The sequence below is a fragment of the Cucurbita pepo genome, chromosome 7 (genome assembly GCF_057944985.1).
Source record: "Cucurbita pepo subsp. pepo isolate OVF chromosome 7, ASM5794498v1, whole genome shotgun sequence".
In the NCBI taxonomy this organism is placed as follows: Eukaryota; Viridiplantae; Streptophyta; class Magnoliopsida; order Cucurbitales; family Cucurbitaceae; genus Cucurbita; species Cucurbita pepo.
The window spans coordinates 7,693,395-7,765,483 of record NC_141804.1 but is presented as its reverse complement, the minus strand read 5'-3'; the positions used below and the strand labels follow the sequence as shown (position 1 = coordinate 7,765,483).

The 72,089-nt window shown below is 35.7% G+C and overlaps 1 protein-coding gene and 1 long non-coding RNA gene across 11 annotated transcripts; one reads left to right on the top strand and one right to left on the bottom strand.

Annotated features, from left to right (window-relative positions):
• Positions 1-197: 197 nt before the first annotated feature.
• On the bottom strand, positions 198-2,259 carry LOC147791890 (uncharacterized). Its single transcript, XR_015421577.1, has 3 exons — positions 2,060-2,259; positions 1,900-1,981; positions 198-324 (listed from the first exon to the last, which is right to left on the bottom strand). It is a non-coding gene; the product is annotated as an uncharacterized LOC147791890 (long non-coding RNA).
• Positions 2,260-27,777: 25,518 nt separating this feature from the next.
• LOC111798512 (ubiquitin-like protein 5) lies at positions 27,778-61,255 on the top strand. 10 transcript variants are annotated; one of them, XR_015421634.1, is made up of 3 exons: positions 27,778-28,067; positions 29,200-29,247; positions 29,299-29,889. XR_015421634.1 is itself a non-coding variant. In XM_087125329.1 (2 exons), exon 1 carries the CDS (start codon positions 27,834-27,836, stop codon positions 28,053-28,055), a length of 222 nt encoding a protein of 73 aa, XP_086981455.1. In that variant the 5' UTR covers positions 27,778-27,833; the 3' UTR covers positions 28,056-28,067; positions 60,891-61,255. The 10 variants fall into 10 exon arrangements, 8 of the variants coding, with proteins under 8 accessions (XP_086981455.1, XP_023537480.1, XP_086981454.1 ...); XM_087125329.1 differs by lacking the exons at positions 29,200-29,247; positions 29,299-29,889 and adding an exon at positions 60,891-61,255; XM_023681712.2 differs by lacking the exons at positions 29,200-29,247; positions 29,299-29,889 and adding an exon at positions 46,609-47,056.
• Positions 61,256-72,089: the final 10,834 nt, after the last annotated feature.

Sequence of the window (72,089 nt, the reverse complement as noted above, 5' to 3'; positions counted from 1 at the left end):
CAAAATCTAAAACCTGGCTGCTCTAATACCAATCTGTCACCACCCGATTTTCGAGGGTTCGTAAAACCGAATCGTGAGTAAAAAGATGAAATCGAAAACAAACAAAAAAAAAAATAAAATAAAAAGAAGAGTGAAATAAAAAGATGAAAATCAAATAAAATTAAAATATTTCAAAAGAGGATTTAAGTTTACAAAAAGGAAATAAAATACAAATATAAAAGGAATTTGCAAAAGACTCCAAAAGACCGAAAAGGGACTGACACTCCGGAACGACCCCCTTTGTGACCGCACAGCTCTCCAACGCTCCTCCACCTCGACCAACACCTGACAAAAAGGAAGGTAGAAAGGAATGAGTATAAAAATTATACTCAGTAAGTCACCTACTTGTAGGCTCTCTTCGCATCCGAATTTAACAGGTTCCCACGGTTTCCTAATTCGTTTCTAGGACACCTAGTTCTAATCTTAGCCCCTTGAAGCTTGCCCCTTGGGTTTCACCGGTTCATCATCCTTCCATTAATCGCCTAGAGGTTCCTTACGCCAAGCTAATAGGGTCTGTATCTCTCTATGAGGTGCTACCTCTACATGGCAATCTGGGACTACATGGTACCTAGCCTAGGGGTGTGCTGAATACCCCTACGCCCATATAGTCCCCCTATGGGGGGCGCGACCCAACCCGTTCCCATGCAGCTAATGGGCTGTACGACGTGGGGACACATTTCCCATGCAAAATGGCTAAGAGCAGTAAGGACTGATCAGTGACCCTAAGTCCTCCCACGAAGCTATAGATACCGTTCTCACGCTAGCAATCTATGAACACTCCGAGGTACCTTCTTGCCGTGGTAAACCGCTAAGTTCCTACGGGAAAATTAAATCTGGCTGGAGCGACATATCACTCCTAACAATAATTCCTTAAGCTTATCATAAAAATAGGCCCTAGCAATTAACAAAGTGTGCATGCAACTGTCTTCTAACATCATACTATATAATTCATGCAAACTAGGCATACCAGCTCAACGGGGCAATGACCTCCATCAAACACCCAGAACACGAAGTTCGCGCTCAATGGGGCGAATTCGTCCATCAAGCACCCGGAACACGGAATACACAATTCCAACATAAATTAAATGCATGCATACATATAGTGGGAACTTAAAAGCATACAAGCAACACTCAGATAATACACCCAATACACTCATAGCAATAAATCAGGCTAATATTTTACAATGAGAGCTAATCTGAAGCAAAATTACTAGCATGCATGCAATCCAAGCGAATCCTACAAGTATTTCTTCCTAAATACCGGGTGGTGACTTATCTGGTTGACGCGTGCCCTTTTTGCAAGCGTTTCTTTGTCCGTGAGGTGTCCAAAAATACTGATTTCTTTAAATTAGGTCCCTATTCACGTAAAAATAGTATTCGAACTGGAACCGGGACAAAAATCGGGCAAACAGAAAGCAACCGGGCCAAATTGGCCGTTCAACGCACGCGGGAAGGCGCCAGTCGCAGGCTACACGCGCGCCCACTTCCGGATAGTCGCGGGTCGGCCGGTCTGGTCGGCTCGGCTCGCGTTTTCGGTTTGGCCCAGCTTGCAGGCGACACGTGTCGATGCCTCGCTGGAGCTGCGTTGCTCCAGTCGATGGTCGACGCGTGTCCGGCGCCTGTCACCGCCCTCCGCCGCTCGCCAGCCGCCCTTTTTTTTTTTCTTTCTTCTTTCTTCTCTGTCCTCTGAAAACTAAAACACATTCCCCTTTTCTGATTTTCATATCTTTCGATCAGTAGATCGGATCAATATGATTCCTTTGGCAAAGTTCTAGACCGTGTTACGGGCTACGTCCTAGTATTTTTTTGTAATTTTTGCTTGACTACCGGACGAGTTAAGAACGTCAGAAGTTTGCTCACCGTTCTCGCACGAATCTCGGATCTCCGCCTTCGGGTTGAGTTCTCGGCCAAACTTCTTCAAAGATCCTGTAGAGAGTTGTTCCTAAATGAATGTATCAAGATTTCAGATCTTGATTCACAAAGGAAAACCGTAGATCTGAGAAAACGTTCAAGATCTTACCTCGAAGGTTTTTCTGATTTCTTGATGAAAAATGGGACTCCGGCCACCCACATTCTCTTTTCCCTTCCTAGAAAGGCTCCTTGCATCATGATCTTGACCGGAGTAGACTCCGACGGTAGTTTTCGGTGAGTCTTCCGGCCGTTCATTCTTCCTCCTCTCTCTAGGTTCTCTCTAACCTTTTTCTCTCACTATTTTTCTTTTGCAGGTTGAAAGGGTTTCATTTAGATCCCTCAAGTGGTTTTTGGAGGGGCAACTTACCTATTTGCCCCTCTCTCGACTTTTCCTATATTTTTTTTCTTTTTCTATTTCTATTTCTCTTTCTTCGGGTATTACAAGTTTGTGGGTGAAAGGCGGTGCTAAAGTCGAGGCGGGTACCCAACGCTTTTTGGAGTCCACGCCAAAAGGCCGACGTGAAACGCGGGTCCCGATCCGACACAATAGACACCGAAACTCCATGCATCCTCACAATTTCTTTTACATACAATTAAGCCCAGTTGTCTAGTGTATATGTTGCCTTACCTGGCAGGAAATGAGCCGACTTTGTCAGACGATCGACAACCACCCAAATTACCGTGTAGCTCTTTGGTGTTTTGGGTGGGCCTACTATGAAATCCATAGCAATGTTTTCCCATTTGTATGCTTAGAGGTTGTAGTAACCCGACGGTTTTCTGCCTAGGGGCTTTTACTTGTTGGCACACCAGACACTTACTCACGTACTCCTCGATATCATTTTTCATACTTCGCCACCAGGAGTGTTGTTTCAAGTCTTGATACATCTTTATTCCACCTGGATGTATCGAGAAGGGTGAGTTGTGTGCCTCAATTAGGATTTCATTCTTTATTTCGCTCATGGTTGGCACACATAAACGTCCTTGACATAATAATCCGTCATCTGTTGACTTAGAAAATCCGTCCACTCGGACTACTTTCAATTGGTTTAGGATTTTGCTTAGGCTTGGAAACCCACGTTGTGAGTCTATGATCCTTTGTCTGAGCATGGGGCGCACTTTCAGTCGGGCTATTTGGGCTGCCAGTTCTTCGGTTACTACTGCTATGTCAGCTTGTTCGAAATCAGTTCGCACTCGTGGCTCCCTTGTGATGAGGGCCAACGAGTGTACTGCTTTTCAACTCAGTGCATCAGCGACTACGTTTACTTTTCTAGGGTGGTACTGGATATCTATGTTGTAATCTTTTACCAGCTCTAACCATCTACGTTGCCTCATGTTCAATTCTTTTTGTGTGAACAAGTATTTTAGGCTTTTATGGTCCGTATAGATTTGGGTCTTTTTGCCATACAGGTAGTGTCACCAAATTTTTAACGCGAACACCACCGTTGCCAGCTCCAAATCATGTGTAGGATAGTTTTTCCCGTAATCCTTTAGTTGGCGTCACGCATACGCAACAACCTTGTCATGTTGCATCAGTACACAACCTAACCCTTTTTTTGATGGATCACTGTAAATCACGTATCCCACATAACTCTCTAGGACTGTGAGCACTGGGGCGGATACTAGTCTTTGTTTTAGCTCTTGAAAGCGGCCTCACAAGTATCGTCCCAAACGAAAGGTACACCCTTTTTTGTCAATTGGGTGAGAGGCGTGGCTATTCTAGCGAAGTCCTGGACAAACCTTCGATAGTAACCCGCCAATCCCAAGAAACTTCGTATCTCGGTGACCGTTGTTGTGCGTTTCCACTTCGTGACAACTTCTATCTTATTGGGGTCTACGAAAATTCCATCTTTAAACACTACGTGCCCCAGAACGAAACCTGTCGTAGCCAAAATTCGCACTTTGAGAATTTGGCATACAACTTGTTCTCCCTTAGGATAGTTAAGGCTTTGCGAAGGTGCTCTTGGTGTTCTAGGTCCATTTTCGAGTATATCAAGATGTCGTCTATGAACACGATCACAAACAAGTCTAAGCACTCCTTAAATACTCGGTTAATTAATTCCATAAATACCACTGGGGCATTGGTGAGACCAAAAGACATCACCACAAACTTGTAGAGGCCATATCTGGTTCGAAAGACTGTTTTCGGAATGTCTTCATTTTTAATCTTAATTTGATGATATCCTGATCGAAGATCTATTTTAGAAAACACTGTCGCCCATCGCAGTTGGTCAAATAGGTCCTCGATACAGGGTAACGAGTATTTGTTCTTTACCGTCCTCTTGTTTAATTTCCTCTAATCAGTGCATAAACGCATTGAGCCGTCTTTCTTTTTAACAAACAACACTGGCGCACCCCAAGGGGACACGCTAGGTCGAATGAAGACTTTATCTAGTAGGTCTTGCAGTTGTGATTTAAGTTTTTTTAGTTTTGCTGGTGCCATGCGGTACGGGGCCTTAGAGATGGGTCCCATTCTTGGTTCCAGTTCTATTCCAAAGTTTATCTCTCGTGATGGAGGATTCTTGGGAGGTCCTCCAAGAAGACATCCATAAATTCGTTTACTATGGATACTGTATCTATTGGTTTTTCCTTTGCTTTTGTGTTTACTACACAGGCTAGAAATGCCCACCCCCCTTGTTGTACCAGGCGTCTTGCTTTCATCATCGATATTATTTTTGGGGTGGTACCTGTGCAGGTTCCTTTAAACTTAAAGGTGAGTCCGTTTGGAGGTGTGAATATCACCTCTTTCTTATAGCAGTCTATGCTAGCGAAGTTTTTGGATAGCCTGTCCATTCCTAGTATGACGTCAAAATCCGTCATATCCACTACTTTTGAGTCTACGTGGATGGTTTGTCCAGCTATTACCACTTGTCTGTCTTTTACTCTATCTTTCGTAACTAGGTCTACCCATGCGGGGGTACCAACCGACAAAACATGCATTAAGGGTTCTACTACGAACCCTACTTGTTTAACAAATGGTAAAGAAACAAACGAATGGGTCGAACCAAAATCAAACAATGTCAACGCAAAGTGTCCTAGTATAGAAAGCGTACCTGTCACCACGGTGCCAGACGTTCTCGCCTCTTTACTGGTCGTTGCATATGCCCTGGTCTGTGGGCGGGTTTATATGGTGGGCTCTCGAATGACCGGTCCTCTAAGGGGTTCCCTTGGATTCCCCAAGCTCATTGTATGGCAAGTTCTGGCCACATTACCTGCATGACCACAGATATAACACATACCAGAGCCCGCCAAACATCTCCCAACATGTTGTTTTACACAGTCACGGCACAGGGGCTTCTCCAGTGTTAGGTATAGGGCTATTGGGGGTGGAGCATGTGGCCTACTCTGGTATCGAGGTCTCTAGAGCGGTGGTTGGACTTCTATGGTTTCGACCTTGACCCAGCGTTTCCTCCCTGTGCCAACAGTTGGCTCCATTTTTTTCTCCTCCGGGGGTTCCTCTTGGGCCTTGGCCGTCTTTAGGGCCTCTTCATAGGTTTTTGGGTTAAAAGCCTCCAACATGCGGCGGGACTTCGAGTTCAATCCCAACACAAATTTTTCCGTCTGTTTCTCTTCAGTGTCAGCTAATGACGGTGCAAACCTTCTTAATCTCATGAATTCCTGATCAAATTGATTCACCGTGTGATCACCTTGGGTTAAATGGTTAAACTCCTGTTGTTTCTTTATACGAGTTTCCTTTGGATAATAATATTTCAGAAAGGCTTCCTTAAAGGTTTCCCACGTAGTAATCCCCTCACCCGGGTTGATGCTCTGTTTATTATCCGACCACCACACTTCTGCATCTTTTTGTAATACATACGTCGCACACGCCACCTTATGTTCATCAGGGCATCTCATTGATTCAAAGGTCGTTTCCATGTTTGCAATCCACATCTGAGTCGCTGTTGGATCTTCCTTTGAACCGACAAAAGGACGGGGGTTATACTGTCTAAGATCCTTTAACCAACTCGCACCCCTATCCGAATGCAGGTTATTGGCCGGTTGAATAGCTACCGCGTCCACCGATCGCGTCGCCGCCGCGTTGGCTGGTTGTGTGGCCACCGCGTTGGCTGGTTGCGTGGCCATTGTGGGGACTTATTGCGTAGCTAACAACGTGACCTGCTGTGTGGCTAGCAAGGTTTGCATTGTCGTCTGGAGGGATTCCAACATTAACCTTGTGGCGGGGTCTAACCCGGCCTGTGGTGCAGCTTGAGGGGGCGGTGCGTATTCAGGAGGGGGTACAGCTTGTGGGAGAGGTGCATATTCAGGAGGTGGTACAGTTTATGGGGGAGGTGCGTTTTCAGGTGGTGGCACAGTTTGTGGGGAGGTGCATATTCATGAGGTGGTACAAACGCATATGGTCTGGTAGTCAACCCCTCTTGTGAAGAGCTTCTATTGGCTTCTCCTCTTCCCCCTCTCCTAATGGGAGGTCGTCCTCTCCCTCTCCTACCTCTTCTACGTCCTCTGTGCGGCATGGTTCTAGAAACCAAGAAAAGGATTCTAGCTAAGTTTATGACTTACTTATAACATTCCCTACATCCTACCTTATAATTCATGAAGAAGAAAACATAAATATCATAACGTAAAGACATGCATTACATCAGATCACATCACAACACATTTTCATACAGTATCATGTCATGCATCATTTAAAGCCAACCACATTAAATATATCACAAAGATCATACATCCCTCATTCTACATAAGGTATACCTGGCAACGACGGGGAATCGGTAATTGGACCGTGGAACATGTCAAGCCTACTCTCTAGGCTAGTCTACAAGATCTATAACCTAGAGCTCTGATACCAACTGTAACGACCCTAAATTTTACCTATTTAATCTAAGGTCATTACTATACCTTGAAATGCGGAATTTACATTAAATGGACCCTGTTCATAAATACGACTTACACTCGCCTTTTATTACCTCGTGAAAGAGAAAACGGTTACAAGGAAAAGAAAGGAAAAGAACATTATTGAAATAAAGGAAAAAGAACAAAACTGAAATGAATGTCTTATACTACCCTATGGTTTATTATGCAAATACAATTCAACCTATACTAACCTATACTAATGATGCAAACCGAATTCAACCTATACTAACCTATACTAATGATGCAAACCGAATTCAACCTAGACTATGAAATGGAAAACAACTACCCTATGCATGTGCCACGGTCCCGGAGTGTACGATGCCGCCGTCAATGTCACATTGGTGCCTTGCCCTTATCTAACAAAGTAAAGTAGCACGAGACTTGAATATTTCTAGAATACTCAGTAAGTGGTCCCCTATCGGGGTTATGCAACAATCACATGCAATGAAATGATGGGACCTATCTTTCGTTTCGTTTTGTTTCGTTTTGTTTCGTTTTCCCTACAGTGTTGTCCTAACGGGTAATCGTGGACATGTGTCATATACTCTACACACAGCCCATACGTGCGAGTATGGGCTCACCAGCTAGTTCGCACACCGCTGGGCCACTTTCCTTATCCGGTAGGCATACTCTGGGAGCCCCTTATGCCGGGACTCGTTAAAACTAGTAACCGTCATGGCAGCTCTATGCAAAGCATAACGATCGTTGTCTTACCATTGGATGTACGCGTCCGTACCCTCGTGATGGGATAGGGGTATCCCCCCAGATGCATGAACACACATAATGCATGAGGTCCCACCTACTTCTACATTTATCATTAATGAACATAACCCCTGTCACGTTCCATGCTTCATATCATTCTCATTTTCAATTTACATTTCATACATATTCCTATCGGGGTTATGATTCCAGATAGTTTACCGTGTTTGATGCCATACCATTCCTGCTGTTTACATTCAAATATTCCATACAATCATGCCATAATCATCCAAGAACAACATATCATCACATGCATAACATATCACATCAAACTAAGCAGCATGCATAGCATACATTCACGTTCACATAAGTACGTACTTAAGAACATTAAACTAGCATACAATTTAATGACACGTGCAACTCCACGGACACGTGCCACATACAACAAATAACGCATAACCTACGACGGGTGAGCCACTTATTTGGTAGGCCTTAGCCAAAGTACTCCCTAGAATATAACGTAAGCTCCTAGCTCCTCCTGAACGTTCTACGCTTCCGTTGGTGGTTGGTTCTGATTGGTTCATTCGTCACTTTCGTTAGTATTTCACAAACATAATTAATTTCCAACTTGAATTTGTGAAATACGACCGTAAAATGATCTATTTTACCTTAAACAGGACCGAAACTAAGTCTAGGAGGGTCGAAACGGTGACAAACGGGCTGGAAATAGGTTTCCCGAGCCGAATAAGCCACCGGAGCCGAGGGGAGTGCGCTGCAGACGTGCCACGTGGCACAATCAGAGGCCGACGCGTGTGTAGGGGTCTTGGGTCGAGGCAGGGGTTATTGAATCGCTCGCGGGTTTCGGGCCGTTTGCGGGTGACAGGCTGGCCCGGCTGAAGGAAAAATGCAGGTGGGCTGGGTTGGGCGTGTCGACGTTGGACTGGGCTTGCGGGTTTTAGGCTGAAGCGACTGGGCTGACTAAGGTGTTTGGGTTCGATTCGGGTTGCGGGATCCGGCCCTCGGGTCGGACTTCGTCTTCTTCACTCGGTCGCCTACGCGTTTTTTCAGCGACTTTTCTCTCTCCTCGTTAACGTCATTTCGACGTCCTTTTTCCCTCCTTTTTCCTCCGTTTTCGAGTCTCTTCTTCCCCCTAACCCCGTTTTTGGTATAGATCTGGTTTGTAAAGGCCTCACACTCCCGGATCTGGAGAAGTTCTGAAATCCGACATTCTGTCTCCCTTGTCGATGGTGTTCAACGTATAGGATTCGTCTAAATCTACCCCTGATTTGTGTAAAAGGTTATGGGATTACTTTTGTTGCGTAAAATGGAGGTTTCAACGACGATTTCGTATGGTTTGGCTTCGCCGGAGTTTAGTCGGGTTGTTCTCTACTTTTTTGTTCTTTGCAGGTAGTTTTTAGGGTGGCTGAAGGTCGGGGTCGAGTTCTGTGGCATCCCATCCTTCGGCCGCCCTTTGTGGGTCGTGTGCGAGCGAAAACTCCAGCATTCGCTGGAGTTTTCGGTTATGCCGACGATCCCCTTTTTTTTTTAATTTATCCGATCTGTTACAATTTTGTTCTATAATTATGATCTTTTACTTATTTGTAAAAAGTTTCATCTTTAGAAAAATTAATCACATTTAAATACTTTTATCGTTTAAACCCTATTCACCCCCCTCTATTGTTGTCATACCGATCCAACAGTAACACGTGCTCGTGTATATTTACGTTAATATCATTTTCATACTCTCAGTGTTGTGTCCTATGTCGATCTAACGACATAATGCAATATGACAAACATCATCATAAGGCATGCTCAACATGAAAAACATCATCATGTTAATAATATCGTCATGCATACATCATACTCATCATAGAAGCCATTAACTGCATCAAATATAACATGTACGTCATGCATCGAAACATAAACAACGTACATTTAACATACATCACAACACAACACATGCTCATACATCATCATAATTCAAACAATCTTTAGCCTATCCTATAGTAAGGCCACTTACTTGGTTGGCCTTGGCCGAAGTACTCCCTACTTAGCTAAACGTAAGCTCCCGTTCCATGAGAGCTCCTTCCTACATTATCAGGGTTTGTTTCCTATCACACCGCTCGCCACCTTCCATTAGTATTTCGTAATTAATTTACCGATAATTTAATAAATGTGAAATACAGCTCTAAAATGGCCATGGATACCTTAATCGAGGCCGAAAACAGGTCCGGGAGGGTCAAAACAGTGGAAACTGGGCCAAAAATAGGGGAGCCGAGCAGAACAGCCGCTGGGAGACGCGAGCCGTTTGCGCCGAGCCGAGCCGAGGGACCGCCTGCGCCGTTGTGTGCCACATGGCAGAATCAAAGCGCGCCACGTCGTGCGGTGTGCGTCGGGTCGAGGCACAGGTTGCACTCTGGTTTGGGTCGGCTGCTGTGAAGGCTACTTGGCCGGGCTGGTTGTTGGGCCTCGGTTTACTGGATTGGGCCTCAAGTATTTTGGTTGCAGGGCAGTTCGATTGGACCGTGGGCCTGGTCTGCAGTCGATTCCGCTGAACTGTGGCTTCTGGGCTGGATTGAGGTTTGGGCCGCTGTAGTTGGGCTGGTCCAAAGGTAGAGGCCGAGTGGAAAGAAGTCGGGCTGCTCTATCGGGTTTTGGGTTTGGGTTGACCCGGATCCATGGATCTCGTCTTCCTTACCCGACTTAGGCCAATTTTTCAGCGCATTTTCTCTCTCCTTTCTGCGGCGTTTTCGTTGCCGATTTCGGTCCTCTTTCTTCCCTTTCCTCTCTGTTTGTAGTCATTCTTTCCTTCCTCGAAGTTCAGTGGCCTAAAGGTTCCTAAAAGCACAGATCTAAGAACGTTTAGGAAAACCCAATTTTTCGACCTCGGTTACCGACGACGGCGCTTACGAAAAGGCACAAAAGTACCCTGAGTTATTGTGCTTTCGTTAGGGATCCTTCTCGTGGTGGTAACTAAGTGTTTGGCGTCGGTTTTAGGGTGGTTTGAGGCTCGTGGGAGGAATTGGAGACTCAGCGACGAAAATCTCTCTCTCTCTCTCTCTCTCGTATTTTAGTCTCTCTCTCTCTCTCTCTCTCTCTCTCTCTCTCGTATTTTTTTTCTCCTTTTCTTTTTCTTTTTCTGAGTCGTTACATAACCAATAAATAAATGACTGTTCTATATATACAAACTATCATTTCCATTTCTTCCTCATTTTTTTTTTTTCAAATTTTATTGCTATACCTAAAATGAAATAGGTAAGTTACTATTCTCTTTTTTAAATATAATATATATATATATATACAATATTTATATATATATATATAGTTGTTAAATATATTTTTTTCTATACTTAAGATATTTTACCAATAGTATTTTGTCTTAAATTGATTCATGTGAAATATTTATTAATATTGACGCGAGACGATGAAGGTATAGAAATTACATGATATGTATAAATTTATATAAAAGTTATCGGAAGATAATATTTCCAACGATCCATCCTCAACCACGACATACTTATCCTAGTTTTCCCAAGTACGCACAAACTCATCTACATTTTTAATAAGATTCTCCAAATAAATGCCATTGTCTCTAGCATCCCAATTGCAAGTCGTGTAGGCGCATCTATAACCAAGCCAATCATGTTTCTCGGGCCAAAATACTTCCATTGATACATGCTTATTCGATGAGGTACGTAGATTACACCAAAAAAGGGTGGCTGATAAAATATTTACTTTAAATTTCCACGAGAAACTTTGACCTACTTGTAGCGTATGATCACCCAAGTCATCATCTTTTGATTTGCAGTGAACTAATAAAGTTTGACCTCGACTCAATTGGTTAGTTACCGTCACCTTCCATTTTGTCAATGGCGCTGTATACTCTTTTGAGTCTTCAAAAGATGGTTTCTTTATCGCTGTCGTTATCACTAGAAGATATGAAATGATACAAAAGTTTATCAAAAGATTCATTCTTTCTTGAACTCTAAATGCTTTGTTTTTTTAGTTCGATCAAATGTTTGCTTCTTATATATCCACTAAAAAATGGTTGAAGAGATTGATTTGAATTAATACCAACAAAAATTTGTTTGAATTTATTTGTATTCACCAATTTATTATCCTCTTAATTGGTAGGTTGAAAGAATCTAGTTGTCATTTCTACATTTAAAAATTGATTAGGAAAACAACTTTTAAAATGGGACCAAAAATTATGGTTGTCTTTACGCACTAAACCATTCCGAAGTTAATAATTTTGTTATTGTTTGTTACATGAGTTGAATAACCCTTAAATTAAAATTTTAAATTTTAAAATTTAAATGATATAGAACAAACTAATTATGGAGTGAAATATTAATTTTTTAAATTAATTGATTTATAAAAATATTAAATATTAGGAGATCTAATCTTATACAAATTTATTGCGTCGAATATTGTGGCTCTCATATCTTTATATTCACGATTTGGATCCAATCATTTGTAGTAATTATAAAGTGAATTGTATCAACAGTGTTACAAGAATAAAACATTAAACTTTATACCTTTACTTTATTTCTTGAACATGATGCTCTCATATGTCAACTACATATTGTTCAATATTAGGCTAAGAATCAATTTTTTTTTTTTTATCATGTATAATGTTGAATTGAATCTAAAATAATTAAAATTATTATAAAAACTAAATCATAAAAAACGAAGCTTTAGATCATACATTTCAAGAACTCTAATGACTCGTGTTTCTTCGTTATTTTTTTTTATTAATTTCATTGATATATCTAATATGAAATATGTAACTAGATTTTTTGGTTTTTAAATATAATTTTTTTCATTCTTTCATATATTTTTTTCTAAGTTTATCAAGATATTTTTGTAATAACCCGAAATTTCCTATTTAACTTAGGTGGCCACTCTAGACATATAATGAGCATTGAACACAGAAATACTTCATTTAAACTTTCATAAAACATCACGTTCATCTTAAAACACAATCATGGACTTACGTGTTTTGAAAACATCTTTAAAAACGACACAACAAAAGACTAAATAAAATAAATAAGCGTTTAAATTAAAAACATCTTATTCTAGCCCAAGTGTAAGAAAATAAATACGAGTACCCTATGCGTTTTCAGGAATCAGTGTTATCAAACAATTTCCTTAAATTCGCCCAGTATAGAATGAGTCAAAAATCCTTGCACTTTCGATTTCGTGACTCGACTTGTAGATGGTGATACCGTAAGTATTAACATACAATTCGCATATTATAACATATCATAAGCATATCGATTCACAAACAATTCACACATATCAATGTATATGACACGTGTAGAACCACAGGTTGTGTGTCAACATCAAATATAACCATGCCGATAGTAAGACCACTTACTTGAGTAACTTAGGTTGTTGTCACCAATTTGTCCTTAATAAAAATTTGATTTTGTACTTTGCATCCAAGTCAACCTATGTGAACTCATGACATCAATTTCAAGTTCAATTCTATATTTTATAATGCTTAAGTGTTAGACTTCATCGAGCTTCAAACTTTCTCTTCGAATATTATATATATGTAATCACAAGAAGGCATGAAAAGATGCAGCAGTGTTTAAAAATATTCATTTTTTCACAAACTTTGAATGGTTTATTATTTTAGTTTGGCCTACTTTTTCTTTCTTATATTCCAACCTGATCCATTACTAATTGGTAACAATTTTACCAATTATGAATCGTTTAAAAATGGTAAGAGATAAAAGGAAATAAAGAAATAAATATTTAAATTTATACATGGAAGGAATGAAAAAATGGATTAAAAAAATTTATTATCATTTATTACGCATTGAATAACCAATAAATTAATAATTGAAAACTGAAATGACACTTTTCATATAAATACCAACTATCATTTCCATTTTTTCTCATAGGTTTTTTCTAAATTTATCGAGATATTTTACATCTTAGAGTGTTAAAATGTTTTCAAATTTTTAAGTATAAATTGATGTAAAATATTTATTAATATTGACGTGGTATGATGAAGTTATAGAAATTACATGATATGTATAAATTTATATCAAAGTTATCGGAAGATAATATTTCCAACGATCCATCCTCAATAACGACATACTTATCCTAGTTTTCCCAAGTACGCACGAATTCATCTACATTTTTAATAAGATTCTCCAAATAAATGCCATTGTCTCTAGCATCCCAATTGCAAGTCGTGTAGGCGCATCTATAACCAAGCCAATCATGTTTCTCCGGCCAAAATACTTCCATTGACACATGCTTATTCGATGAGGTACGTAGATTACACCAAAAAAGGGTGGTTGATAAAATATTTACTTTGAATTTCCACGAGAAACTTTGACCTACTTGTAGCGTATGATCACCCAAGTCATCATCTTTTGATTTGCAGTGAACTAGTAAAGTTTGACCTCGACTCAATTGGTTAGTTATTGTCACCTTCCATTTTGTCAATGGCGCTGTATACTCCTTTGAGTCTTCAAAAGATGGTTTCTCTATCGCTGTTGTTATCACTAGAAGATATGAAATGATGCAAAAGTTTATCAAAAGATTCATTATTTCTTGAACTCTAAATGCTTTGTTTTTTTAGTTCGATCAAATGTTCCCTTCTTATATATTCAATCAAAAACAAACGAGGAGATTGATTTGGATCCACACCAACAAAAATTTGTTTGAATTTATTTGTATTCACCAATTTCTTATCCTCCTAATTGGTAAGGTTGAAAGAATCTAGTTGTCATTTCTATTTATGCATTCAACAATTAATTACAAGAACAATTTTTTAAATGGGACGAAAAATTATTGTTGTCTTTATGCATTGAACAATCAAGAAGTTAATAATTCGGGTTTTTTTTTTTTTTTTTGTTATATGCATTGAATAACCAATAAATTAAAATTTTAAATGATATAGAACAAACTAAGTATGATTATCCAGTGAAGTATTAATTTTCTAAATTAATTGATTTAGAAAGAGATAAAATATTACATAATCTAATCTTATATAAATTCAGTGTGTAGATGCGGTGGCTCTCATGTCTTTATATGGAAGATTTTGATCTAATCATTTATAGTAATTATAAAGTGAATTGTATTAAGTGTTACCGGAATAAAACGTTCAACTTTATACTTATAATATAGACTCTTTTAAGTTATTTCTTAAACATGATGCTCTCATATGTCAACTACATCTCGTTCAACGTTATGCTAATCTATAATTTTTTTTAACATGTATAAGTTTGAATTGAATCTAAAATAATTAAACTTCTTATTAAAACTAAATCATAAAAAATGAGGTTTTAGATCATAAATTTCAACCACCGTACTCACATGAAATATGTAACTTACCGTAACGATTTTTTTTAATATAAATTTTTCATTGTTTCGGATATTTTTTTCTAAATTTATCAAGATATTTTTGTAATAACCCGAAATTTTCTAGTTATTTTAAGGTCCACTGTATACATATCATGAGCATTGAATGCGTAAATACTTCATTTAAACTTTCATAAAACATCACATTTATCTTAAAACAGAGTCATGGACTTACCCGTTTTGAAAACATCTTTAAAAACGACCCAACAAAATACTAAATAAAATAAATAAACGTTTAAATTAAAAACATCTTATTCTTGCCTAAGTCTTAAGAAAATAAATACGACTACCCTTTACATGTGTCATGGTCTCGAGTTGCGATGTCGTCGTCAGCCGTACAGGCAATTCCTTGCCTTGACCGAAAATAGAAGTAGCACATGGCTTGAATATTTAAAGAAATACTCAGTAAGTGACCTCTATATTGGGGGTTAAATGCAAGAACATTCGAATGCAATGACGGGACCTATCCTTTTAATCTATTTTCCTGTGGTACTATCGCAGCTTGGATGTGTACCATATACTCTACACAGTCCATACATGCAAGTATGAACTCACCAGTCAGTTCGCACACCGTTGGGCCACTTTCCTTGTCGGGCGAGCATACTTTGGGAGCTCCTTAGGTCAGACACCAGTTAGAACTAGTAACCATCACGACAGCATTATGTAAAACATAATGATCATTCCTCTGCCCATTGGTGTACGCGTTCGTACGATCGTGAAGGAATAGGGGCATCCCACAATGCATGAGCACACAATAATGCATGAGGTTCCAATATTTTTCATTTTCAATATCATTTAAATATAATCTTGCTATCGTTTTTCATTCATATCATATCATTTCTAATTTTTCAATTCTCATATCATATATAACTCTAACGGGGTTATATTTCATGTCATTTATCGTGATTTCATGTCATTCATATCATACTGTATACATATAATTTAGGAGACATAATATAATGTTTCATGTTTTTAACATAACATTTCATCATATACATATCATACCATATATATATGTATCATTTACATGTCATATCATAATCATATCATAGTGTAAAGAACAAGAATATAAATGAGAGCATGGATCAAGATCCAAGTTCTCAAGACTAAGAACCCAGAACCTTAGAACAATGTTCTAAGATCAAATCCATGGTTAAGACCTCAGAACCTAGACCTAGGGCCTTAGGCCAGGTCATGATAAGAACTCATAACTCAAGAAAAGAATCTAAGGGTCTAAGTTATCAGGGCAGCAACAAGAACACTCAAGAAGAATGTGGTACCTAGAATACCAAGATCACGATTAAGAGCCTACAAGTAGGCTACTTACTGAGTCTGTGTACTCACTCCATGCTTTCCATGTTTTACAGGTACAATGAGTTGGTCGAGGAAAAGAGAAAACTATGAAGCAGTTGTGTAACGACCCGGGAAAGAAAGAAAAAAAAAAATATATATATATATATATATATATATATATATATATATATATATATATATATATATTATTAATATATATATATATATATATATATATATATATATATATATTAATAATAAATAAATAAATAAATGAAAACGAAAAAAAAAAAAAAAAAAAAAAAAAAGAAACTCAGTCGCCGGAAAACCCGCGAGTTTTCCGGCGACCGTCGAGTTTCGCGGAACCCACGCGAAACAACGGCCACAGCACGCCCACCCTCAGCCCAGCATCTTCAGAACGCCTGCAAAGGGAGAAAAGAGAGAAAATTTCGAGAGAGAGAGAGAGAGTTCGGACAAACGTCGGCGAGTGTCCAGTTTCTCCGACGAGCCCTCAAACCACCCTTAAACCGACACCAAACGACCTGTTACTACCGTAAGAGAGATCTCTAACGAAAGCACATTAACTGAGGGTGCGTTTTGTGTTATTTCGTAAGCGTCGTCGTCGGTAACCGAGGTCGGAAAGTTAGGTTTCTTAATCGATTCTTAGATCTATGGCTTTTAGGAGCTTTTAGGCCGCAAAACTCCCAAAAAGGAAAGAAGAACGACGAACAAAGAGGAAAAGGGAAGGAAGAGGACCGAAATCGGCAACGGAAACGCCGCGGGAAGGAGAGAGAAAGCTCGCCGGAAAATCGGCCAAAGTCGGGTAAGGAAGACGAGATCCACGGATCCGGGTCAACCCGAACCCAGAACCCGGGAGAGCCAGCCCGTTCCTCCCTTGGCCTCTGCCTTCGGCCCAGCCCAACTACAGCGGCCCAAACCTCAAACCGGCCCAGAAGCTACGGTTCAGTTGAACCAACCCAGACTAGACCCACGGTCCAATTGAGCCGGCCTGCAAACCAAACACTTGCGGCCCAGCCCAGTAAGCCGAGGCCCAACGTTTAGCCTTGGCCCAGTAGCCTTCCACAGCCCGCGACCCGAACCACGACCCGAACCGGACTCCGGCCCGCGCTTCGACCCGACACTACCGCCCGACGTGGCTTTCTCTGCTGCTGTCACGTGTCACACAGCGGCGCGGCAGTCCTCGGCTCGACTCGGCGCAAACGGCTCGGGCTCCCTCCGGTGACGCTCCGGCGGCTCCTCCAGCGGCTGTTCGGCTCGGCTCACCTGTTTTCAGCCGGTTTCCACTGTTTCGACCCTCCCGGATCTGTTTTCGACCCCGATTAAGGTATCTGAGGCCGTTTTAGAGCCGTATTTCACATTTATTAAATTATAGGTAAATTAATTGTGAAATACTAACGGAAAGTGGTGAACGGCGTGATGGGAAACAAACCCAGCGAAGTAGGAAGCAGCTCTCACGGAACGGGAGCTTACGTTTAGCTATTTAGGGAGTACTTCGGCCGAGGCCAACCAAGTAAGTGGCCTTACTATAGGATAGGCTAAATAGATTGTATGATGCTTGATGATATGTGCCAGTTTATACATATTTTGTTGAGTGACGCTTAATATGTTTGACGCACGTTGTGGCATTATGATGAGCATGATGATTGCATGATTTTTACCTTAATATGATGATGTTTTCCATATTGAGCATGCTAGATGATGATGAGTGCCATACTGCATCATGTCGTTAGATCGACGTAGGACACAACCCTAAGAGCATGAAAATGATATTAATATAAATATCCACGATATACGTTACCTAGAGTAACAAAGAGATGAGACTAGAGGGTTGTGTCAGAAGAGACATTACGATGGATTTAGAGGGACCTCATGCATTTTGTATGTTCATAAGCATAGGGCTACTTCCCCTAGAGATGATGAGTGCGGACGCGCACCTTATGATGAGCGCGAATGCGCACAGGTGCGAAAGCACACAGATGAGGGTGTTTATGAGGCGCATGACACTATGGGGTTCCGCTGACCTCCGGACGTCGCTACAGATTAGCTTGACCAGAGGGTCCAGGGGGTGTGCGAGCGCCCTGGGGACTCACACTCGCACGTGTGAGTCGTGTGTAGGGAAGTACTACACATCCAATTTGTTCGAGACTGGAGGCCACCCCTAAGATGATTAGAGATAGGTCCCTATTCATGATTGCATGTGTTTGCATTAGCATGGCCCCTATAGTGGGGTCACTTACTGAGTATTTCTTCGAAATACTCAGGCCGTGTGCCATATTGTTTTTCAGGTAAAGGCAAGGCTCCCATGTACGGTTGACGGTGGCATCGTGATCAGAGACTGTGGCACGTGCATAGGATAGTTGCATATTTAAAATTCCTAGTCTTGGTTAGGATAGGGCGTTTGCATTTCATTCATTTATATTAATTAATTTGTAATCGTTTTATTTTGTCTTTTGAACTCCAGCACGATGTTTGAAACACGTAAGTCCGGCAGTGTTTTCCAATGTTTTAATGTATTCTGAAGTTTTTAAATTTTTCCGCTAATAAAGATGAGCATGCTTAGATTTTTATTCTGCATTAGGGATGAGCATGAGACGTTAGTGGCGACTCTAGATATGTGGAAATTTAGGGTCGTTACAAGTTGTCATAGACAAGCCTCACCCAATCCTCCAACCTTCTTTTTGTTTTAATATTTTTTTGTTCGTTCCTTATTTTGTGTTTAAACTACTTATGTAAATATGTACGTATATTATATTTTAAATACTATTTGTTTAGTTTCGTGAAAAATTTACCATATTTGTATACTTATTAAGTCAACCCCAGTCGTGATTCGTGCTTTGGCCAAGCTCCAAAATCAAGTCGTGACATGAGTTTTTATCGATCTTTGGTATTCTCGAGACAAATGATGATTTGATTACGAGAATTTGATTGAACGAGGTAAATAGGCTTCAGCTCCAGCTATTAGGGGAAAACCTCTTTTAATGTTTTACCCCTATGCTGGATACAAAATCTTTTCTTTCATCTCCCGCTATTAGGGAAAAAGGTCTTAAAAGGCCTCTCTTTCCTTTCAAGTTTAGAGTATGCGATACTAGGCTGTATAGATAGACTGACTTGGAGCCTAATCCATCGAGTTACATACAGTTCGTCAAATGAAAGAGCTACTGAACCAACAACCATCTTGTCATGATCGAGTTTTGAGTTTTTGTCATGATCATGTCCAAGGACCTTGGTCTTGGGTTCTTAGTTCTTAACCTTTGTTCTATCGTAAGTGTCTTAACTATGAGCTTTTGGGTTCTTAGTTCTTAGTTATGAGAACTTGGATTTTGATCCATGTTCTAGTTCTCATCCTTAGTCCTTAGTTCTTGTTTTAGTCCTTAGTCCTTAGTTCTTGTTTTTGTCCTTAGTCTTGTTCTTCGTTCTTGTCCTTGGTTCTTGTTCTTATTTTTGTTGTTTTGTTCTTGTTTTGCTCTTGTTTTCTTCTTGTTTTGTACCCTAAGACACTCTCCTAGGATTTACAGTACAAGACATGAACCTGACAACCTATATCTAAGGCTTCATGCATTTCAAGCTACATAATTTGAACTTACGCCCAAGGCTTCATGCATTCCAAGCGATGTAGTCTGAACCTGTATCTAGGATCCCTGCGATACAGTCTAAAACCTACACCTAAGACGTCTTACATTTCAAGTGGTGTAGTCTAAAACAAGAATCCAAGACTTCTTACGTTTCAAGTGGTGTAGTCTAAAACGAGAATCCAAGGCTTCATACATTCCAAGAGACACCGTTTGAAAACCTATAACCAATACTTCATACGTTGCAAGTGGCGTGGTCTAAAACTTGCATCCAAGGCTTCTTACATTCCAAGCGATGAAGTTTGTAAACCTACATATAAGGCTTCTTACATTTCGAGTGATGCAGTCTAATTGATGAACATGTTGTACAATTGGAGGTCTAGGGATTCCTTTAGTTTCTACGTCTTAGGAATTTGCTCCTTTGTTCTTGAGTGGTAACTAGAATTCTTCATGCCTTAGAATACATAGGCTTCAGCGTTGTTATTTTAGAGCATGTGTGTGATAAGCTTAGTTAATACATGAGATAGCCTAAAGCTTATTATGAGATAGCCTAAAACTTACTTACAAATCAAGTGCTAACTTTAAGCCTCTCTTAGATTAGGGTAGCCTCCTGGTTACTTAAAAACTAAGGACTATCATAAATCTTAACATCAGATAACATCCTAATTGTTTAAAATCAAGTGCAAACTATTAAGCTCTTCTTGAATAAGGGTAGCCTTCTAGTTACTTAAAAATCATGGTTATCCTAAAACTTATCATGAGATAACATCCTAATTACTCAAAGATCAAGTAGTATCATAGCACTCATCTTAATTTAGGGTAACAATCGACTTGCTTAAAAACCAAAGTCTAACCACAAGCATAACATAAACTTATAACACACCTAGCTCATGTTCTTCATAACCTTCAAAGTCTTAAAGGGATTCGTTCAAGTGCATAATTTTGAGGTTATTTGATAGAGGCATTCTAGTTCTTTTTCTTATGTCATAAACATTTCAGGATGCATAAGTCATTCAAAGTATTATAGAACCCTGACATATTCCATGAAAATTCTAAAGGGATCTTGAATCTTGGTTAAGGGTCATTAGTGGTAACTTTGTCTTTTCCCATAAGCCTCGACTTAGAAGCTTTGAGATCCCTTATAATCCTTCTTAAAGTCATACCTAAGACTCTTATAAACTTGAAAAATCCACATTTTCTTGAAAGCTTCTTAAGGTCTTTATATGGACATTTTAGTCATTTACATAAATTTTCGTTGTTTAGGTTTTTAATCTCTTCCAAACCTGTTGAAAAATCTTGAGTAAACCTTTACGTCTTTTTAAATAGGCTTTCCTTCGATTCTTGAGTCATTTGGAGGGCATTTGGGCTTTTGAAATATCTTAAAGATCGTTTGGGGCATTTTGGTCATTTTACCCCTAAATCTTAGTTTAGTTCCTTAACGTGCTCCAATTAATTTGAAAAGTTACATGATCTTTAAAAATCATAAATAAGGTCTTTTTTAAAAGTTTATCAAATTTGAAGGTCATTTGGGTCATGAACTAGTTTACTGTAGGGAAATTATGGTAGTTTTACCTCGTAACTTGGTTTAGCTACTTATATTTATATCCAATGACTATAAAATTTCATATATAACTTTCATATGTCATATTATATCTAGCATTAAAATTTCATGGAATTTAAAGTTCGTTTAGCTAGTTATTTTAACGTTACTTGATTCCTAAACAAAACATTCGGCTTAGGTCTTTCACTCACGTTCTTTGTTTATTTCTTCTATATTCCTTTAAATTATAACTAACATAAAGTTTATATTGAATTGGCTATTCTTCTAAGTATTTCTTAAGAAAATTCTAAAATAATTATTTATTTCTTAGTTGGTGTTCAAGAACTCGATTCCTTAAAAGAAGTCTAGTTTCAGTATCAATTGAGAATTTCATGAGAACCGGTCTGAATGAAGTTAAATTTAATAAAAAATCAAGGATTGATCAGATTTTTGTGCTGACGTGGCCGGTTCAATTGTACCAGTCTCATCATCATCTTCCCCAAAATAGGGGAAGACTTGTGCGGCCCTTTGCTAGCTTAATTTGAGACTGGCCTTCCCTAGCTCGCTTCAATGACTTTTTGGCTTTGATATCTTCATGAATCTTACAACTGGTGTTGTAAGTAAGAGCTAGGGATTGATTTCATACCTTTTGGTGCCTGTAGCTTAAGCTATGACCCCGAAAAGTTCACCAGAAAGCTTGTTCCTCGCTCGAGTTCAAACTCAAAAATCCTTTACTGGTAGCCAATTCTATAATTTTTTAGGACTCAATTTCTTCATGAAAATTTTTACACTCTCCTTAGTCTAAAGGAGTTAATTTGAAACGGCGAGTTTGTGTATGCGTGGCTAATTTTTTAGTCAACTCCCTCGGGTTCAAGGTTATCTAAGATGCGAATTTTAATTCTCTTGGGTACCTCAATTTTGGCCTTATTAGGCTTCATATCATTTCATGGAAAATGCTTAAGAAATGGTTAATTTAGAATGAGACAGACTAGAAGGATTTTGATTTTACCCCCCAAAACTTACTCAAATACAACTTTTCCAATTGGACAAGTTTTGGAGCTCAACATCCTTCGAGGTCTTCTACAAAACTGATCCTCGAGAGTGTAGATACCGAATGAAATAGGCCTCATACGAAGAATTTATGTGTAGCCTCAGATTGAATCTCCAATCTTTTCTCAAGCTTCTTCAATGGTGAATTGGATTGGGCGTAAAGGTTAGGGGCACTTTCGATGCTTGCTTCCTTCACCAATCTTGTGGGCAATCTTATTTAGAAGGTGTAGAAATAAGTTGGAAGGAAAATTGATATGAACCAAAAGACATCAATCATACAATATATTTCAATGAAGATGTGAAGAAAATGTGGTTGAAATTATCAAAAGATCTTTTAATTCATGCCACATCGAAGAAGAATGAAGTTTCATTATTACCATTTAGAGTAATTTAGAGTTACTGTCTTTCATTAATGTATTTTAAGACTTTTTATTTACTTTAGGTTACATTTACATAATGGTTAATTATGGTCATAAAGTACGAATGTTAGAACTCTTGGAATGCCTTTAATAGTTTGATTTTGAGGTACATAAAGCCATGTATGTTGTATTTGTAAGTAGACTTGAAAGATGTAGTAAAAGAAGCATCTGTGCTCTTCTTTAGCCAATGGCTAAGTTTATTTGCAATTCTATGTAGTTTAGGTTATATGTAGAATCATTCAAGCTCGACATGATCAAATCTTGCTTGTGGAGTGATTTGAATCTCAAACAAGTGTTCTTGCCTTGAGATATTTGATCAAGAAGAATCTTTCAAGCTAGACATGATCGATCTTACTTGTGGAGTGATTCGAATCTCAAACAAGTGTTCTTGTCTTGAGATATTTGATTAACAAGATAATCTGAATCTTACCCCCTTGTATGATTTCCATATTAAAAATAGTGGACTATAGTTCTCGAATTTAGAAGAAATACGAGAAAGGAATAGGCAAAATGAAATTGCTTATAGCGTAAGCTTAAACCGAAATTGAAACCTCCCAAATCATTCTAAATTTTTTCTTGAAAATATCTTCTCTGATCACGGTTTATCGACCTTCATTTTGAATTTCAACCGTTGGATTTGGCGAAGATATCAAAATTTGGTGAAGATCTAGCAATTAGATGGGAAGATCTCTTGAACTTTAGGCGTATTTTTTGTTATTTGCAATGTTTTATTATTATTTTTTAGAAAAAATCAAAACTTTTTCTAAAAATATTTACCCTTTATTATTTTTTTTATTATTATTTTTTAATTATTATTATTCTGGAACACCTTAAAATTTCTTCTCTGTATTTTAAAAATCTATAAAATTCCTAAAAATATAGAAAAATGATATTTCTTATTAGAGTATTGAAATCACTTACTTAAGCTCTTGCTTGAAACCTTTCGTGGGCATCTTAATTTTATTCGAGTTACCTTAACTTTAATTGGGTCTTATAGTAGCTCTATATGACATCTACTCCATATCCATTTCTGTAACGACCCAGATCCACCGCTAGCAGATATTGTCCTCTTTGGGCTTTCCCTTTCGGGCTTCCCCTCAAGTCTTTAAAAAGCATCTGCCAGGGGAAGGTTTCCACACCCTTATAAAGGGTGATTTGTTCTCCTCCCCAACCAATGTGGGACATCACAATTTCCATCCTCGACTACCTCAATTTTGTCACCTCAAAATCAGAAAAAAAAAAAAAAAAAAAAAGAAACGAGTACAAAGACTCAAGTAGGCTCTTAATTGTGTTCTTAAGGTGTAATAAAGATACCATACTCTTCCTTATCATGTTCTTGTTCGTGTTTCGATAACTTAGGCCTTTGGCTATATTCTTGAGTTCTTGTCATGGGAGCCTAAGGACCTTGGTCCTGTGTTTTGTGTTCATAGCCTTGGTTCTGATCTAAAAACCTTAGTTTTTAAGTTCTAGATTCTTAGTCTTGAGAACTGTGATCTTAATCTAGCCTTGAGTTTTGAGTTCTTATTCTTGGTTCTAATTTAAGGATATTATCTTTTAGGTTTTGGGTTCTTAGCTTTGAGACTTTCGATCTTGATCTATGTTTGGCTTCTTATCCTTTGTTATCCTTGTTATTAGTCTTGTTATTAGTTTTTATCCTTAGTTCTTGTTCTTGTTCTCGTTCAGTTCCTTAAGACACTCTACCTAGGATATATGGTACAAGACATGAACCTAATAACCAATGTCCAAGCATTCGTGCATTACAAGCGACATAGTCTGAACCTATGTCCAAGGCTTGAGTGTTCCCCTAATACAGTCTAAAACTACACTCAAAACTTTTCAACCAATGTAGTCTGTAACTTGCGTCAAGGCTTCATACGTTCCAAGCGACGTTGTTTGAAAACCTATGCCCAAAGCTTCTTATGTTCCAAGCAGTATGGTCTGAAACCTACATCTAAGGCTTCTTACATTCCAGGAGATGTAGTCTGAAAACCGACATCGAAAGATTCTTACATTCTAAGTGATGTAGTATGATTCATGAACATGTTGTATCATGGGAGACCAAGAGGTTTCTTGGGTTCTAAGTTTGAGGACCTCGGTCTATGAGTGGTACCTATCAATCTTCTTGTCTTAGTGGTTATAGGGCTTGTGTTGCTCTTTTTCTTGGTTCTTGTCCTTAGAGCATGTTATCAGTTTCATAGGTTCTTAAGTTAAGAGCATTTCATGATAACATGCATGAGTGATTCAAAGTATCATAAGGTTAGAATATGTTCCTTGAAAAATCTAGAAAGATCATGAATCTTGTTAAGGGGTCGTTAGGGACAGTTTTGTCATTTTTCTTAAGCCTTAACCTATAAGGCTAACTTAGTTTAGGTTCTATAATTGATCCAAACTTCTTCAAAATCTTACGTAAACCTTCTTGTTCTTATATATAGGTCTTACTTAAAATCGTAGGTCATTAGAAGGGTTTTTGGACCTTGAAACATCTTTAAATTCAAAAGGAATTTTAGTCATTTACTACCCTAAACTTATTTCGAGCCTCAAACATGATCCAATGGTCCTAAGGAAATGTTGACGTTCAGGACCTCCATTATGAGCTTCCAGTAAGAAGGGGTCCAACTTGATGAAGAGTTGAGGCTAAATCTGGTTTGCGTTGGCATGGTCGGTTCAATTTTTTTTTTTTTTTTTTTTTTTTAAATGGAATAAGACTCCTGACTCGTTGTGAGGTCGCCCCGAAAAATGGTTCTCTCTAACTCAATAAAGAGCATTTCTCCCCTCGATTTATTCAAGTGCATATTTTCATACAAATTTTGAGAAGTGGATGTATGTATAAAACTTCCACACTAAATCATTAGACATTTAAAGGAAAGAGGATGGATACATAACAACTCCCCATTGAATCCTGAATTTTGAATTCAAGTAAATCTTTTCACAGAAATTTCTAGAAGTGGATGTATACATAAACAGTAAATTAGTAAACATTCAAAAGAAAGAACATGTATGCATAAAAACTCCCACGTTAAATCAGTAGACATTTAAAGGAAAAAGAATGTATGCCGTAGTAAATCAATACACCTTAAAGAATGCCAGATATATTCTTGGTCTCAAGAAAAATTTGATATCTATGGTTAGTTGGATAGCATAATCGACACGTGGTTCACTCCCATTTATGTCAGATTCTCATTGTAGGCCGCGACTACTCTAATCCTTTACTTGTTAAAAAAAAATTTAAATGTGTTGAAGGAGAGATTTTAGTTATTTACTTGACAAAATTACATATTATTACTTATTATTATTATTTTTTATTTTAAGAAAATTAATTAAAGCTTTGCATTTTTCAATTGGGTTGGAAATTGAATTATATTAATTATAATTTAAATTTTAAACCTAAAAATAATATTATAAATATAATTAAAGCTTTCCATTTTTGCTGATGTGTAGTTGAAGAGGAGAACAAAACACCGGTTATAAAAGGGTTTACGGGGAACGAAAAGTCTAAAGAGGACAATATCTGCCACGAGTGTATCTAGGCCGTTATATAAAAATACACTTTTATCATCTCTTTCCCATTGCCAAAGTTATTTAATAAAAACCATCATAAATGAAAAAAACAAGGGGGTGGAATTAAAAATAAAGAAATGGGGTGGTGGGTGGAACGACAAAACAAAAAAACAATAATAAATTAAAGAAAAAAAGATAAGTATTGACCAAATCCAACCCATTTTCATCCTTCCTCCAAATAACAAATGTCCAAAATGCCCCCACAGTTTTCTCGCACTATGATTCACCGTAAACCTAATATTCTACCCTCCACGGCATTAAATTTTGTCTTCATTTTCTATTTTCATTATGATTTAATTATATTCAAAAATAAATTTATTCCATTTGTATTTTTGTGCCTATTTAATTTTTAAGAATAAGAAATTGAATATAGAGTTACATTCTAAAGTTGAGTTGGTGCATTTGTTAGACTCGATCTAATTGTTTGTGATAAGATAAAGAATCACTACAAGGGGAGTAAGATTCAAATTACCTTGTTAATCGAATATCTCAAGGCAAGAACATTGTTTGAGATCCGAATCACTCCACAAGCAAGATCGATCATATCTAGCTTAAATGATTCTTGTTGATCAAATATCTCGATACAAGAACACTTGTTTGAGATTCAAATCACTCCACAAGCAAGATTGATCATGTCGAGCTTAAATGATTTTACATGCAACCTAGACTACATAGAATTGCAAAGAAATTTACCCATTGGCTAAAGAATGAGCATTTGAGATAGCTTTATATATCTCAAAATGAAACTATTAAAGGCATTCCAAGAGGGGTAACATTCATACTTAAAGGACTATAATTAACCATTATGTTATTGTAAAAATAAAAAGTCTTAAAATACATGAATGAAATACAATAACTCTAAATTGTAATCTACCCAAAATTTATAACATGAAACCTCATTTTTCTTCAATATGGTATGAATTGAAATATCTTTCGATAATTTCAACAATATTTTCTTCAGATCTTCATTGAAATAGTATATTATATGATTAATGTCTCTGGTTCCATATCAATTTGAATTGTAAATTTTTTTAAATAATGAACCTAACTCAGTCAAATATAAATTGCTTGGGATAGAGTGATTTGGAGTCGATATAACTTTTCATTTATTCAAATCCAATATAATGTTTAAATTGAATTATGGAATTTTTCCAAATTTTGTGATTTATTACTAAAATTAGAATTCTACTAAATTTGTGATTTAATATTAAATTAAGTAAATAAAAATTGTTTATTTATTTTTTATTTATAAAAAAATTCCCAACTAAAAATAGCCCTGGATTCAAAAGCAATGGAAGATAACGGGAATTTTCGAGAAAAAGCCGCGTGGACCCCACATCAGGAATATAAGTTAGACAAACGCGTTTTCAAGATGCGTGTTCAACACGCATCCCTTCATTCCTTCGCTATATAAACTGCATTGATCTCCCCAAATTTCTTCATATCCACAAAATTCTCTCTCAATTCTTTTGGGTTTCGAAGATGATTGAGGTGGTTCTCAACGATCGTCTCGGGAAGAAGGTCCGGGTGAAGTGCAACGAGGACGACACGATCGGCGACTTGAAGAAGCTCGTTGCAGCTCAGACCGGAACCAGGGCCGAGAAGATTAGGATCCAGAAGTGGTACAATATCTACAAGGATCACATCACCCTCAAGGATTACGAGATCCATGATGGCATGGGTCTCGAGCTCTATTACAACTGATTCCACGTCGTTGTGAGTTTTTACGCTTTTCTGATTCTTGATGTGTATGATGGTTCGGTGTGTTTCCTTTATGATTCGTCTATTTTTCTTTTGTTGGATGCGATTTCTAGAACGCTTTGTTTAGTTTTTCTTGGATTTTAGGATTCATTGACGTGATTAAGAGGATGCGTATGTTCTTAGAGGTCGTAAGGAATTCAGGTCTACCTCTAAAACGAGCGATCGGATATGAGTTCGATGGGATGTGGTGTAGGGTCGACATCGCAGTAATATGACGGAGGTCTTAAAACGCCATGAGAAGCCCTTGTTTCCTAAGGATCCTGCTTTCTTTCTTTTATTTCTGGTCCATTGGAATATAGAATCAGTTACTAGTTTGAAAATCATAGTATTTCCTCTGATATATGGATGTTTTCTATCTCCGAGGTTTGGAATCCTTTGGAAGACGCGTAATGGGGGGCACTCAGTGCGAGTTTTATATTACTGAACAGGCCTCGACATGTAAATCTTTGTTCTGCTTAGCGAACGCTACACTCAAAGTTTTGATGTCTATAACCTGTTATGGAATTAGCTACCCTGTGGATGACGACGTCTCCTAAAGTATCGGTTGTTTCTTTCCAAAGGGAGTTGTTTATTTTCAGAAACCTACTTTAATCTTAACCGGATATTTGATTTGCTGTTCTTGATTCATTGTTAATTGACTTCCTTATTGTAGGATGCTTCTTCCTTTTTCCCATCTTCTCCAACTCTTTTAAGTGAGTCAGGAGCTTTTATTTTAAAGTTGATGCTTAGTTGTGTAGACATGCTGCCTTGCCCTATTGTTCCTTTGCTTAGTGGGTGCCAGGATTATGCATTATTTTCCATTCCAAGCAGATCGTACAGTGTTCCCTTCGTCAAAATTTCAGATGAGGAAGGGGATGAGAAGTGTATGTACTCCGTGCCCCATAACATTTGATCGAAAAATGTTTTTGATTGTTTATTGAAGTTAGATCAAAATTATTATCATTGTTTAAATTCATATAACAGCAGACCTGTTTTTATGCTAGGTGTGGCCTTTCCTTTCAAAACTTTAGAACTGCAGTTTTTTTTCACCCTTAACGTTATTTTGTTCCCTGATTTCTTATTCATTTTTATTTTCTTCTGGCCTTAGCATCCACTATTGTAGACATCTTTCATTTGTGGGTCATCTGATGGGAGTCGAAGAACAATTTTTTAGGCTCGTGGTTTATCAGTATAGTTGATGGTGCATTGCATGTTATTGAACTGATGAAATTTGAGGAGTAGTATAAAGCTCTTTGGCTGTCAAATCTTATCCCAATGCTGTTCCATGCTATTTTTGGCTCACCAGCATGGGTTTGTTGATTTCAAAAGTGAAGAATTCATGGGGTTTTAGAAGTCTTATGGCATTGCACCTAGAGCATGCCATTGCTCAATAAGATGCATCAGTATCTATCTGCGTCAGCTACTGATCAATCCCAAATTTGTTTCTGGATCAACCATTTTCAAGACTGTTCAAGTTAGTGTTTCTGGATCAACCATTTTCATGACTGTTCAAGTTGGTTTCTAGTGGTATTTACACCATATGTTTGATTATGTTGAACGTGGTCACTAAATTATATGCAGTCTTAGAAAGTGAAGATGTGTAGCTGAGTGTTTGGGAGGGAGGATATTAGATGTTTCATTGAAGTCGTTAAGTATGCTGTGCGTGTAAATTAAAATGACTTATTGCTGTTAGATTGGTAGCTAAAAGTTTTCAAGTATTTGAATCCTGATTTCCAACCGCAGCTGAATTAAATTGCTTATCAAGGTTTTCAAATATATAAGATCATTTTTACAATCATCTCTCTAGAATAATTGGTTTTTTGAGTAACCCATAGCTTTATCTTTCAAGGGTAACATTAGGCTTCATTATCATTTTTTCCTTATTGCTCATGAAGTCATACGGGCCATCACTGATCTTTCAATTCACTTTTGATTCAATCGTATTAAGATTTATTAGCAATATTCCTTCATATATGTCTTGGTGAATCTTCCATCTCTTCGTTCATGGCTCCTCCGAGTCCGCATCAATGTGTTTAAATATTTCTGTTTTTTTTTTTTTTTTTTTTCTTTTTTTAAAATATAAACTATGGAGTTTACTCCTTCATCTTCAGAGCTACTGTTCAAGATGTGACTGGCAGAACATACCACAAAGCTAATGATGTATTTCTCACACACAAAAACTAATCTATTTCAAAATTTGGATAATGTCGTCTCTTCCACCCACTTTTTTAAAAATGAAATTCACAATGAAATTCCATTTGTGAGACACAACTTTCACCTCATTCAACCCAGTCTTTAGCTTATCAAGTGTGGAAATTTCCTTGAAATCCTTCTCCCCAAACTGATAATCACCAAAGTTTCTCACCATTGCTTAAAATGGATTTTATAGTTGAAAATATAACGTGTTCATGGATTTTTTTTTGTCACATTTAGCCTCTCTGTATCTTCTGAAATTCCCTTTTATTCCACAATTTCTACTAGGTACACTTTTGATGGAGATCCCTGAAGAATATTTATCTTAATATTACTCTTTTTTCCATCCGGGTTCTGTAGTTAATTTTAGGCCTGAGCTTTTGTCTTAGCTCTATTCCTTGTAACTACTTGCCACAGTCTTGGATTTTCTCCCATCTCCATAAAAGTTTTGAGCTTCAACATTTTAACAGCACTGTGTGATTTTCAAACAAGCTCCATTAGATGGGATGGCATTGAAACTGTTATATTAAGTTACATAATTCCATGCACTCATTTTCATAACATAAATGGTTTATTGGTTCGAGAAGGGTTTATGGATTAAGTACTTACTATTTGATAGCTGACTTGACAAGCCTTTAAGGTTCATTCATGCGTATTTGTAATCCATTTGGAAAGTAATGGGTTTCTTTTCCCTCTTTAGCCTTTAGCCCATTCAAGTTCCCATGGAAATCTTCACTACACAACTTGCTTCTAATACTGATGATTTTCAGAGATATTCTACGCATAAAAACATCATTCTTGTTTTATATTGTCTTGAAGATTCGTTTACTAAGCATAATTATATTTTCTTTTAAAAGTTCAGTGATTTTTCAAGTTCTATTCTTTAATTCGCACATAAATTATACACTTAACTACCAAATTATGGAAGTTAAAGGCCATACAGGCCCACTAACAAATGTGGAAGCTCTTATACCTTTTTGTTTGGCAACAAGTAATTTAAAATCTTTAATATTTGAACTGGTTCTCATCATTCTTGTAATGTCTTTAACTTTTATGTTGTGAGGTCAGTCGTAGATATATAATAATAGATTCTAAGGTGTATAGGTAGAATATGATTGTTCCTTCTCTTTAGAGTAATTTTGAACATAAAAAAAGTGATTTTAGCAATTTCAAAACTACCTTGTAACTTTCTTTTTGAACTTGAGTTCTCCAAGTTGTAAAATATTTTCTAGAGAAAAGGTAATCATACACATAAGAAACTGTAAGAAACTACCAGTGTTGCTAACATTTGTCTGTTCTTCAGTCAGAGTACCTAAGTAACGTGTTCTGTTAGTGTTTCTTATGTCATTTTGGCTTCGAGAGGACAGTGGGGGTTGATTGTGTAGAAGGATAACGTGTCATTCTAAGTAGTTGAGGGTAATTACTTTTACCATTTTTATTTGAGGAAATCTAAGAGTAATGCTTTTGAGGGCTATATTGAAATTGGATAAAGGAAGCAGTCCAAAATTTTTGAAAGGATAATTGAAGAAGAGCCTAACATTAGTACTATAATTCAATAGGCTTTGTATAGGAAGCTTTAAGTTTAGAATGTGAAATGTGAAGGAATTTTAATGAACAACACCCTTTTCTTTTACTAAACTCTCTACACTTGGTATTAAAGTTGTCCCTAGAAGGAGCTATCTGCTTTGCCAAATCCTTAATTATTTAAAATCAATGAAAATCATATTTAAAAATGTAAAAAAAAAAAAATCAAGTTGATTTTGAATGATTGAAGACATGACTATTTTGAACATCAACAAGGTTATTTTAGCAATTCCAAAACTACCTTGTAACTTCCTTTTTGAACTTGGTTCCCCAAGTTGTCAAATATTTTCTGGGGAAAAAGTTATACCTAAGAAATTTGTAAGAAACTACGTGTGTTGCTGACATTTGTAAGAAACTACGTCTATTGTTCTGCCTCCTTGAATAATTTTTTGGTTGAGAATACTCTAGCTACTAGAGATGGAAAACTTTTTCTAAGAACTCATTACTCTTCCATAATTTTATGTTCCCCCACCATGTTGTTGGCTGGAAGGATAAGAGCTGGATATGTGTATGTCTAACTCTTATTAATCTTCAGCCTTTAGAGCTTCTTTTTCTATTAAATCAAGCAAAGGATAGTTTCATTCATAAGTGAATTGAAACTTCTGGAATTTCATAATGAATTTAATGGTGAAAGCTATTTGTGTTTCATAATAGTTTCATTCAGTTTCTCTAATTCCCTTCCCAAGTGTGTTTCAGGAAAAACATGATTAGAGTATTTTTTAATAATAATAGCATGCTTAGAATATGATATTGGAATCCAATTTTTTCCAGTAGTCATTAGATATGTTATTTAACTCTGTTTACAATTTTTTCATCGACTGTGCTCTCTCCTTTTATCTTTTCGGCTTTCTGATGCAAGAAAATTTATGTAATTGATAGTATTGAATTAAGAGGAGAAATAAACCTTGCTTTAGATAAACTTCCATTACCACCTAACTCATGCATCGTCTCCTAGTAGACGATCACTACTTGGAAATGCAAAATCACGTCTTGTGTCCTGTGTGAAGAGGAATAAATCTTATCAATGGGAATTCTCGTCAACCTTTTGAACTTCCATATCATGCATATCTTAAGCCTTCTTTTTTTCTTTCCCTAGTACCATATAACTCAAAAAGAATACATTGCTTCAATTTTCTTGTCAAACGTAACCCATTTTGTTGTGTGTGTGGGGTCCAGAACTCTTCCAGATTTTAAAATATCCTCTTTGATTCCAGTTTTTTGGTAGACAAATCTGTTTCATGATGGTTTGTAGGAAAAGTTTCAATGCTTTGACTATTTTCCCACCACTTTTGAGCTCTGTAGCTATGGATTACTATATGTAAATGAGCTTTCTTTGTTTCTAAGCCATTAAATGCAAGTGTAAAGCGATATAAACCAACAATTCTCCAAGCGATAACCTTCCCTTAATAAAATGAATTTAAGTTAATTATCCAAGCAGTTTCTTTTTGTTTAGTATGCAGAAATACCAACAGTTGAATTTCTTATAGATTATAATCCCATGTCAACCTTCGAAGTCTCTTGAAATGGTACTATTTAGTTTTGTAGATCAAGTTTAAATAGAGTTCTCACCCCAGGCAAGGCAATATCTTTAATTGTTTTCTATCATCTTCATTGATTTGGTTTCTTCTTTTCCTTGGTTTTCGTTCTTCCCGTAGCTACAATAGGTTTAAAATTCCTCTCCACAGGTGAGTTATTCAATGTATTTTTGATTGCTGCCTTCTTTTCCTTGGTTTTCGTTATTCAATGCGTCATTAATATCATGCATTGTTTTCTCACGTAACTAATTCCTTAATGCTTGCCAATTCTTCAGATACCTTTGAATTCCTTCTACATTTCAGTTTTAAATAATCGCTCCTAACTTGTTGAAAATAGCTTTCTCACGTACCTATCTGCCTTCAGTTGAGGTCTTAACTTCTATTAGTATTTTTGCTTATATTTTTGGACGGTTCAATTGAAAATAGCTTTCTCACGTACTTATCTGCCTTCACTTTTAATTTCTGGTCTTCTTGCTTTTCTCCTGATCTTTTTGTTTCCTTACCTCAATCTTCTTTGGAACTTTCACTTTTAACTTGTTAAAGCAAATTATAGAAAAATGCTTACATATCTCGATTTTTCATCATCAGTTCGTTCTTCTAACTACTGAGCTTTCATGCTAGGTTTTCCAACTTCCAACTACTACCCCATTTTGTTGAAGGATTTCTCTTCATTGTAGGAAGACTTTCCCTTTATATATAAACGTTTTATTTCCAGCTTCAGAGCATGCATTATTTAATCGAAGAATGATCAATTATTCTTCGTTTGGATAATTTGTGAGCCACATGTTCTTCTTCATTTGGATGATCAATTTGGATGAAAGTACGAGAACTTTCCACAACTTAAATAGAAGCTTCTAAACAATCGACCTTCCCCCTTTGTTTATTGTGTATGAGATTTCCTCTGTTAGTGTGCTACTCTTGCCCCCCAGTTTTTAAATTTGAGACCGAGCCCTGATACATTTGACCAACCTTTCTTTTTTTTTTATAGATTTTTGATCTTTCAGTGAAATCCCTTCAATTTATGCCCTTCATATGTATATTCTTATTGAAGTTTTTCAATATTATATATCAACCATTATGAAGTTTTAATCTGGTCACTTCATTAGTGCTTTCTCAATTCAAACCAACAAATTACTTCATCCTTGACTTATTTCCAATTCCGCTTCTAATACTATTTTCCATCACTGGGTGCACAAAGATTTTAAACAGTCAGGGAAGACACTTCCCAATTATTGGCATATGCTTTTGTTTCAAATACTTTTGAGGTATTTTTATTTATACTTGGTACCACCCAAATCCGTCCTTCCATTGTATGAATGATGACTAGTGTTCGAACTTGCAAGTAGGATCATTCTGACTGATGAATAATCTTGGGAGAGCTAAGAGAACTAGTAGGAAACCCACTTGTCTGTTCTTCTTTAATCAGAGTACGTAATTAACGTGTTCCGTTGGTGTTTCCTGTGTCGGTTTGGCTTCAAGAAGATAGTGGGGTTGATTGTATAAGAGGATAACATGTCCATATCAGTTTGGCTTCCTGTGTCAGTTTGTCAGTTTGGCTTCTAAGTAGTTGAGGAAAATCACTCTTACCCTTTTTATTTGAGGAATTTTATGAAGGAGAGCCTAACATTAGTACTGTAATTCAGTACACTTTGTACAGGAAGCTTCAAGTCTAGAATGTGAATGCGAGCCTATTGACGAGAAAGATTGGAAGAAATAAGAATAGTAACTTCGTAATATATTTTTGTTGGAAAGTATTTGTGAAGGATTTTTAAAGTTCCTTCTAGAGACAACGTTAATACCAAGTGGAGAGACAGAAAACATAGGAGATTAGAAACGGCCTCTAAAATCATAGCTATCTACGTAGAACTTCAAAGTCCCTGAATCCTAACGTGCTTCTTTCATCAGGAGAAATAACAAATCATATTTAAAATCAATTTTAAGGAATGAAAATCATATTTAAAATGTTCCATATCATAACCGACTAAAGCTTGCCCTTTTAAACAACCTTACGCTTAAGAGTCTAGTATTTGCCCTTTTAAACAACCTTATACTTAAGAGTCTAGTATTTGCCCTTTTAAACAACCTTATACTTAAGAGTCTAGTATTTGCCCTTTTAAACAACCTTATGCTTAAGAGTCTAGTATTTGCCCTTTTAAACAACCTTATGCTTAAGAGTCTAGTATTTCCTGTGGATTTATGAATTATAAACACGAAGGTCTTGTGTTTTTGGCATTAATGGAACTCAATAATGGTATTAAGTCTCTTTAGAGTCATTTTGAACGTAAAAAAAGTGATTTTAGCAATTTCAAAACTACCTTGTAACTTTCTTTTTGAACTTGTAATCTTGTAAAATATTTTCTAGGGAAGAGGTTATTATATACATAAGAAACTTGTAAGAAACTACCCGTGTTGCTTGTGGAAATAGGAGCAAAGAAGTAGGATTTGATTTCTGTCTTCTCAAAGTTAATATTCGACTGTGATTAAACCACCATTTAATATAATCATAGGCTTTTCAATAATTGTCCTGGGACTTTTTAGACTTCTAAGAAGCTTTGTACGCAGATACTGGGGACTACCAATAGGTTCCTAAACTAGGGATATATCGCCAAAAAGACAATTTCCACATTCTTTTGCCCCTTTAATTGATAGTAGACCTCTATTGAAGTAACTCAAGTCTTAGATTTCCTTACCAAGAGGTTTATTTTTGTCATCTTTCAAGATTTTGTGGCATCATAAAGGTTTTCAAAGGGTAACTTCCTTCCATCTTCCATCTTCCATCTTGAGACAAAAACATATCTACTGACAGCACTTTTACCAGAAATACTGACAATTACTAGGATCGGAAAAGAATCACTTTTGGTCAAATCCTCTTAAGGAAATCTCTTTCTTCTCTCTCTCAATCTCCTATTATGAGAAATACTGACATATGGAATATTTGAGATTACTGAGTTGCAAGTTTTTAATTTCCTTCACCATTTCAGTATTAGAACTTCGCTTCTTTGTTTTTTCCCATCTGGGTAGCCCAAGAAAGGACAATTTTCACTAACGTAGAGAACTTCAAGACTATTTACAAGAAGACTTTGTAATATCAAATCATTGCTCTCAAATAATAAAATATAGTTTAGGAATTACTGGTGAGGAACATATATTTTGCTTTTCTCTGTCATCAATTACTAGGCATTCAATCAACCACTTACCAATACCTTAGTCAATAATATCTCCTCTAAACTCCTTGATCTGTGGTTATACCATAACTTTTATTCACAACTTTTCTATAAAACCATAAATGTTTCGGTGTCTGTTCCCATGAAATTTATGAACAAAACATTGAACTTGAATAACTTCTGGAATTTCATAATGAAGTCAATGGTGAAAGCTAATATAGTTAGTTTCTTTAATTCCCAATTGTGTTTCAAGAAAAACATGATTAGAATATTCTTTCTAATAAGAGCACGCTTAGAATATGATATTGGAATCCAATTTTTTCCAGTAGTCATTAGAGATGTTAATTAAACTTTGTTTAATTTTTTTTCATCGACTCTGCTCTTTCCTTATATTTTGTTTTAAAAAGATTTTCTGCTTTCTGGTGCAAGAAAATTTATGCAAGAACCTTACTGCTTTCTGGATAAAACGTTACTTTCCTTCGGTCTCTTTACTTAGACTTATCTATTATTTGATTGACTAATCCTTTATATTATTGCTTTATAGTATTGAATTAAGAGGAGAAATACACCTTGCTCTAGATGAACTTCCATTGCCAATTAACTCATGCATCGTCTCGTAGTAGATTACTTGGAAATGCAAAATCACGTCTTGTGTCCTGTGTGAAGTGGAATAACTCTAATCATTGTGAATTCTCGTCAACCTTTTGAACTGTCATATCATGCATATCCTAAGCCTTTTTTTTTTCCTTAGTACCATTGCTCAATTTTCTTGTCAAACCTAACCCATTTCGTTGCCTATGGGGTCCAGAACTCTTCCAGATTTTAAAATATCCTCTTTGATTCCATTCAAATCTGTTTCATTATGGTTTGTAGGAAAAGTTTCAATGCTTTGATCATGGTTTACTATATATAAGCGAGCTTCATTGATTTGAAGTGGCTCTTGATACTTCAGAAGTCCTATCTTTGATGCATAAAGACCCATTCATTAGAAACGAAGAAATTATGTCCAGCAAAAAATTCAAGTGCAAGCTATAAGGGATTTAATTTAATTCTCTAAGCAATTTCTTTTTGTTTAGAATTCGAAATACCAGCAATTGAACTTCTTATAGATTATAATCCCATGTCAACCTTCTGAAGTCGTCTCTTGAAATGGTACTATTTTGTTTTGTAATTACCTTTTTGAAGATTATTCTTTTACTGGAGTCCAAGATCAACTTCACCCAAGCAAGACAATATCTTTGATTGATTTGGTTTCTTTCTTTCCTTAGTTTTCTTTCTTCCTTCAACGGAGTTTTCACTTCTACGATAGGTTTTCCTTAGTGTTTTAATATTCCTCATTCAATGTATATTTGATCGCTGCCTGATTCTCTTTCGCATAAAATTTTCTAACATTTTTCTTCAATATTTCCAACTAAGAATCGCTGCATTTTGAAGACATTAGTGTCAATATATCATCCATTTCAGTTTTAAATAATCGCTCTCAACTCAGTTGAAAATAGCTTTCTCACATACCTATCTGCCTTCAGTTGAGGTCTTAGCTTCTCTTAGTATTTTTGGATGGTTTCTTACCTTCGTCAACGAAATAATGCTTCCTTTCTTTGAGCTTTTTGCATGTTCTAAGCGGAAATCTTCTTGCTTTTCTCATTGATCTTTTTATTTTCTTACCTCATAAGAACTTTCTACGACTTGAATAGAAGCTTCTAAACATTCGACCTTCCCCCATTGTTTATTGCGTATTAGATTTCCTCTGTTAGTGTGGTACTCTTGATGAATAATATAACTTCCTCCATTTTTGATTGCGTATGAGATTTCCTCTGTTAGTGGTACTCTTGAACATAATCCCCCCCCCCCCCCCCCCCCCCCCCCCCCCCCCCCGAGTTTTTAAATTTGAGACTGAACCCTTATACATTTGACCAACCTTTATGCATAGATTTTCTATCTTTCGAGTGAAATCCCTTCAATTTATGCCTTTCATATCTGTATTCTTATTGAAGTTTTTCAATATTATATATCAACCATTATGAAGTTTTAATCTGGTCACTTCATCAGTGCTTTCTCAATTCAAACCAACAAATTACTTTATCCTTCTTGTATCCATGACTTATTTCCAATTCCGCTTCCATTACCATTTTCCATCACTGGGAGTACAAAGATTTTAAACAGTCGGGGAAAAGATACTTCCCAATTGAAAAGAAAAAAGGAAGTCGGAATAACCACACCAGGTTATGCAAGGGAGATGAGAGAGCTTTGTTGGTTTGTTTGGCAAATCAGTTCGTTTCTCTTCAAATCGTTTTTTTTTTTTTTTTTTTTTTTTTTTTTTTTTTTGTGGAATTTCTCCTTGTTTTATTGAGTTCCATTTATAGATAAGAAGTGATGATTGTTATTATGTTCTCTTGGCAAAGAATGATTGTAACCTGGTATTTGATCTGATAGTGGAAGCTTTTCAAAGTTATCCCGTGGTTTCCACGTAAATCATGGTGTCTATACTTTGCTTGCTTGTTTTTAGTTTTCTTCTGTGTTTTTTTGGAGGGAAATTCCTTACTTGAGTTATTACTATACTGAACTTTTCATTCGTCAGCCAAGGATTGTGATTGATGTTTCAGAGATGGCATCTTTATTTCAAAGATGGAATAAGATAGGTGTATTGGTGAGATATATAACCCTTTTATATAGGAGAGAAGCCAATACAAGAAAGAACATAAGAATAAGAATAGGAATAAAACTCTGAATGAATACACATAATTAGCGCATTAATATTATATTTTCTTCGATTAACAAAGATAACTTTCCTGGATTCTGTAAAATAGAATTATAGGATGCACTTTAGTGTTCCTAGGTCCTTGATTTGGATTCACTTAGAAGTTTTTTCTTTAGAGTGATCAATTCTACTTTATTATCACCTGAAAGAATAATGTCATCCCTACATAAACAATCAAAATCATAAGAAGAGATATTTTCTTGCCTAGTTTGTTCCTCGCTCCTTAGTAAGATACGAAGAGCTATTATCAAGGAAAATTTTGAATATATTTAAATGTGGAAGACACATTGGCATTTTCTTTCAGAACATCAATCCCTAAAATGAATCTACGATAACCTTCCTAGGATTTCTACTTGAGTAAAAACAAGTATCTGATGAAATATCATGCCCATGCTTAGGAAGCATTGCTAACAAACAAGTATCTGATGTTATGCAATGAATGAAATGTTTCTAACAGAACAATGCAGAAATCAACACTCTGCAGAGGAGTAGTGTCCCTCAAGAGAAAAGAATTGGGAAGTTTTATGACAGAAAACACGTGAGTGAATGGAATGCCTTCTAGAAGCTAGAGGCTCCACGTATGGTAGAAAGCTTGCTTGCACAACACTCCTCACTCTTGGGAGGTTGAGAAACTTTAGCCTACACATACTAAGTATGTTTTAACTTTAACGTCTTACCTATTATTTAGGCACAAGACTCTCCTTTACTATTCCTTTACTATTCCTTTTCAATCTTAGAGTTTCTCCTCCCTACATCAAATGCTGCAAACGCCTAGCTTGCTCCCAAGAGCTTGAAATGTTTTAACTCTAAAAGTGTATTGTTATTTGCTTCTTTGTGTTATTTATCAAAATATTTGTTATTTGCTCCTTTGTGTTGCATTCTTCCTTTTACATCTCTGGATTCAATGACATAGCTATGTTTTGCTTTTTTTTTTTCGACCACCATGAAGAATACTTTTTGCCAAGATTGAAATAATACCTAGAGGTGCTCTTCATATCATTCAATAGCCCAGCCTAATCACTATCTGAATAACTTTGCAACTGAACCGCTGTCCATTCTAGATGCCTTAGAACCAACCCCCATTGCAACAACCATATGGCTCTTGCACAATGAAGAAATTTGGATAACACCTACAGTGTACATGATCTCAACCCTAATGGATGTGATGTGCATGAGGCTTCCCACTAGGCTTTTTTTACGCAATATCATCTTCAAGTTCTCCATAAAAATTACAATTGCATTTGGTCGATCAATTTGCGGTCACAAATTCTTCTTTCACATCTCATAATTGTTCCCTCTTCCTCTATTTCAGAAACTCTAAGATGAATGCATCAAAAAGTTCACACATGTTAGATAAGTTAAAATCCCTAGTGAATCCTTAGACAAGTTTATACTGGGCATAATTTTCACTTGATCATAACCTGATTATTGAAAACATTTACAATTTCCATTATCTACAAACATGCTTTTTATGTGATTGCAGTTCACTTTACATCCATTAGAGAGATTGGTGTCTTAAGTTTTTTACTCGGTAGGGCTTCACTTTCTGACCATTTACCTTTAAGATATTTGCTTTGCCATCTTGCAAATCTATTAGCCTATATCAAAACGAGAGGTTTAATCTTTTTAATATCTAGAAAGCTTTGTGCTCAAGCTCAAGTGGCAGATGGCATGCTTTTCCAAAAATTATCTGGTGCCTTCAATGTTGTTTGATGTGTTCTTACTGTATCATCCAATCCTAGGACCAATCCTCTTATTAAGGATCCATATGTATCCACAATTGAAAATTCGTTAATCCTATATTGGCCGTACCTTGTATGGTATATGAAGACATAGAAATACACATGGCATTGTCTTAGATTCTGATAGATGATATTAATTTAATTCAATGCTGTCCCTATTCAATTTAGAAATGAATCAATAAAATATTCTGAATAATTTCAAATAACTTGAAAGTACCCCATACATTGAAAATTTCAACCTTGAGCATGAAACTTGCATCGTATCATGGCTGAAAGGTTTTATATTCTTTGATAGGTTTTATATTCTTTGATATCAATTGACATTGTTTGGCAAATAAGTGTGCGATCTAAACAAGGCCAGGATGAAATTTCCACGTTAGAGTACTTTCTTTGCAGCTATTTTTGTACCTACAAAATATCTTCCACATAGAGCCATTTGACAAGCATTTAGGATTTTTACCATGTCCTCCTCAACTACACATCTTAATATTTGATCTAGACCTAGCTTATTTAACTGTGTTTTATCCCAACTGTTGTGCAGTTGTACCAGGTGGTGTGAGTCCACTAACTAGATACTTGGCAATATGTGCATACCCGAATGCTATGCTACCTGTACTGCTACTTCTTTCACTTCTTGTTCAAATCATGACATGTGATCGACCACTTGATTCACTTTTCTTTTTTTATATTAAATTTCTTGTTCCAATTCTTAGAGAAGGAGAATCTATCAAAGACAAAGACTATTGCTTTGGTGTTAGAAGACCTAAATTTATCAAAGACAATCGCTTTGGTGTTAGAAGACCTAAATTTATCAAAGACAAAGACTCTTGCTAGGAGTTTTCTCTAACATGAGTAATTTACTTGTTCATCATTCACGACCTTGGTGGGATATTTAGATTAGATATAGGATCTTATATTGTGCCAAGATTGCTCCAACTGCCAAGTCACTTGCATTGCACCAGCTCAAATGATTGACTCCAGTTAGGAACTATCATGATTGATGTCGTGCTCAATCTTTTTTTTTTTTTTCCTTTTTTTTTTTCTTTTTGTATCTTCCAAAAACTATCATCAGTCCAGTTTCTAACAATCTGCATAAGAGTTTAGATATATATGAGATATCCTTGATGAATCATCTATAATATTATTCATGTCCTAGGAAAATTGGAATTTCCTGTCCTGGTAAGTTTTGAAATTTGTTGTATTTTTCCTTATCCACCTCGATTTCTTTCCTTGAGATTATGTGTCCTAGTATAATGCTTTTGTGTACCAATTCAACGACACTTCTCCCCGTTGTCCTAGTATATTGCATTTCTGCACACTGTTTGAATATTTTCCAAAATACTGAGAAATTATCCATAAAAATATCTGTAATTATCTCCACCATATATGAGAAAAAAAAAACAATTGTACACTTTTGGAATGTTTTCAGAGCATTACAAAATTCAAATGACATCCTTCTAAATAGGTAAACGTCATCTCTTCATTGTCTTCTGGTGCTATGGTTGTTTGATTGTAATATGAATATCCATCCAGAAAATTGTAGTACTTCCTTACTAATCAATCCAACACTTGGTAATAGAAAGAATTTTTTGAACCTTTATCTAGGCAGAAGTAGTTGCTTTTATCTAGACTATCTACCCTGTAATTGTTCTTGTTAAGTTGCTTTTATGCATGCATATAAGGGCTAATTCAATGTATATTTCTATAGTCCGTCCTATTGTCATCCCATGCTTTGAGTGGACCTGCAGTTATGAAAATTCATCTTCGGAAGTAAGGTGAGCTGAAATAATTACGGACAGAGTCTCACCTTTTCCTAAAACATATTTTAGGTGGAATGTAAGTAGTTCTAGTTCTAGTTTGGGTGGTTTAATCACTAGTGGTTGTATTGACAAGTCTTCTTCAATCCTCTAAAAAATGTGTTCTCGCCTGTATTCTCTTGCTGATTACATTCTTCTTCAAAGTTCTCACGTTCACGATTTTCTACTTAAGTTATAGGCCAAAAATTTCAATTCTTGAACGTTCCTCCATTTCTCTAGGGTATTACAATGTGTTGATGACATTGAATGTGATTTGTTTGATAATTCACACACGTTGTCAACTCACATTTATGGATATCAAGTTATTGCTCTCCCTATGGTCAAACAGGGTCTTCCTCGAATGATGGATACCTTTCTATCTGCCTTGCAATCTAGGATAATAAAACTAATCGTGAAGACAAATTTGTCCAGGACATCTTCTATCTTTCTTGCGAGCTTGCTATGGACTTTTCTTCTAATTGCAATGTTATTTTGGGTCTAGCTCATCCGTTTCTTAGTTGCTTGAGAGCTGTCAGAGGAATCAAGTTGACGTTGCTCCAGAGTTGCATAGTGCTCTGTCAACATATTTTCCTCCTATTATGGAAGAGATCGTAAAACTTTTTGGGTCATGCAGTTCAAGTAGCATCTTGCTTTTCAATAGGCCATTGTAGTTATTTGGAAGTTCCACAATTTCACCTTTTCTTTGCAAGGATGTCCTTTAAGAACATTGAAGTGCTTCTTCCTACTGGATGTTGATATGAAACTGTTTTGAGTATGTTAACAAATTGGTTGGATTTCTCGTTTTGGTTCTTTCCTTAAATCTTTGGAAAAATGGAGTATGTGGTCTGACACCCTAATCAAGATTTTTTAGTTTCTTTGTAGGCGTAACCTTTTTCTCTTGCTGTAGGTGCTTTGTGAACTCATCTTTTGCTGCATCAACTACAATTTTTTTTTTTTTTTTTTCAATTGAAACTCCATGTTGATTCTTAGGGTTCATTGTGGATACTTGCTTGCATGTTCTTTTATCAGACTTTTCTTTCTTTTTTTCCTTCCATTTTCTCTTCATCTTGTTTCCATGAATCCTTTGAAGTCTAGTCCTAAGAGTGATTGCCCTGCAATGTTCCTATGTTTCTCGTTGATGGTTTTTCTGGCAATGATCCTTGTTATATCATATCGATGATGTTGTTGCTTGACTTTGGATTATCACATCATTTTTAACCATAAAACTCCTTGTTATATCATATCGATTGATTTATGAGTCAATCTGTTATAGAAGTACTGGATCAGGTTATTAGCGGGCAAGCTGTGAGATTCACTCTTTTTCACTAGTTTCTTAAATATTTGGTTCTAAGATCCCTATATGCAAGTTATGATACATTGCTGCTGCATAGTCATTAAAAACAGTGTCTACAGTCAGATATAAGACTCTACATTTAAATTTTGAATAATCGCTCTCAACTTGTTGAAAATAGCTTTCTCACGTACCTATCTGCCGTCAGTTGAGGTCTCAACTTCTATTAGTATTTTTGCTTCTATTTTTGGACGGTTCAATTGAAAATATCTTTCTCACATACCTATCTGCCTTCACTTTTAATTTCTGGTCTTCTTGCTTTTCTTCTTGATCTTGTTATTTCCTTACCTCAATCTTCTTTGGAGCTTTCACCTTTAACTTGTTAACAATTAGAAGTATCCACGAGCAAAATATAGCAAAATGCTTACATATCTCGATTTTTCATCATCAGTTCGTTCTTCTAACTACAGAGCTTCCAGGCTAGTTTTTCCAACTTCCAACTACTACCACATTTTGTTGAAGGATTTCTCTTTTTCATTGTAGGAAGACTTCTCCTTTATATATAAACCTTTTATTTCCAGCTTCAGACCATGCATTATTTAATCGAAGAATGATCTATTATTCTTCATTTTGATGATTTGTGAGCCACATTTTTCTTCATTTGGATGATTAATTTGGATGAAAGTATGAGAACTTTCCACGACTTAAATAGAAGCTTCTAAACAATCGACCTTCCCCGTGTTTATTGCGTATGAGATTTCCTCTGTTAGTGTGCTACTCTTGCCCCCCAGTTTTTAAATTTGAGACCGAGCCCTGATACATTTGACCAACCTTTCTTTTTGCATAGATTTTCGATCTTTTGAGTGAAATCCGTTCAATTTATGCCCTTCATATGTATATTCTTATTGAAGTTTTTCAATATTATATATCAACCATTATGAAGTTTTAATCTGGTCACTTCATTAGTGCTTTCTCGATTCAAACCAACAAATTACTTTATCCATGACTTATTTCCAATTCCGCTTCCAATACTATTTTTCATCACTGGGAGTACAAAGATTTTAAACAGTCAGGGAAGACACTTCCCAATTGTTGCCATTTGCTTTTGTTTCATATACTTTTGAGGTATTTTTATTTGGATACTTAGTACCACCCAAATCCGTCCTTCCATTGTATGAATGAGGACTAGGGTAGAGTCTGTGACGCCAAAAAGAAAAAGGAAGACGGAAGAACCACACCAGGTTATGGAAGGGAGATGAGAGAGCTTTGTTGGTTTGTTTGACAAATCAGTTCGTTTCCCTTCAAATATTTTTTTTGTGCAATTTCTCCATGTTTTATTGAGTTCCATATATAGTTAAGGAGTGATAATTGTTATTATATTCTCTTGGGAAAGAATGTATTGTGACCTGGTATTTGATCTGTTAGTGGAAGCTTTTCAAAGTTATCCCGTGGTTTTTCCCTCTCGCATATGGGGGTTTCCACGTAAATCATGGTGTCTATACTTTTCTTGCTTGCTTGGTTGTGTTTTAAATTTTTTTTCTATGATTTGTTTTTTTGGAGGGAAATTCCTTGAATTAGTATTAACTCGTATTAATATTATATTTTCTTCGCTTAGCAAAGATAACTTTCCTGGATTGTGTAAAATAGAATTATAGGATGCACTTTAGTGTTCCTAGGTCCCTACATAAACAATCAAAATCATAAGAAGAGACATTTTTTTGCCTAGTTTGTTCCTCGCTCCTTGTTAGTAAGATAATAAGAGCTATTATCAAGTATTTAAGTTCCAAATAACAAAAACCATGGAGAGTTTGAATATATTTGACGAACATTATTTGAGAATATCAAGGAAAAATGTGAAAGACACATGGGCATTTTCTTTCAGAATATCAATCCCTAAAATGAATCTAAGGCTCTTCCCAGTATACCATTTACATAATAAACAAAGATGAGAAAATATGACACGATAACCTTCCTAGGATTTCTACTTGAGTGCTTATGTATATATATATACTAGTTTATTAGCTTCAGATTCATTGGAGTGAAGGCCACATTTATTCACAGTAATTCAGTACCACAAAGCGTGATTCTTTTTCATTATCCACCTATTCCTCAAAAATGTCTTCACAACATCCCTTTAGCTTATTTAAAAATCCTCAAGAATCCCAAACTATTTGAATCGAAAATATGCCATCTCTATTTGTTTGATCTTATTTGGGAATATTTATTGTTCATACCTTATTTCGTTGCTATCTCTAAAAGTCTACATCTGACTAAAATATTTGGAAACTTGAAGAACTAGTCATACCCATGCTTAGGAAGCATTGCTAACAAACAAGTATCTGATGTTATGCAATGAAATGAAATGTTTCTAGCAAAGAAAATAAAGTCATGCCCATGCTTAGGAAGCATTGCTAACAAACAAGTATCTGATGTTATGCAATGAAATGTTTCTAGCAAAGAAAATAAAGACGTCCTATTGCTAACACAACACATGGTGGGAGAGCAAGCCCCTTTTGGATTTTCTCTTAAGCCTTTTATGGTGGTGTGTGCTACTTCCCCAATGCAGAAATCAACACTCTGCAGAGGAGTAGTGTCCTTCCAGAGAGAAGAATTGGGAAGTTTTATGACGGAAAACATGTAGAAAGCTAGAGGCTCCATTTATGGTATTAAGCTTGCTTGCACAACACTCCTCACTCTTGGGAGGTTGAGAAACTTTAGCCTACACATACTAAATATATGTTTTAACTTTAACGTCTTACGTATTATTTAGGCACAAGACTCTCCTTTACTATTTTAGGCTCCACTTTTGTGTTATTTATCAAGATATTTGGTATTTGCTCCTTTGTGTTGTAATGAACCAGCTACATTTCTTTTATCGATGTCCAAGTTTTATTATCGATGATGTTGCTTGACTTTGGATTATCACATCATTTTTAACCATAAAACTCCTTCATTAGACTATTAGAAGAATTTACGCTGATAGTTGTGGTTGCATTTGTTGCCAGTATGTATGGCATAGGTTGTTGATGAAGAATTTACGCTGATAGTTGTGGTTGCATTTGTTGCCTTTGTGTTGAAGAATTTACGATGAAGAATTTACGCTGATAGTGTCAACATCAACTAAGTTCTTTGAGGTATGAGTGGATCCATTACTGGATCAGGTTAGCCGGTAAGCTGTGATGTTGACACTTCTTCACTAGTTTCTTAAACAGTTAGTTGAAGGAATTGCAGATCCTAAAAAGCAATTATGGATGATTATGAGGATCATCATTCTGAAGATCCCTATGTTCAAGCTATGATACATTGCTTGGTTCTAGTCCATTAAAAACAGTGTATTGAGTAGGTTCACTTGGCACTTGCACATTGTTTAGGTTCAAGTGGATTTATTAAGAGTCTGTTATTAAACCTATATGTCTATGGTTCAAAGCTGCATTCATAGATTTTCTTCCATTTTTTTTAGAGCATTCATAGATTTGGACGACCTCAATGAAAAACATAAACCAAGATGAAATGGACTTCAAACCCTTGAAAAAAGGAACAAAAACCAAACAAAATTTGCAAATAAGGACAGGACATTCACTTGATTCTTCCTTTTAGGTCATTAGAAGCGTAATAGTTCCATATATTTTGAATTTTTTTGGTCACTTATCATCTTTCAAATATAGAGTTGAGGCAGTGAGCAATACCCCTATCATGTTTCCTAATAGACCCATAACAGTGAAATAACAGTCCAGTTATACCTTTGACAGGGTATGGTAATGTCAATAAACCCTTCAAGGTATAACAAGGAGCATGGGTCATGCCAAAATGTGATTCCATTTTGGAAGATCCAATTTTTTCGGAGGAATTCGCCATGATATAGCTGATCCATGCATAATTTCACGAAAAATGGATACAAATTTTTGGCTGCTACTTATACTTAGTATCGGCAATAGGTTTGAAATAAGGAACCATGGCATATATGTTTGGAATAGATTCTATTTGAGAGAGTTGAAAAAGCACTATCTCGTTGAAAGGTTCTATACATCTGCCCTTTCTCAAGGCATTTCTTTAGACAAAGACTCCGTTTTTCTCTCTTTTTGGATGGTAAATGTTTCTCAGAACTGTGAATCAAACCCATGTTTAAATTGAAATTGAGATACTGATGCAAGTTCTTCCCCTCTGAATCAGATACATAGAACTATGTTATGATTCAAGTCCAGTCAACTAATAACAAATAATCACCTATCTGTGGTACCGTCTAAAAAATATTTAATACTATGTGGAGGAGAACGAGTAAACAAAAGAATTGATAGTTACTATTCATATGGATATGAACAAGACACCATCAATTTTAATTAACAGAATATTCATAAGAACTCTTTGAAATAGATATACATGATTTAAAACAATGTTGGGTGAACTATCGAAGTTTCTTAGTTTAAACCACAAACGATTGTCGAAGCTTTTATGTGCGAACTCGGTAACATGAAAAAGCAAAATAATGATATAAATGAAAATTTATTCTTCAGCTTCATCTTATTTGATCTTTGTGGCTAAACCGAAATATCATTATTAAGGGATATATTTATCCATAAGAACTAATGATTGTGATAGTTTTTTATAGATGCTATTATAGACTTTTTATAGCGTTTTTCGTGCATCGTAGTAGGGCATCATAATAGAACATGTGAAACTTTTTATAGCAGTTTTTTAGCTATAATAAAGAATGTAATTATAGCTTATTTATTAAAGTTATAATTATAAAGTTATAATATGAATAAACTATAAAATGTTTTATATGGTTGAAATATTTGTTATAACGTATATAACAGTTTTTAATAATATAGTATTTATAGATTTGATTTTACGTTATAGTGTACCTTTAATAACATTTATTTTCCGTTACAATTTTATTATATCTCTTATTCATGGTATATTATGATATCTCTTATTCATTATTATACAAGGAATAATTTTTTTTCTCAACAATATTTTTTTAATATAATTTACTTTTGTTTAAATTTAATATTTAATATTTTATGACACTAAATACAAAAAAAAATTTATTCATAATTGAAATTTTACCAACTATTTACATATTATAGGGAAGTTGGAAGGATACAAGATAAAATATTTATAAATTTTACCGACTTTCCATTATCAATTAATCCCCAAGAAAACCTACACTTTTCATTCCTCGAGTCTATTTTACTGCATTTTCAAGTTCATATGTGGAAGGATGCAACTGCAGCTAGCAAATAGTTTAGCATAGCACTCTGTTGTTACTATGGGATCTACACAAGGAAATTTACTTGTTGGTGTCAGGTGGTCTGTGAACTTCTGTTTCTCGTTTTGATAGGGTTGACTTTATATTGTCTATAGTCGTATCTATCATATTGTCAACAAAGTAAAAATGTTGCTTGCAAGATTCTCCAATTGAAGATACTAAAATGCCTTTATAAAAGCAAGGATAGTGAAAATACATATTTGAAGAGATAGGTAGGAATCTTTATTCTCACAACCAACTCATTAGTAAGTTATTACGTCTGGATCATAGAAGATGATGAATGTTGGAGCTACTAAATATCAAATATTAGTTAAACTTATAGGTTTGTGGTTAAACTTATAGGTTTGTGATATTGCAAATGGGTGAAAAAATTGGAACTTTGTGGGTATGTGGCCTCTAAGTAGAGGAGTACATAATCAAATTGAAACAACATTTGAAGGAAAAATATCAATAATGATATACAAGCATGGTAAATAAATGTTCAAAAGAATCGATAGTTACTATCTATATAGATAAAACACACTATCGATTTTGGTAGAACATTTGTAAGAACTTTAGCGGTTCACATACTTGATTTTGGGTGTCCTATCGAAGATTTGTATATGAAACATGTTAGGGACAAATTGTGTTCGCAAACAGTATAAGATAAATAAGCTGATTTCATCACAAGAAATAATGAGTACAATAGTAACGTTTTTTCGTACGTCGTGGCAGGTCATATTATTAAAAGTATTAACTTTTTATAGCGTGTTTTTAGTAGATTATAAAACTATAGCTTATTAACGTTGCTTTAAGAACATTCTATAGTTTTATTAAAGTTATAATATGTTTAATACCGCTAAAAGATTATGCTATCTTTTATTTATTATAGCATTTTTTAACACTATAAATCACTTTATTATTTAACCATCTTTCATTAAAATATTTTGATAAAAATTTTATTCAAGTATTCATTTATAGTACTTCATTGTACAATAAATACTACAACTTCCATTTACCATTGAAATTCCATCTTCAACCTACAAAATGAGTATTAAGTAATTTCATAGAATAAATAAATTATTTTAAAGAAGTATTCAACACGGTTTGCATCTTCTATTTTTCAGAGAGTATTTCTGGTTATTTGATTTTAAGAGAGTTTTTGGAATGGTCATTGCTCACTGACTTTCCAATATTTGCTTCTATGAGCATGGTTGATCCCTTCGCCGAGGATCTTAATGCTCTTGGAGTATGAGCATGGTTGATCCCTTCGTCGAGGATCTTAATGCTCTTGGAGAAATATACGTCAATGTTCGAATTTTTATAATTCTCTTCTGATCCGATCTTAGCGGATATAGTTTAGTGGTAAAAGTGCGATTCGTTCTATTAATCCCTTGATAGTTAAGGGGTCCTTCAGAATTATTAGTATTCCGATCAAAAACTTTTTTTCTTTAAAAGATTTAATCCGTTACCTCTCGATGAAAGATTTGAGGAAGAATACAAATTCTCGTGATTTGTATTAAAAAATAAGTTCCAAATTGAAAAAATTGGATCACATTAAATATCCAATTGAAATAGATTGGTCCAATTCTCTATATTGAACAATTCCTAGTAAAAAATTTGAGAAGTGTGTCTCTTATGTCGTAGGGAGATAAGGACTGGAAATTCTAATCCAAGCCTGAACAAAGGTTTTACAGCGGCTTGAACAAGAACGATGTGAAGATAGTTAAATGCTTCACGATGTTGGAATATAAGAGATTTTGAAAAAAAAATTTAGAGATTCCCTATTGTTATGAATAGAATATTTTTCTCTCAGAATTTGATATATGATCCATGAGTAAAATTGAAGGTCAAAATTTGGTAGATAGTTTTAGGATCTACCTTTGGAATAGTCCAATTTGGAGTTAGATCTTCCATTCTTGCATTCTAATATTCTTGATGGACAATATTTTAGATGGTGAGATTTTCCCTCTATGTGTTCATTTGAATTTTCTTCTCTATTCTAGTAGAACATTTGAAATGATTTGATTTTTTGAGTTTTCTCATAAATTCGTTCATAATATGAAGATATAGGAGACAAGAGATTTCACATGCGAGCCTTCAATGTGTGGCTAACAAGTTGTCAAACTTTGTTTTGTCTCTAATAAAGATGTCAGGTTGTTGATAAAATCCTTTGGAATCTTTCGTATGACTAAGCACCTAAGTTTGCCAACAGACTTATTGCGCTTCCCGCATCTTACCACCTGGAACATAAGGGTTATTCGCTCAGCTATCAATACTCTAAATTCTTACAAATTCCTCTTATCATCTCCCTGCTTTAAGCACTATTAACATACTTAAAGATTGATGGAGTAACTCTTCTTCCCTCACAAATTTAAGTCTATGATACTATCTTACATTAGAAAATACTTAATTTACAAGTGGTAGACAAGATGGAAATAATTTATACATAAAAGGAAATAATTTACAATACTCATCAATCAATCAAATGGATGAAAAAGGAAATAAAGAAGAAAAGGACAAATAATTGAAATGAAAAAGGAAATAAAGAAGAAAAGTACAAATAATGAAAAAGGAAAGATAAGTTAAAAGGATAAGGAATATGTCACTATATATATCATTCACGATTTTTTTTTATAAGTACTTTAAGACTATTATTCAGACTGTTGTAACTGCTAATTTTTAGTAAGGTGCTAATTTTTAGTAAGGTGATTGAGAATTAAAAAATGGATCACGATTACATCTTTTTCTTCTTCTACTCTAGAAGGAGAAGATGTTGAATCGACTGTTGCTGTCTCTTTAAGAAGCTTTTGAAAATTAGTTTCTGAAGTTGTTTAAGCTAATGTGGCAAGCAGCTTAGACTTTGAATTAAGAAACTCGATGGTCTTCTTCTTAGATAAATCCTGCCATTCTCAGATAACTAGACCTTCATTATTGCTTTGAGATCTATGTGGGTACAAGTGTATTTATCCCACCATTTGATTTTGATTAGTTTGAACACTTGTTACGGATGTTGATTCTAGTATGTTGGATTCATGACTTTGAAATTTTTTAATTTTGAGTACGCAATTTTTGAAAGATTATTGCGACTCGGAATATGAGTAATCTCGACAGACTTGGTATCGACCAAAATGAATTCATAGAATCTTATGGTTTTTATGAAGGGTCTGGGATATAGAAGAATCCCAATGGATAGGATTTTTTGACGACTTCACCGATTTTTGGATCATCATATTTTGGTTCTACTGAAGGTTCTAGTGGAGATATAGATTTTTTAAAAATAAGTCATGATTTCAGGAACCGGAGAAAATTGAACGGGAACAATCGCGTTCGAGTAGGTTGAGGGGACAGAAGGTCCCTTTGAAGTGGAAGAGACAGTAGGTTTCGATGGAATAACGACAGATGGCCGTGTTGAGTAAGTTTTACTTTAGGCCTGGTCACAAGTGTGAAACCAGCATCCATCGCATAACTATCAGATGTCATTGGAGTAAGAGTGCTCGAAGAAGCAATGGGCTTCTTCCCTTTTTCCACGGTCTTTTTTTCGGTCATGCAAAGAAGAGTAGTTAGGGAGAGTATTTCTTTGAGGGTAGGAACTCTCTTGAGAGGTAGTCTGCCAAGGGTTTTTCGACCACTAGGCAAAATTTGAAAGTCGAAACAAGATAAAATTGCTAGTCATCTAGCAAAAATTTGTTTAGATATGAGATTCTTCACATCATTTTCTAAAACAAATTTGGATGCTCTGGAATCTGTTTCGATAACAAATTTTTTTTTTTTTTTGTTAATTAAATCACTTTGAAATTTGTGTACACAGGTACTATGGAAAGTATTTCTTTCTTCACCGTTGAGTAATTTTTTTTTATTAGAATTTCATATCCACGAATGAAAGCGGACAATGGATTCTTTCTTGTCAAAAGATTGTTTCAAGATTCCTCCATATTCTATATCGGATGCGTCAGTCTCTACTATTAAACTAGCCCTCGGTTTTATCAGAGACAAATACGAAATTGATTTGACATGATTTTTTGGACTGTTTTGGTGTGTTCTTCAGTCCAGGGTTTTGGATTATTTTTTAGTCTTTTAAAGAGTAGTTTGGATTTTTTTTCTTATCAAAAGACTATTTCAGGATTTCTCCATATCCTACATCGGATGCGTCGGTCTCTACTATTAAACTAGCCCTTGGATTTATTAGAGACAAACACGGAATTGATTTGACAAGAAATTTGATTTTTTGGACTGTTTTGGTGTGTTTTTCATTCCAGGGTTTTGGATTATTTTTTAGTCTTTCAAGAAGTGGTTTGCTGGGTCTGATATTTTGAAGGAAATCAGACACGTAATTGAGACATCCCAAAATCTTTGAGGCAAATTGGATGGATCTTTGATTGGGTTTTAAGACCCAAATGAATCTCGAATCCAAGAAAACATATTTTTGTTTCAAAAAGTTTAATTTTTGGTTTAGACACAACTAAACCATTTCTTTTGACTGTTGTAAAAAATGTTTGAAGATGCTTAAAATGTTGATCGATGTTTTGAGAGAAAATCAAAACATCGTCAATATTAACAATTGAAAGGTCTTTAAAAAAATCATAATTTTTTGAAATTCAAACGGGAGCGTTTTTTAGCCCAAATGGCGTAACGTTCCATTCGTACTGTCCGAAAGGGACATTGAAAACCGTTTTGTACTTGTCTTTTTCTCGAATTTGGATTTGCCAAAATCCTGATTTCATATCAAAATTTGAAAATATTTTGCATTTGAAATTCTTTGCATTAAATCCGATTTATTTGGAATTGGATATCTAGTCCTTTCCAAAACCTTATTTCAGGGTTTGTAGTTTATAACCAAGTGTGGGACTCCACGTTCCTTCTCTGCTTGGTTGTTGATGTAAAAAGCCACACATGACCAGGGACTCTTGGACGACCTAATAAGACCCTTCTGCAAAAGATCATTAATTTCTGCATTCTTTATTCATATGAATAGGTCGGGTCTTTGTAGGAATATTTTCTCCTCGAAGTTTAGTTTTTTATATAAGGAAGATTAACTATACTTCCTATTCCAAAAGGCATTAGGGATAGTTGAACAAATTTCCCTTTCTATTTGGTCTTGTAAGGCTTTGATTTTAGACTGAACAATCTTACTTTCAAGGTGTAGAAATTGTTCCATTATACTTTGTCTTAAGACCGTCTTTAAGACCGTCTTTGATCTCCTTAAGAAGTTGTTCAATTTAATACATTTAAGGACGGAATAAAGGTATTCTTCTGAAGATTATTTATCTCACTTATACTTGAGGGAAATTTTATCTCTTTCCTAAGTGTCTGATTCTAACCCCTGCAGTTATTTTGAGAGGGTATAATTGATTCTAACCCCTATTCAGTTATTTTGAAAGGGTATAATTGAGTAAGGAAATGAGTACCTAGGATTATTCTAACACGTACAGAAATTTTATCTCTTTCCTAAGTGTCTGATTCTAACCCCTATAGTTATTTTGAGAGGGTTTAATTGATTCTAACTCCTATTGAGTTATTTTGAGAGGGTATAATGGAGAGAGGGTATAATTGAGTAATGAAAAGAGTACCTAGGATTAATTCTTATCCTAAGTCTTTAAGGAATTTACGAAGCAAATTCCGTCATTACAAACATGTACTTTTGATAATTTGTAATTAATTTTTAATGTTATTTTGAAATCATAAATTTTCAGGGTGACGAGAACGTATCATTGTTTATATTGAGAAGTGGTGATGGCTCTAACGAAGGAACTTTGAAAATCATCTTCGTCCAGGTTTGATTGCGTCGTTTCCCTTTATTCAGGCAGCCTTTCCTGAAGTTTGAGAATTTCTTAGCAAAGCATACAAAATTCTGACTTTGTTTCAAATCTTAATGCTTGATCTTAATGCTTGTACTTCTTGTTTGAGATTATTAATCTCTCTTTGAAGGTATTGGGTAGTTAGTTTTATAGGATTTTCAAACCTTTGGAGAACTTGGAGTCGGTAGGGATTTTTCTCTTCTCTCTCTGATGGCTTAGAGACCATCATTGCATCTTTAAGTCTTTGAGCAATTTTTTTGCTGAATTTCTTGATCTTGAATTTTCTCTACCACTTCGAGTAGAATCTTTGATCTTTTGTAAGGACATATATGCATCCTTCGCATGTCCTTTTACATTCATGTTCTGATTCGTATTCTGTACTGGAATATGAATCGGATTCTTCCTGAAGTTTGAGGATTTCTCCCTCACTGGATTGTTCTGAGTCAGTTAGAGCTAGTCGTCGTAGTTGATTCTTCAGTTCTTGATCGATATCCAACTCATTGATCTTTCCTCTGATCGGACACTTATTGGTATAGTGTCCTTCTTCCCGACATTTAAAGCAAGTTTGCTTTCTCTTGCTTCTTTGGGATCTTGTAGGGGTATACCTTTTCTTTGAATATGTCAGCTTTTGAGATTGCACAGGTTTACTCCGGTACTTTTCTCTAGGCCTGTCTGATTTATATGATTTTGGATATGTTTTGACCTTCTTTCTTCTGGAGGTCGAGGGAGCTTCTATCCCCTTGCATCCATATTGATCGTAAAATCTTCCAAGCTCTTTTCTGTTTAATATTGAAGAATTGAGCTTGTTTTAAATCTCCCTTCTATGATGAAAGATGGTATAGATCCGTATGACAAAGTTTGTCATGGAATTGTTCCATTATACTTTGTCTTAAGATCGTTCTCCTTGAGAAGTGTTTTGGTAGTCCATTGACAAAATTCTCCTTCTAGAATTCCAACGAACTGTCGGTTCTAACGAGAACTTTACTGAAATACATGTCTTTATACCACCTAAAATCGCTTAAGGTTGGGCACTTTAGGTTCATGAGTATTTCGGCGGATCTCTCCAAGTATTTCAGGGGATCGCCTACGAAGAACTCTATGAGGGTATAGACGAGGGTGTTGATAGCATCCTCTACCCTTTCGTGTTGTACCTCGATCCTGGTTGATGGACCTTCTTCTTTAATGATTTGAGTAGGTGGCCTAATAACATAGTGATTTAATATCTGTTGGCGAGTTGATTCGTCAAGATATTTGTCCCACCAGTTTTTGAGTTGCTCGGTAAATTTGGTTACCAGGACTTGAGCTATTTGATGGTCGTTTTTATGGCCCTGTAATTTATACGCACATGCGGACATCATCATCTCATTGACAACATTCATTATTAGATAGTCGGACAATTCATCGATATTCCATTCATAGATTGCTAGACCATCGTAATGGGCTTGAGTTTGTAGCGTCTTATATACCATATATAATGCCATTCTTTCTGCCGTTGAAATTATCAAGTTTTGAGTGTCATATTGTATGTTTTGAGTAACTTTGGTGTTGTGAGTACATTTGTTCCGCTTTCGGCGCACAACAAGTGGTATCAGAGCCTTATTGTGGTATTTGGGGGTATTGTGAAAGTTTGGGCCTCATCGACCATTAGACGTGCTCACAATCGTGTTTATTCTCTTGAAAATCAATTTTCAAGAATCGTGTTTTTGAGTTACATCCAGATTAATTATTGCAAATGGCAGAACCATCACGACGTGGATCGAGAGTGTGGAGTTCCAATCTCGAGGTAGAGAAATTTGATGGAACCAATAATTTTGGTGTTTGGCGAGGCGAAGTTAGCGATTTGCTGGTCATGCAAGACCTCGATGTTTCTCTCCAAGAGGAGATGCCTGAAGACATGATAGAAGCAGAATGGACGAAATTAAATCGGCAAGCCTGTGGAATTATTCGATCCTGTCTTGGCAAGGATCAGAAATATCCATTTATGAAGGTTACCATGACGAAAGAATTATGTGACAAGCTTGAAGCGAAATATATGAAGAAGAGTGTGGAAAATAAACTCTATTTGAAGAAGAAACTTTTCCGTTTTGACTACAAGGTATCTCAATGGCTGAGCATTTGGATGATTTTAACAAAATCATCACCGATTTGCTCAATCTTGATGTTAAGATTGATGACGAGGACAAGGCGTTGTTATTAAACTCTTTGCCGGAATCCTACGAGTTTTTAGTAACGACCCTACTACATGGAATCACTAATATTGATTTTGAAGATGTTTTAAATGCTTTAATAAACAATGAGATGCGAAAGAAGGAAAAGGAGACGTATCAAAGCTCTAGCGCAAATGTTCTCACTGCTCATGGAAGGACTTCTACTTGGAAAAGGAACGAATGTGGAGAGTCTTGATTAAAGTCGAGAGGTAGAGTGTGCATATTGTCGACAGAAAGGCCATTGGAAAAAAGATTGTTCGATCTTAAAAGAGAAGGGGTCGAAGTCCAATGTGGTCAGAGATGACGACACTGATACAGATGATGCCTTGACAATCTCCCTATCAGCCAGCCAAACCAGTGAATGGATTCTTGATTCTGGGTGCTCCTATCATATGTGTCCCAACAAAGAGATGTTTTTGGACTTCAAAAAGTTCAATGGTGGAGTTGTCTATATGGGCAATGATAGTACTTGCAAGATAATGGGAATCGGCTCAGTACAAATCAAGATGTTTGATGGGGTTATACGAAAACTCAAAGATGTGAGGTATGTCCCTGACTTGAAGAAAAATTTGATTTCACTTGGCGTTTTGGATGCGAATGGTTATCGCATCATTTTGGAAGGAAGGAATTTGAAAGTAGCTCGTGGAGCTTTGGTGACAATTACAGGGACTAGAAGAGGTAGCATATACTACCTCAACAGAACCACAATAATTGGGCATGCTGCTGTGGCAAGTTCGAAAGAACAAGACATATCGAAATTATGGCACATGCGACTCGGGCATGCTGGTGAGAAGGCGCTTCAGACATTAGTGAACCAAGGAGTCCTTAAGGGTGCCACAAGTGGAAAAATTGATTTTTGTGAACATTGTATATTTGGTAAACAAAAAAAATGTGAAGTTTGGTAAAGCTATACACCAAACAAAGGGCATTTTGGATTATGTTCACACTGATGTATGGGGTCCCACAAAGAATGTCTTATTAGGAGGAAAGAGGTTAGATGGATTGAGTATCCATATCCGTATGGGTTGGAGATCTTTAGTCATCTTCGTAGTGGATTGATGTTCTTCTTTGATCATAACTGATCTCTTTTACCTTTAAGGGTCATACATTGATCTTGAAACTCCCAAAGATGTGTCTAAACTAAAAATTAAACTTTTTCAAACAAAGATCGTTTTCTTAGATTCGAGATTCATTTGGGTCTAATTAAACCCATTCAAAGATCTAGTTTGCCTCAAATTTTTCGGATCAAATCACAGATAAAATCCAACTCCAAAGATTTTTTAGATGTCTCAATTATATGTCTGATTTCCTTCAAAATATCATACCCATTTGCAAACCACTCTTTGAAAAACTAAAAAAGAATCCAAAACCCTAGATGGACGGAAGAAACACCAAAATCGTCCAAAAAATCAAATTCCTCGTCAAGTCAATTTCGTGTTTGTTTCTGATAAACCCGAGGGCTAGTTTAATAGTGGAGACCGACGCATCCGATATAGGATATGGAGGAATCTTGAAACAGTCTTTTAATAAGAAAGAATTCATTGTCCGCTTTCCTTCAAGGATATGGAATTCTAATAAATAAAAAAGTATTCCACTGTAAAGAAAGAAATACTTACCATAGTATTTGTGTACTGAAATTTAGAAGTGATTTAATTAACAAAAACTTTGTTATCAAAATAGATTCCAGAGCATCCAAATTTGTTTTAGAAAAGGATGTGAAGAATCTCGTATCTAAACAAATTTTTGCTAGATGGTAAGCAATTTTATCGCTTCGACTTTCAAATTTTGCCTATAAAAGGGGTCGAAAACCCTTGCAGACTACCTCTCAAGAGATTTCCTACTCTCAAAGATATACTCTCCCTAACTACTCTTCTTCTCCTTGAGATGACTGGAAAAAAGACGGTAGAAAAAGGGAAAAAACTCATTGCTTCTTCGAGCACCCCTACTCCAATGACATTTGATAGTTATGCGATGGATGTTGGTCTAAAGCAAAACTTGCTCAAAGACAAACGGAGGTTATCACTCCGACGAGACCTTCTGCCTCTTCAACACGGCCATCTACCGTTACTCCATAGAGACCTACCGTCTCTTCCACTTCCCGTTCGATTTTCTCTAGTTCCTGAAATCATGACTTATTTTCAAAAGTCTGTAACTCTACCAGAAGCTCTAGTAGAATCAGAATATGACGATCCAAAAATCAGTGAGGTCGTCAAAAAAGCCAATCCATCGAGATTCTTCTATATCTCGGAAGACTTTCATAAGAATAGAAGGTTTTATGAATTCATTTTGGTCGATACCAAGTCTGTTGAGATTACTCATATTCCGAGTCGTGATGATCCTTCAAAAATCGCGTACTCAAAATTAAAATTTTCAAAGTCATGAATCCGACATACTGGAATCAAGATCCATACGGAGAAGACTTTTTCAAAACCTTTGTTCCTCACTCTTTCTCCCACAAGATTATCAGATTGCATGGTTCAATGTAATTTGGAATCAAAATTACGAGCACTCGTAGTTCATTTAATTCTGCCAGAATGCTCACAAAATTCATTATATTTTGGTTTATCAAAGGGTGGAAAATCTTTAAATCTGCCAAAGATATATTTATCGTTCGTTCCAATACAGGAATAGTTATATTACTTCATTCAAAACATCTTCAAAACTCTATTCCCATCGGCTATGCGCTTTAGTGTATATTTTCAAATTCCTTGAATTCTAACTTGAAATTTTGAGAAAACGGAAAAGTAAAACAAGTCTTCAAAGTAATAAAATCAAATCGTGGGATAAATACACTTATACCCACGTAGATCTCGAAGCAGTGAAGGTCAAGTTATCTAAAAATGGCCACGTTCTGTATTTATATAAAAAGAAGATCACCGAGTTTCTTAATTGAAAGTCTTGACTGCTTGCCGCATTAACTCAGACAACTTCAGAAGCTAATTTTCAAAAGCTTCTTCAAGAAGCCACAACAGTCGGTTCAACATCTTCTCCTTCTATCGTAGAAGAAGATGCAATTTATGAACTCGATAATCCATTTTTGGATTCTCAACCTGCTAAAAATTGGCAGTTACAATAGACTGAATAGTAGTTAAATTCCTTATAAATAAAAAAATCGTGAACGGATATGTCTTCTGACATATTCCTTATCCTTTAACTTATCCTTCCTTTTTCAATTATTTGTCTTTTTCTTCCTTATTTCCTTTTTCATCAATTTGATTGATGAGTATTGAAATTATTTCCTTTTATGTATGGTTGTTTTTCAGACTTATTCAATGTAGTACTTTTACGTGGACAAGAGCCCATCCTGTCTACCACTTGTAAATTAAGTATTTTCTAATGTAAGATGGTATCGGAGCCTTAAATTTGTGAGGAAAGAGTTACTCAATCTTTAAGTATGTTAGTGCTGAAAGCAGGAGATGATAAAGAGGAATTTGTAAGAATTTGGAGTATGTGATAGCTGAGCTAATAGCCTTTGTGTTCCAGGTGGTAAGATGTGGGAAGTGCAGTAAGTCCGTTGGCAAGCTTGGCTGTTTAGTCATACAAAAGATTCTGAAGAAGATTTTATCAACAACCTGACATCTTTATTAGAGGCAAAACGAAGATTGACAACTTGTTAGCTACACATTGAAGGCTCGCATGTGAATTATCAGTTTTTGTCTTTGTAAATTATTAGTTTTAAATTATTGGGGTCCCGTCCTGCTAGATCTGATCTTATCTCTTAGTTTATGTTTTTCAAGTTCGAAGTCTATAAAAAGACTTCATCAATGTAAAGAGGTCATCGATCGGTCGATAGCTCTCTCTTGAAAATCAATTGAGAAAGTCATAAGAGAATTATTCTATTCTATCTATCTCTTGTCTCCCATATCTTCATCTTATGAATGAATTTATGAGAAAACTCAAAAGATCAAATCATTTCAAATCTTCTACCGAAGAAGAAGAAAATTCAAATGAACACAGAAGAGGAGAAAATCTCACCATCTCAATTACTGTCAATCAAGAATATCAGATTGCAAGAATTGAAGATCAACTCCAAAATTGGACTATTCCAAAGGTAGATCCTAAAACTATCTACCAAATTTTGACCTTTAATTTTACTCAAAAGATCATGCATCAAATTCTCAGAGAAAAATATCACAATTCATAGCAATAGGGAATATCTATATCTTTTTTCAAAATCTCTTATACTCCAACATCGTGAAGAGTTTAACTATATTCACGTCGGTTTTGTTCAAGTCGCTAAACCTTTGTTCAGACTTGGATTAGATACCCCAGTTCTTATCTCCCTACAAGATAAGAGATATGAAGACTTCTCAAATTCTTTACTGGGAATGGTTCAATCTAATTTAGAGAATGGACCGATGTATTTTAATTATTATCCAAATTTTACTTTGTCGGTCGACAAATATTTCTCCAAGAGCATTAAGATCCTCACCAAAGGGATCAACCATGCTATGGATAGGAGAGATTGATGAAAGAATATGGTTAGGATATGGGTAGAAAGGGATAGGTTTGTGATAAACTGATAGAACGATAGCGTTAGGATACGTTCCTGTGATGATATGACTAAGGTACGTTCACGTAATGATATGAATGTGATAGGTATAAGAACGTTAAGGCTATGATAAGTTAGGGAACGAAATGACCACGAAGTGTTTATGATATGACATGTTTAGGATACGATATATTTTGATGTGATATATTATTTTTAGATTGTTTTGTGTGGTCATTGAGATAATTGTTGTATGAATTGCACGTTATGAAACGACATGTTAAAAGCATGGAGCGTTATGTTGTGTTTTCTAAATTTGTATGTATATAGCATATTATGAATGACATGATATCACGATAAATGAAATGAAATGTAACCCCGTTAGGATTATGTATGATACGTAGACCGAAAAATGAGAAATGACATGTTTAGCATGAAAGATGATAGCGGGGTTATATTCATTAATGATAAAAGTAGGGGGACTTCATGCATTAAGATAAAGATTATGTTTTATGGAATTTAAATGAAGTTTTCCGCATTCAATGTTTATGGTACGAATACAGTAGCGACCTTAAATTAAGTAGAAAATTTCGGGTTGTTACAGTTGGTATTAGAGCTCTAGGTTATAGATCTTGTAGACTAGCCTACAATTTAGGCTTGACATGTTCCATGGTCCCACCGTCGATGTCCCGTCTTCATCGGGTATGTCTTATGTAAGATAAGAAAATGAAATGTCGTTGATTGTGTATGTTGTTATTGCTTGGTCATTATAAAATATAACTCATAATTGGACTTTTACTCCATTGATTGTATTATAATTTACTACATTATTGTTGGCTTAATTATATATTTATTATAATGTAGAATATGTTATATTTTACCTTGCATGGAATGTGAATATATTGTATTGATGATGTTTAGATTCACTGAGGTTTGTACTGTGAATGGGTAGCTATAGTTTTAGTAAGTTACTAAATGTTTGTGTATGTGTGGAAATAATTTTGCTAAGGAATGTCATATGCTTTAGTTAGACGTCTCGAATATAGATAAATTACTTAGTGTGATGACCATAGATATGGCAAGGACACCAACGTATACTAACATGTAAGTAATTTAAAATGAAATGAAAATGACACATAGTAAGCTATAGATATTAAGGGTAGTAGTGTTTGAAAGAAGATTTTATAACTTTGAAGTATTTAAAGATGAAATTAAGGTAAAGTATTAGTAAAAAAAAAAAATTGAGTTAAAGACCATAAAAGTTTAAAATGTGTATACTTAAATTGATTGGTGAATGACATAAGTGCCTTTAATGGGAGTTGAGCTTTGGAAGTACTGCGTAACGACCCAAAATTTTCTACTTAATTTATGGTCGCTACTGTATACGTACCATAAACATTGAATGCGGAAGACTTCATTTAAATTCCATAAAACATAACATTTATCTTAAAACACAGTATAGACTTGCGTGTTTTGTAAACATCTTTAAAACGACACAATAATAGACTAAATAAAACGAATAAGAGTTAAGTTAAAAAACATTATATTCTAGCCTAAGTCTAAGAAAATAAATACCACTATCATATGCATGTGCCATGGTCTCGAATTGTGATGCCGTCGTCAGTCGTACAGGAATGTCTTGCTTTAACCTGAAAAATGTAGTAGCACATAGCTTGAGTATTTAAAGAAATACTCAAGAAGTAACCCCACTATTGGTGTTAAATGCAACAATCACATGCAATGAGAGGATGAGACTTATCTTTCATTCCGTTTTCCCTACGATGCTGTCCTAACGGATAATTTTGGACGTGTACCATATACTCTACACACAGCCCATACGTGCGAGTATGGGCTCACCAGCTAGTTCGCACACTGCTTGGCCACCTTCCTTATCCGGTGGGCTTACTCTGGGAGCTCCTTAGGCCGGACACCCGCTAGAACTAGTAACCGTCACAGCAGCGCTATGCAAAACATAACGATCGTTGTCCTGCCATTGAATGTACGCGTCTGTACCCTCGTGATGGGATAGGGGTATCCCCCCAAATGCATGAGCACACATAATGCATGCGGTTTCAAAACTTTTCCATTTTAATTATCCTTTAATACAACCCCGTTAGCATTATGTACATATCATATCATTTCATATCGTTTCAGATATCGTTCATCATTCATGTCATATCGTTTCTCATTCTTCAGTTCTCAAATCATACATAATTCTAACGGGGTTATACTTTATACCATTTATCGTAATTTCATGTCATTCATATCATGCCATATACACACAATTTAAGAGACCTAACATAACGTTCTATGCTTTTAACATAACATTTCATCATATACACATCATACCATGACATATTGCATCACAATGTATCATATCATAAACGAGTCATAACGTAACATTTCATAGTCATATCGTTCTCTAACTTATCATAGCATTAACGTTCTTATACCTATCATAGACATATCATTACGTGAACGTACCTTAGTCATCTCATCACAAGAACTTAACCTAACACTATCGTTCTATCAATCCTAACGCTATCGTTCTATCAATCTATCACAAACCTATCCCTTTCTACCTATAGCCTAATCGTATTCTTCCATCAATCTCTCCTATCCATATCACTCTGGTATGTAACCTAACCTTAACGTTTGATGAACGTATTTTACTCCTATCGTTACATTTCGTTTTATGCATTCTTCTTGTATCCTATCTCAAACATATCCTTGAACACATTGTACCGTAATTAGTATCATGCAATTCACATATTATAACATATACATAACATATAGGAAGCATATCGATCCAAAGAGAATTCACACATATCAATATATATGATACGTGCAGAACCATAGGGCACGTGTCAACATCAAATATAACCATGCCATCGTTATCCTTAATGAAAGTCCATTGAAATCCAAGAAAACCTTTATGAGCCCATGACATCAGTTTAAGTTTGAATTGTATAAAATTATTTCTCTAATTTACATTGGTCATTGTTAAATTCTGATATTTCATATTAGACGAAATTTAATGGAGTTCCTTGTTAATTATTTTGTGAATAGATTTTCAATTCTGTAAACATTTTCATAAACAAGGTATTACTCTAACCTCATATTTATTTTCATTATGTAAACAGATACTATTGGCCAATTTTAATCAATTGTTTGGCTACTATCTTACACATTTATAGATCTGCCAACCAAAATTTTATTGATTCTAACCTTATTTCCTATAATTCCAAATACAAATGCTAACAAAAATATCTAATTAATTGAATATGGGCTGATTATTATAGGATCTGGTAAAATATGAAAGAAGATTCGATCTTAAATTAATTTTTTATAACCATGACTATAAAGGAAAAGGGAAATATGAGATAGGATTTTACCGAAATAACATATCAAAATCTCTTCAGATAAATCTGCATCATATCCTTCTGTTGAAACACCATTTTACTTTTTCTCAAATCTGATATTTTTTCTGTTAATTTTTGTAGTGATGGGGTTGAGGAAAGAGGATGTCTGGGATGAGAGGTTAGTGGAGAGGGGTGGGTAAATTTTATTTTTATTTTTATTTAATCTTTTTTAGTTATTTATTTATGAATTATTATTTTGACATATATATATTTTTATTTGTTTTTTTTTTTTTTTTTTTTTTTTTTTTTTTGCTATTACATACTCGGACGTAGAAAACTTTCCTACCCTAATACGAGTTGAAAATTAAAAACAATAAATAAATAATACAACTGCAATTATGAAAGTTGTGAGGTGATTTAAAAGTATCGAGCCATAGTTTGGATGAGACATTATGATCATGATCAAAATTTTAGAGGTATATGGAGAAGGACTACGGTATGAGATTATAAAGATACCTTACATTTAAGATACCATGATTTAAGATGAATTTGGGTGGGGAATACACAGAGGATTAGAGTGGGACATTGTCTCTAAATCAACTAGAAGTTTTGTGGTAATCCTCTTTGGGTACACGAATGCACTTAGGAAGCTCAACATAAACAAATTGTTGTAGAAAATTGCCGGTGAATTTTTCCTGGTAATATCAACTTGGTTAAAAGGTATTACCATAGTTAAAGTTTCAAGATTGTCATTAAGTTTGATTTTCAAGTATCCCAAGTTTTATGGCATCTGAGGATATCCACCATGCTTATACCAATAGTAATGCGTGGGCGAATGAAGCAGCCACTTTACAGTAAAGAAGAATGAATTGTTTAATATGCTTTACCGAGTTCATCAATCAATTAGGGGAAAGGAGTAATACCAATTTTTAGAAGAAAATTTTGTTAAGCTCATTCTTGATATTACAAAGGCACTGAAAGGGTTGTGATGCCTTTTCGTTATAGTTGTAGGAACATTAGTTTTGGGCTATACTAGATAAGTATATAAGATATACCAAGAGAAAAGCCTATTTGACAATGTTTTCAATGAAAGTTACCAAATTCTCAAACTCTAGCTTGACCATAAATAAAATGCGGTAAGTCGTTCGTAGATCCATGTGACTTACTAGTGCATTCAATTTGCATTGGGTTAGGTGAAATTTTTTAACTAATTTCATGTCATGATTTTGACTCCAAAAATTTACTAGAATTAGAATAGGTAGCCGAAAAAGAAGAGATATTACAAATTTCTTGATTTTGTAGGGGAAAATAGGCAATTTTGTATATGGAATTCATTTACAAAGATGAGACATTAATGATGAACCAAATCAAGTGGACACTCATCAACAATACAAATACAAACAATAATGAGGGAAAGGAAAATAATTCTTTTTTTTTTTCTTTTTAATTATTAAAAACATAGAGAAGGAATAATTTTAATTGGAAACATTCCTCTACCCGTGGGAACTTTTTTAGTAAATAGACCATACAGAATTGTGATCAGTCAAATATTGCAAAGCCCTAGTATCTATTACCGGTCAGAATTGGACTATAATGAAATTTCGGTCTATACCAGCACCGTAATATCTTATTGGGGAGGAAGATTAGAATTAGAGATTAATCTAGAAGCAAAGATATGAACGCTTGTGAGTAGGAAACAGAAAATATCTATTCTAGTTCTATCATCAGCTATGGGTTCCAATCTTAAGAGAAATTCTTGAGAATGTATCTACCCTAAAATTTTTCCTTGTCTTTCTTTAATGATAAGGAGAGAAAAAAAAAATTTGGATCAAAAGAAAATGCCATGTTGGAGTTTTATCAACAATTTTCTTGTATAGACAAAGATAAGGTATTTTAAAATGAGATTTTGAGAATGTAAAGGCAAAAAAGGTCAATTAGTAAACATTTAGGTAAGTTTAGAGAATTTGATTTGGAAAGCCATGTAAACCCGAAACTAGTAAAATTATTGATCCAATAGATGGAATCATAGTGAAAAAAATAATTAAATAAATAAGGTGAGAAACTATTCAGGTGGAGTAAGTTTGCCAGCCTTGTTGTACACATGAACATTTATTTCAATGAAGTGTCTAAGCCACAAACCTTAGATGAATTATGTTGCCCATGAAATTTTAGAAGAAGGCTCAATATGGCATGATAATGTTATCCGAGCTAAACCAAGTATAGGTGTAAAATGACTAAAATGCCCCTATAGTTATGACCAAATTGACATCTAAATGACATGAAATTTGACGAGGAGCCTTATGTCATGGTGTAAGGGGATTACACAAAGTTACAAGGCTATTGGAATACGTTGAAGAATTAAACCAAGATTTAGGATGGTAAATGACCAAGAGACCCTTATGAAAATTCTATGATGTTTTCAAGATCCTAGAAGACTCAAAATACTGTAGGGAATTCATATGAGACTTGTTTATGATATTAAGGGTAAGTATGAAAGATTTCTGGGAATTAAAACAATTTTGGAATATAAATCAAGATTTAAAATATGTAACTATCCATCAAGACACTTTATAAGAAACCAAAGTTTTTATGAATACTAAGGGATAGACTTACGAAAGTTTGATCATGCAAATAAATGTTTATGACTCATATGGATTAGGGTATACTTGTTAAGAATTTTTCTTAGTGGTACTTGAAGACTGTTAAGAACTCTTAAAATAAGGATCCGAGTTATTCCAAGATTAAAAGACTTTCGGGGACGAAAGTTTCTTTTAGAGGTATATGATGTAATAGCCCAAAAAAATAATAATACTAAATAAACAAACAAAAATAATTATAAAAATATATATATACGTCAAAATCATAATAATAATAATTTATATAAATAACTAAAAAATGATTACTTAAAAATAAAAATAAAAAATAAAATAAAATTTACCCACCTCTCTCCACTAAGCTCTCATCCCAACTACATCCTCCTTCCTCAACCCACAATATCCCATACAAAAATAAACAAAAATGTCAGATTTGAGAGAGAGTAAAATGACTTTTCAACATATATGATGGAGATTTACTTTGAAAGATTTTGGTATGTTATTACAGTTAATTTGGATTTCAAAGGACGAAATCGAACTTTGGTTAAGGATATATTCGTGTCAACGACTTAAGCTAAACAGGTAAGTGGCCTTACTATCAGCATAGTTATATTTGATGTTGACACGTGTATGTGATTCTACACGTGCATATATACTGATATATGTGAATTATCTGTGAATCGGTATGCTTATATATGTTTATGTTATGTTATAATATGTGAATTGTATTATAATAATTGTGGTACGATGTGTTCAAGGATATGTTTGAGATAGGATACGAGAAGGATGCACAAAATGAAATGTAACGATAGGAGTAAGATACGGGTCAGAGGTCGGGTCGGACTTCGTCTTCCTCGCCTGATTTTTAGCGATTTTGTCGGCGACGCTCTCTCTCTCTTCGATCAGGGCATTCCGACGTCCTTTTTTCCTCCTCCTTCCTCTTTTTTCGAGTCTCCTTTTTCCCCTAATTCCGCTTATGGTATTTGTTTGGTTCGTAAAGGCCTAACACTCCCGGATCTGAGAGGGTTCGAAAAAACAACGTTCTATCTCCCTTACCCGACGATGTACCACGTGTAGGAATCATCTAAATCTACCCCTTGTGTGTAAAAGTCTCTGAGATTATTTTCGTTGTGTAAATCGGAGGTTTCAACGTCGATTTCGTAAGGTTTGGCTTCGCCAGAGCTTCATCGGCTTTCTCACTGTCTTTCTCGTTTCCTCACTATTTTTCTTCCCTACAGGTGTCTTGGAGGTGGCTGAAGGTCGGGTTTGGTTTTCGTGGTGACCCTGGCGTCGGGCACTCTTTGTGGGTCGCGTGCAAACAAAAACTCCGACGTTCGCCGGAGTTTTCAGTCCTGCCGACGACGGTTTTATATATATATATATCTGATCCGTTACATTATCTACCCCTAAAAATAACTTTCGTCCTCGAAAGTCTTGAACTCCTTGATCAATTTGGGATATTTTTCTTTTATTTCCTCCTCTCGTTCCCACGTCGCTTCTTCGATTTGGTGGTTTCGCCACAATACCTTAACGGAACCTATGTTTCTACTACGCAAGGCTTTCACTTCTCGAGCTAGGATTTTAATCGGTTTCTCCTGATAACTTAAGTTTTCCTCGATCTCGAGGGGTCTATAGTCTATCACGTGCGTAGGGTCTGGAATATATTTCCGCGGACACATGAAATACACCGTGTACACTCGAGAGTGAAGGTGGTAAGGCTAGTTTGTATGCTACTAAGCCTATTCTTTCTAGAATTTCGAACGGTCCGATAAAGCGGGGGCTTAGCTTCCCCTTAACGTCCGAATCTTAGAATGCCTTTCATAGGAGCCACTTTTTGGAACACCGAGTCCCCCTCTTCGAACTCTAAATTCCTACGCCTAACGTCGGCGTAGCTCTTTTGCCTACTTGTGCGGTGCGCATCCTTGCTCTAATTTTTTGTACTACCTCAATGGTGATGCGGACCAGCTCGGGTCCTACCAGTTCTCGTTCTCCTACTTCGTCCCAACACAATGGGGATCTACATCGTTTTCCATATAACGCTTCAAACGGTGCCATCCCAATGGTTGCTTGGAAACTACTGTTGTACGAGAATTTCATTAAGTGTAGTTTAGTGTCCCAACTCCTTGTGAAATCCATAACACATGCCCGAAGCATGTCTTCCAGGATTTGGTTTAATAGTTCCATTTGGTCGTCAATTTGTGGGTGGAAGGCAGTGCTAAAGTCGAGGCGGGTACCCAACGCTTTTTGGAGTCCGCGCCAAAAGGCCGACGTAAAATGCGGGTCCTGATCTGACACTATGGATACTGGAACTCTATGCAACCTCACAATTTCTTTCACATACAGTTGAGCCCAGTTGTCTACTATATATGTTGCCTTACCCGGTAAGAAGTGTGCCGACTTTGTTAGACGATCGACAATTACCCAAATTATCGTATAATCCTTTAGTGTCTTGGGTAGGCCTACTATGAAATCCATAGCAATATTTTCCCATTTCCATTCCGGTATACTTAGAGGTTGTAGTAGTCCGGCGGTTTTCTACCTAGGGGCTTTTACTTGTTGGCACATCAGACATTTACTCACGTATTCGCAATATCTTTTTTCATACTTCGCCACCAGAAGTGTTGTTTTAGGTCTTGATACATCTTTGTACCACCTGGATGTATCAAGAAGGGTGAGTTGTGTGCTTCAGTTAGGATTTCGTTCTTCATTTCGTTCACCGATAGTCCATCGTCTGTTGACTTAGAAAAACCGTCCACTGGGCCTGCTTTCAACTGGTCTAGGATTTTGTTTAGGCTTGGGTCCTCACGTTGTGAGTCTATGATCCTCTGTTTGAGCATGGGACGCACTGTCAGTCGAGCTATTTGGGCTACAACCTCCTTGGTTACTACCGCTATGTCAGCTCGTTCGAATTAGCTCGCACTCGTGGCTCCCTTGTGATGAGGCCCGACGAGTGTACTACTTTTCGACTTAGAGCGTCAGCGACTACGTTTGCTTTTCTAGGGTGGTACTGGATACCTATATCGTATTCTTTTACCAGCTCTAACCATCTACGTTGTCTCCTGTTCAATTCTTTTTGTGTGAACAAGTATTTTAGACTTTTATGGTCCGTGTAAATTTGGGTCGTTTCGCCATACAGGTAATGTCGCCAAATTTTTAACGCAAACATCACCGCCGCCAACTCCAAATCATGTGTAGGATAGTTTTTCTCATAATCCTTTAATTAGCGTGATGCATACGCAACAACCTCGTCATGTTGCATCAGTACACAACCCTGCCTGATATGAACCAAGAGACATCAATCATAACATATGCTTCAATGAAGATGTGAAGAAAATATTGTTGAAATTATCAAAAGATATTTCAATTCATGCAACATTGAAGAAAATGAAGTTTCATGTTATAAATTTTGGGTAGATTACAATTTAGAGTTATTGTATTTCATTAATTTATTTTAAGACTATTTATTTACTTTAGGTTACATTTACATAATGACTAATTATGGTCATTAAGTATGAATGTTACAACTTTTGGTATGTCTTTCATAGTTTCATTTTGAGGCTATATAAAGCCATGTATGTTGTATTTGTAAGCAGACTTGGAAAATATATTAAAAGAAGCATTTGTGCTTTTCTTTAGTCAATGGCTAAGTTTCTTTGCAATTCTATGTAGTTTAGATTGCATGTAGAATCATTCAAGCTTGACATGATCAATCTTGCTTGTGGAGTGATTCGAATCTCAAACAAGTGTTCTTGCGTTGAGATATTTGATCAACAAGAATCATTCAAGCTACACATGATCGATCTTGCTTGTGGAGTGATTCAAATCTCAAACAATGTTCTTGCCTTGAGATATTCGATCAACAAGCTAATCCGAATCTTATTCCCCTTGTATTGATTCCTTATCTTATCACAGCCCCTTTTTGGATGCATCACTATGAATCACGTATCCCGCAGAGCTTTCTGGAACCGTGAGCACAAGGGCAGTCACTAGTTTTTGTTTTAGTTCCTGAAAGTTGGCCTCACAAGTATCGTTCTATACGAAAGGTACGCCCTTTTTGTCAATTGGGTGAGTGGCGAGGCTATTCTAGCAAAGTCTTGGAGAAACCTTCGATAGTAACCTGCCAATCCCAAGAAACTTCGTATCTCGGTGATTGGGCGTTTCCATTTCGAGATGGCTTCTATCTTGGTGGGATCTACTAAAATTCCGTCTTTAGACACTACGTGTCCCAAGAACGAAA

Coding starts and splice junctions, on each gene's coding strand:
- LOC111798512 (XM_087125329.1), top strand. CDS start 27,834: ATGATTGAGGTGGTTCTCAACGATCGTCTCGGGAAGAAGGTCCGGGTG.